This window comes from Lacerta agilis, chromosome 5, assembly GCF_009819535.1.
Source record: "Lacerta agilis isolate rLacAgi1 chromosome 5, rLacAgi1.pri, whole genome shotgun sequence".
NCBI lineage: Eukaryota > Metazoa > Chordata > Lepidosauria > Squamata > Lacertidae > Lacerta > Lacerta agilis.
Window position 1 is genome coordinate 41,643,817 of NC_046316.1, and position 72,089 is coordinate 41,715,905.

Genomic DNA, 72,089 nt, shown 5'->3' on the forward strand with positions numbered 1-72,089 from the left:
CAACCAGTTTCAGCGTCACATGCTTAGAATTAGTTGCAGACCAATTTACAGGCCAGTTTGCAGCAGAACATGGGGATTTAAAGGGTTGTGCCAAAAGCTTCACGAAAAGTGGGTTTTGAGGGAGGATTTCAAAAAATGAAGAGGTGCAGGTGTTTTAGGATGCAGATGCAAGTATATGAGGAAACGAGAGAAGGCGTGGAGTCTTTTGACGGAACAGGGCATGGTAGAGAGCATGGGCATTTTGACTTCAAAATGACAGAGAAAAGGGGACAAGACAAATGGAGTCTGTGAGGTGCAAATGACAAAGACAAGTAGCTTGTGCTGAATCTAGGAATGGACTGGAATCCAGTGTAAGGAAGATCTTGATGTAATTAGTGTAATGAGAAAGGTGGGATATTTTGGAGTGTTGGACAGATGTGAAGTGACCAAGGTGAGACTACTCAAGACCCAAGAGAAGATATTAGTAGATGATAGGTGACCAAGTCAGTAGCAGTCAGTGGGGTGGTGCAGGTAGGGGGTGGCATTGCTCACCTGCTTTCCAAACAAGAAGTGTCGGTGTTGGTTCCTGAGAGGGAGATGGGGCCAAGGTATGGGGAGATCAGTGTGGTGCAGCAGCAGAGTAAATACAATCCTTGTTCTGCAATGCCTGCACTGCACTGAGCTCCCTGAACCTTGCCCCTCTCCTTTCCCTTGCAGAAACTGATGTTCTTTGTTCAGAAGGCAGGTGAGCAATATAGCCCTATCTACACTGCCCTGCTGTCTGCTACTGAACCATATTTTTTTTTAAGAGAATGAAGAAGAAGGGTCATGTCTGCACATTTGGAATTCAGCATACAGTATAAAACATCTAGTTTTGGCTTTTATTGTATGGCTTATCACAATAGCTCATAATGCTAAACCATAGTGATTAATTGATTAATAGATAGATAGATAGATAGATTAGATTGATTGAATGATGGTACTTCTAGACTGACTTTCATTCCATAGGATTCCAGTATGGCATAAACATTAAATGAAGCAAGATGAAAAACACAGTTTCCAATCATTAAAACAGTTCAGCAGTGTACATTAAAGTAGCCATGCCTTGGCTTAATAATAAATAAATAAATAAATAAGTAAATAAGTAAATAAATAATGTTTTATTTGTCTCCCGCCCTCCCTGGCCGAGGCCAAATGCTTGGGAGGGAATTGTTGGAGGCCGCCCAGAGTGGCTGGGGAGACCCGGCCAGATGGGCGGGGTATAAATAATAAATTATTATTATTATTATTATTATATGTTTTATGTTGAAAGTGCAAAATCATCAGCTGTGCCTTCAGAGGGAGGAAGTTGCACAAATTGTCTGCCTAACACAAGTCACAGTGCAATGAGCCATACCTTTTGATGGGAAGTGCCTCTTTTGCAGGCCACAAGGCTGGCTTAGCAGATATGGAACTCCATCAAGTGCTTGTATCCTAAGTCATTCAGGGCTTTGTATGTTTAAAGTTGACACCTTGAATGGGGCCTGGTTGCAGTCAGTGCAGCTCCTGGGAAATTGGTGTTATCACTTTGCTGTGTCACTCAAAATTCTTGGAAAGGTTCATGGGGGAAAGACTTGACAACCCTGTATTGGTGTAGACATTTTACTGCATTAATAAGAGTGAAGTGGTTAACACCACAGGAAAATAATCATTTTAAAAACACGTTAATGAGCTTGCCTTGGCTTAGTTACTGATGACAAAATAACTCTACCTGATCTTCTGTTGTGGAATTTGTCTTTTCAGCAAAAGGGCAAGCCAGAATCTTTCTGGCTCATTAAAATCTGTGCAGAATTATTGAAGCTTTTCCTCTGGCTTCTATTCAGCTGCACTAAGTGTGGAAGAGGTCAAAATATTAATAGTCTGTAATTAGCATTTATTGTCCTGTAAAGTCATTTCTCTTAGGCTTCAGATCATGACATGCCCAGATTTAATTCATAATGCTATTCCATACATGTAAACACATTTAATTAGACACATGTAAATGACATTACTCATCCAGAGGGTTTACTTCTGATGGAACAAGCTCCCCCCCCCTCTAAGTGTTCTGAGAACTGCAGAATGAGACATTAGGACCAGAAATATACTGGTAAGAGAAATGTTTCATAGTTGTTTTAAAAATAGGTGTGTGTTGCAGCATGCAGGGAGAGGCAGGATAAACTCATGTTTGAACATAAACATAAAATTGCTGCCCGAATGTGCCTACCAGCTTTCAGGATAATATGTTAGTTTCATACCACAACATATTTTACATGCTTCGTTTGGAAAGACATGCATAGGCCAAGCAGTTATGGAAAATTATGGTTCTAACAACATAGTAAGCAAAACCATGGCTTACTTAGACTGTGTGAATGTGCAGGAGCTGCAGTCAAGGCTTATCCTGTCATGTGGATGAGGCTACTGTGATCTCTGTCTTTAAGTGAAATTTTGCTTTGTGCTGCAATAAATTGTCCCAGTTTAAGTTGCATTTCATAGTTGGAATGAGTGTGGTGCCTCGAAAATTCACACCATATTTATTTTGACTATTCAACATTGAGGGAAGTAGTGCATTGGATTTTGTTTTGTCTTAAGAATGGATGCAGAATTGGGGAGGGGTTCAAAGCTTAGTGGTAGAACACATGCTCTGCATGCACGCAATGTCTCTTGGCTGAAACCCTGGAGAGGCCAGTCAGAGTAGAAAATATTGAACTAGGTGTACTAGTGGTCTGACTTGGTATAAGGCAGGCAGCATCATGTGTTCAAACTGCAGTTTTCACAAATATGGAAAGGGTATTGAGCATGTACTCACCTTTTAATTCTGAGGTTCAAGGCAGGTCTGGCATTGCATTCTATTTTTGGATTACCACACCACTTTGAAGATGCATGTAGAGGCTAAGGTGGTGATTGAATCTGAAATATGTAATTTTGTCCTGAAAATGTTTACTGAATATCATTCCAGTATCTAAGCTTTCAACTGAGTTTCATTGCATTGCAGACAAACAGAATGTTAGTTACCTATGCGTGTACTGTATAGAGGGAGATTATATATATATATGTGTGTATATATGTGTGTGTGTGTGTGTGTGTGTGTATATATATATATATATATATATATATATATATATTCAGGTCAGGAAATGCCTTGAGTAACTTAATGTTTTTGTAGCAAAAGCGCAAAATGAACACAAGGGATTGTACAAAGCTAATATTACAATATGTCAAATCATGGGTACTACCAATACCATGTTGGTGCTATTACATCACTTACAAAGCTAATCATTTTTGTTACATCTTGTTCTTGTATGAATTAAATGGAAGCCAGTTAGTTGAAAAATGGAAATAAATGTATTTCCTCAAATTCATTGTAATATCGTCTCTTTCTGTCCAACTTCTGTTTGGACTTCATGTACATATGCTAGGAAGAAAAGGGATAAGAAGTCTATCGTGTATGACTAGGTGTCTATATAACTGTCAATTCAAAATTGCCCAAAGACTTCAAGAGCTGATGGCAGCTATGGATTGTATACTTCACAGATATCTTTGTAAAAAGCATGATTCTAAGATCAAATGCTATCTCATTTCCCCAGCTATTAAAAGTTTATGTATTCAGCTCACTAACTCATATCATATGAAGTCAGTCTAGGTTAAAAATCCCTAGTTAGCAGTCTCTTAATCTTTATTCTTAACAATTTAATGGTTTATTGTGAGACTAATGAATGATAATTCTGTCTCTTCAGAATTTTCTTTTTTAAAAATTGTAATTAATACCCTCTCCCGGTGTTCTTCTCCTAATGGCTAATGCAAATGAGCAAAACTGCTCTGCATTTTGGAGGATCTAGATCTATGTTACAGGGTTAAAGCATACACCATCTAGTCCCCAAGGTTCAGATAAAAAACAATGTCCATAGGTCCCACTGCTGTTTTCATTGCTAATGGAAAAAAAAGATTTAATAATGCAGCTGGAACCTGTATGTAGAAGAATACACCATTACACATGCACCTGCAACATTTATAGAGAACAGTGCCAGGGATGCAGGTCTTCAAAGATTCTAGTCTAGAACAGAATAGGGGATCCACAGAAGAAGTGGGAAATGAAGCAAGAAAGAGGCAAAATGATAGGATTCGGTCTAGGAATACAAAAACCAACAGGCTAGTAAATAACCAAGACTCGGAAGGAGTATAGAAAAGGTAGTATGTTCTGTGGAAGGATTCATAGAAACTGCAAAGGCTTAAAGACACTTTCAGGCTTTCAGGAAAATAGATTCATGTGCAATTTTAATACAGTGGTACCTCGGGTTAAGAACTTAATTAGTTCTGGAGGTACGTTCTTAACCTGAAACTGTTCTTAACCTGAGGTACCACTTTAGCTAATGGGGACTCCCGCTGCCACCACACGATTTCTGTTCTCATCCTGAAGCAAAGTTCTTAACCCGAGGTACTATTTCTGGGTTAGCGGAGTCTGTAACCTGAAGCGTCTGTAACCTGAAGCACCTGTAACCTGAGGTACCATAATAGTGTATTTTCCCACACACGGGAAAATATCTGTGTAGGCAATATGCAGTATATGAAGCAGCTCTAAGTTCCAAAAGTTTTTCCAGAAAACAACAATCATATGCCCCGCTTTCCACCCCTTGTTTAACACTATAGACCCTCTTCCTTCTCCATGTAAGCACAACATTTTTCAAATCTTTTAGTTGGATGGATATATCGGTCATTGATTTCCCACTCACTGGCCCAACCCAGGTATAGATCAAGTGGAAGCCCTCTGAGCTCAGAGAAAATGAAGTGCCTCGTCTTTCATATGAAAATGAGTTAACTAAGGGGAAATGTTATATTTTGTGCCAGTTCTTATAAAAGTTGTGCTTTAGCTATCCTAAGGAACTGTGTTTGGAGATTTGAGAACTAGAGAGTGCTCTAGATACGTATTGAAATTCACCTGCTATAATAGGTCTCAGAAGATGCAAGTGATTTTATTCTAAAAATGCTTTGCAAAGGATTTGCAGTGGGCCTGAGCCATGCAGAGCTTGGGAGAGGTCCATGGTGGGAGTCTTCTTAGAAAAAAAAAAAAGCAGCCAGTCCCTGGCAGTGTCTGCCAGCCAGCTTAGCCTTCTGATGCCCAAGGCAAGTGCGCCTGCTTCCCCTACCTTGCCCTGCATGGGCCTGCAGTGGACCACCGTTGGTTCTTCCCCCTCCTTCAGGCCAGACTTTAAAAGACCCCATACTGTCCACATACTGCTGGATGGCATAGTGAACATACTAGGAAACAGTTGAGTGCTGCTGCTTTGCTGCCTTCCCTGCCACTGAGTAGGTTCAGTAATGGGTTCCTACCAGTGTTCAGTTGCATTCTTCTGGAGTTTTCCTCCACTTGATTTCTAGCCATATCCTAGCTTGTTTCATTGCTCTCCCCGATGTATACCAGGTGTATACCAAGGAGCCAGTTAGACTACATCAAGTGGGAGAGGGTGCTCATGAATGATTGTGTAAATGGCCCAGGTCATCTGTGTATTCCACAGATCAACCAGGACTTCAACAGCAGTGCCAGTTTTATCAGCCAGAAAATCCCCCCAGAGCTATCTGAAAATCAATTAGTTCCATCAGCTTCCAAGGATGAACCATTCTAGTATGTCTCTCAGCTCTGTAGAGCAGGAAAACCACTGAAAGTCTAAATCTTACCCAGAGGTGATCTGACAATGACAAGGGATAGTTGCTAAAATCGCTCACCCCAGACCACTCTCTTCTATACTGATGGAGATTATAACCACAGAGTATAGGAATAACAGGTTCTGAGATTATATATCACAAGTAGGTGATAGTATTTTAGTGACCTTTCAGAAAGTATTGCTACTTCACGGTGTTTTTGTAATGGATCATTTGTGCCATTTCTGTCCATTCCTGTTTAATCTGGCTTTTGAAAGATCTCTCTATCATTCTTTTACGTTCCAAAAAAAGGAGATAGATTTGCTTAAAACAGCAGCACAACCCTCAGTAGTACTAAACTCATGAATATGCAAATTACTTTGGTATAATTTGTATCATAATTTGTTTCCAGTTGGTCTCTGTGCATTTTCTAGCTGTCATTTTGTATCAGTTGAATACTTCAATGAGTAGGGAGTGAAAATTAATTGCTATAAACAGCATATTATAACATTTTAGCCTTTGGTGTATTTAGTTTCCATTGAAGAAGAACTGAAATATTGCAAGCTTTCAGCACTATTTAAACAGACACAAAGTTTCTGCTGTAAAAATGTATGGTTTGTTATGAATTTGTTGCAGCAATATATCCAAGCTGTCTTTGTGAGATTGCAGATGGAATGTGTTTTTAACCCCAACCCCTAGCTTTAGTGTATAATCTCCAGGGTAGCGTGGGATGCTTGGGAAGATTGCTCAGTGTGGCTGCAGAAGTAGGAAGTCTATATATATTTTTTCAAACACACATAATTTTGAGCATTTTTACCAACATGTGCCAAGTGTGCTCTTTCATGAATATACAAGCTGAAAAAAATCATGCAAGAGGTGAATATTTACTACACTATGCATTTTTAATGTTTAGTTTTAATGGGGTTTTTTATTTTAAAAAATGTATCTTTGATGCCAGGGTCAGTTAACTTAGTTTATACCAGGCATAGGCAAACTCGACCCTCCATATGTTTTGGGACTACAACTCCCATCATCCCTAGCTAACAGGACCAGTGGTCAGGGATGATGGGAATAGTAGTCTCAAAGCATCTGGAGGGCCAAGTTTGCCTATGCCTAATTTATACTTTGGTATCCTGGGTGAGTTTTAATTACTCCATCAAGCTATTATGTAAGAGACATGTAATCACCCTGAATCAGAGGCTGATATAGCAGCTGCCACAGAAGGTTGCGTTATTGAGGCTTTGAGGGAGTAGGGCAGTAGTTAAGAACTAGTGCATTTTGGCGTGTGTGAGGAGAGGTAGTACACACAATGCTCCTTCTGGGGTAGTTTGTCCCCATCTGGTCCTCACCCTGCACTCAGCTCTCACCTGTGGCTCCTAGAAGCTGTCAGCATGTGACAGCAGCTTTGATGGACGAGCTAAACCAGGTAAGGGTAGCTGATGGGTCTTAGTTTGAGTGTGGTTATGACAACACCAAGGTCACAGGTTCGATCCCTATATGGGACAGCTGCATTTTGCTGCATCGCAGGGGGTTGAACTAGATGTTCCTCAGGGTCCCTTCCAACTCTACAATTCTACGATTCTTCTGCATGTGAAGATAGGCTCAATCTGGTGGACTGAGCCAACGAGAGCAATAGTGGATCCAATTGTGAAGAAGGCGGTTTCTGCTGCAGAGGGAAGTGAGGGGCAAATGGGGCTTATCATCCTGAAAAGGTAGCCCTTCTAGGAGAAGAGAAACTCTTGCCCTAAGAAACATTTGCTGCCTTGTGGGATATCTTTGGGAGAAGAAAAGACCAAGGAGTAAAGCCTACACAAATCCGGAGTGGAGTCCCTAAGATGGTTGGATGGCACCTTGTATGCCTCTTTCCAGCAGCTCCTGCAGCCAAGCTGGTGCAAAACGTATTGCTCTGCTTTCCCTTGGACCACATCAGCAAGACCAAGGGGGGTGGTCTTGTCCTCTAGGCAGCCCAGGACCTCCATACACACTGACCAGGCTTGCACCCTGGGGAGGTCACTACAATGCTGTTAACTCACTCCATTGTCTCTTGAGACAGGAGGATGCCAGTAATAACAACAGTGCATTTTGAGTGTTCAGAACATGAAAATATAGAGCTCAATTATGTAGAATGCTGGGTCAGAGGTTTATAAGCCTGATATTAGTTAGAAAAGCTCAAGCTGAATCTCCAGTTAATCTGACCTTTCTGACTTCGGGTGTGCCATTAAAAGTACTCATTTATTTCCTAATAGGAAGTATATATATATATTTTTAAATAAAACCAAGCAACAGAGGAATGGGTTCTAGAGAAGCACAGCTGAGTAAGAATTTGTGGCAAGAGTAGTTAGTAATAGAAATGAAACTTCTGTAACTTCCTCTAAAAGGAATGAATTTAGTAACAATGATCCTGAGTAGCAGACTTAAATAGCTGTTTTTCCTCTTGATAACTATGAAGCTATGCTGATTTACACAGATGGCTTCTTGTTCTCACTGAATACAGCAGTGATGGTAGGTTTCAACATATTTGGACTGAATCGTTTAGGACAAATGTAACAAGTTACAGTGCAATCCATAAAACTATTATTTAAGTGAAAATGCTGTGTTTTGTAGCCTTTGTAAAAACTTAACTGTGATGGCAAGTTTATATCTGAACAACTGTTAGGCAGGCTGTGTATATATTTTCTGACTGTTACCAAATGTTCTTTTTAATAGCCGTCTTAAAACTCCACTAGCTGTTAGTTTTGCCTTCAAGGAAACTGTTTGACAGACATGTTACAAGTGCCCCCCCACCCCCTAGGCTGAATTTTGAGAAGTTTTATATTGAGCCAGAGTGAGGAAATGCTCTAGCTGGAGAAGGTCACTGACCAGCATAACATGTCATATGGGCTTTCAAAACCATTACTCAAGCCTTTTTGTGGCACGGTCACAGAGGGTAGTGATTTCTCATATAATTGATTTTCTTTTTTTGGCAGACTGTTGATTGCTCAGAAGTAAATAGCTACAAGTTCACACAAAGTTTATTAACAAAAAGTTAATCAGGGAAGCCCAGTACTTTAAACATTCAGCTGAGTATTGGTCTACTGATCTACGACATCACATTTTTTAAAAAAACTAAAAAAAACAAAAACCATATACAGCTCACTTTTATAATTCCTGCAGTTCATTCGCAGAAGTTGCAACTTGAATAGCACTTAAACTCTTTCAAATGGTGGTGGCTGGTTCTGCCCCACCCCCTTTGGAATACAAATTTGAAAAAAGCTCAGGTCATTTTGAATGGATGAATTTCTGGGAAACATATAAGCTACTTTTGAATGGGGTACATGTGGAATGGAATGGACAATGCCATCAGGGAGGTCTTCTGTAAAGTGCAGTGAATGCATTGTAGCTGCTCCTGCTTCTTGGAATGGGCCCCAAACACTTGGCATCCATTATACTGATGATGTACTACAACAGAACATGATGACATCCCTCATTGTAGTATTTGGTCTAGAGCTGTTCACAAATGACTCTTGAAATTCTCCACCCTGTTTGTGGACAGAGAAATTGGGGGGCCATTTCACCATTTTTTTTAGGGAGATGAGAAATTCTCTAGCAGTTTTTTTTTGGATGTAAATTAGCAATGGAAATAGCACAGCTTCTTTCCCTAAGGTTCTGGCTCCACTCCTCCTCCTCCTCCTCTTCCTCCTCCTCCTCTTTAGGTGGCAATGGCAGTCATAATTTTGCATGCTCTACAATGCCCTGGACCTAGAGTCACCTAGGGCATTGGCCGAAGTATGGTGGATGGCAATCTTCACAAATATTCTGACAGAATTCTTCAGAACGGGTTTGTTCTAGGAGTGAGAGAGAGAGAGAGAGAGAGAGAATTGTTTTTCTGAGAAGTATTCACTCAGCTTGGTCTCCAGGAACATATTTCGCAAGTTCTCCATGTGTGCATTTCACATATACTATGGCCAGTGAAGTTTCTTCCACATTCAAGCCACAGTTTATTGCCATACATGTTATATATCAGGCTTAAATATTCACAGTAAGTAGTGGCAGAACAGTGCTATGCCATGCTCTAAACCTAAGACAGAAATTTGGAAAATGTAAAAATCCCAAAACCAGTCTTTAATAATAAATTCAGGTCCTCTAATTTCTACCCATGAACCACTATAGCCTGGGAAGTACTTGTTATGTGGTCAAATTATCACAACAATACAGATTAGTAGCCCACCAAATAAAAAGGTCAGAGCTAATAGCAGGTTATGGAACATCATGCGGGAGGTAGGATTAGGAGAAAACTTTGTGGAAGCAATCCGAGAAGTGTATAGAGAAGGGAAGGCTGTGGTCAGAGTGAACGAGGGGGTTTCAGATCAATTCAATATACAAAGAGGAGTTAAACAAGGATGCCCACTCTCACCGCTACTATTTGTGTTGGGTATGGAGTACTTGGCAGACAGGATACGAAATTCAGTAAGGATAAAAGGATATAAGAAAGGAAAGGAGGAAATCAAGTTGAACATGTATGCAGATGATATCCTATTATTATTTACAAACCCCCTTGAGGGCGTAAGAGAACTTATGATAATCCTGAAGGACTTTAAAGAGGAGTCAGGATTGGGAGTAAATTTGGAAAAGTCCGAAATTCTGTTCTGGGACGTAAATAAAGTGGAGAAGAAGGAAATTGCAAAAATGACAAGGATGGATATTAATAAGAAAAAAATTAAATATTTGGGGGTAAATATCATAAAAAATATTGCTAGGATTCCAGATGTAAATTACAAAGAAGCATGGAGGAAGATCAAGAAGGATATAAAATCATGGAAAAATAAGAATTTATCTATTCTAGGTAGGATTAGAGCAGTTAAAATGTTTCTGGTACCGAAATTATTATATTTATTTCAAGTAATTGCACTACCCATTAGGAAAATATGGTTCAAAACATGGAATAAGGTATTTAAAAATTGGATTTTTGGAAGCAAAAGAGTTAGAACCCCAGACATAGTAAATTACTCACCGCAAGAAGAGATGGGATGGGGAATACCAAACTTAGAATTTTATTACGAAACATTTCAACTAAAAAATTTAATAGACATTGGATATAAGGATAGGACTAAATGGATTAGGCTGGAAAATGAAATAAATGAAGGAATAGGAAGAGAGGGGATATTTATTAGAGATATTAACTTGGCTTGTAAGAAGACAATAGGACCAAGAAAATCTGCGCTAGGAATCTGGAAGAAATGGAATACGAAATGGATGCCAACTCTCTCAAGATGGATGCCATTAAAATACTTGCTGGAGAGTCAGGGGGAACCGGGCTGGTGGAGGAGATTGGAGGATCGGGGATTTGTTATATTGGGGAATATGTATGATGATGAAGGGAGTTTAATTAAAAAAAATGTTTTTTTGGAAAAAAATAGGAAAACAATATTGGTTGAAAGTGGAAGGACTTTATGATTTGATAAAAACAGAAAGAGCGGAGGAGATGAGGAGGACGGAGATGAAAGTGGATATGGTGTTGAACAGAAGACAAACAACAGAGAAGGGGATAGCGGGGATGTTGTATGGATTCATGGTGAGGGATAAAGAAAGAATGATAAGAATAATCCAGAGTAAATGGGAGCAGGAGGGTGTTATTCATCAAAGTGTAGTCCAAGAATTAATGAAGAATATAAATAATATTAAAATAGAAAAGTTTAAAGAATTAAGTAGAAATTTTTTATTAAAATGGTACAGAACTCCGGCACAAATGGCGTATATAGTGAAAGGGTTTAGTCCCAAATGTTGGCATTGCGGTCAGGAAAAAGGATTTTATTCCCACATGTGGTGGGAATGCAGTCTGGTTAAGGAATATTGGCAAAAGATTACAAAGGTAATTTCTGGATTATTTCAAATAAATATAGAAGTGAATAGGGATTTACTATTTTCGGGAATACTGGGAAATAACAAAGTAAAAAGTAATATGCAAGAGCTGTATAAGATTATGATTCTAGCCGGAATGGCAGTTATTGCACTGGGATGGAAAGAAAAGGCTAAATGGGAAATGGGAAAATGGAATGATTATGTTTTTGAATACGTACAATCTGAAATATTTGCACAGATAGCGGCAGAGGATAGTTGGGAAAATAAATGCCAAAGAATTACAAATAAATGGGCAATTTATAGGAATTGGATAGAAAGGGGTGAAGCCAACCCAAACATACAAGCTCGAATGAACAGACTGTGTACATGGATAAAGATCTGAAGAACGAAGGTCTGTCCAGAGGGGAGGGTGGGAGGGGAGGGGGAGGGGAAAAAAAAGGTCTATTGGAGATGCTTGAGAGTGCTACCTTGTTTAGTGGCTGTTTTAAATGACGCATTCGAAATGTATTAATTGTATTCTGAACTTTGTGCATATCTTATTGTACGATGATTCTTTTTTCTGTAAATCAGCTGCAGATTTTTGTTAAGAGGTATTTATATCTTCTGAATAAATAGTTCATTAAAAAAAAAAAAAGAGCTAATAGCAGGTATCAGAACACCTTTTATCATATGGCTGTCCCCAGTCCCCGGGATTAGTGAAGTTCTCTTTCATATTCACTGTGTAAAGGAACAAGATTCTCCCCCCCCCCTTCTATTTCTGCACCCACACTGTGGGACATACTCCTAAAGGAAATCTGCTGGACACTTCCCTTTTGACATTTTGCCGGCATCTATTTTTAAAAATTGTTTTAAAAAGCTTTCTTTGATGGATGGCTGCTGAGATTACCATCTTGGAATGTTATTGTTTACTTCTGTTGCTATTACAATATATATTGTAACTGACACAGAAAGAGCTTAGGAGAGGTAGGAATGCTGAAGAAATGAAGCTAACACAAGATTGTAAAAGCTGCAAAGCACACTAGGGGCCAAGAGCTGGAGTGAAACAGTAACACCAAAGTGCTCAATGCATTAAGGGACTGACTAAATTTCTGGTGAAATATTGCTATTTGTATAGGCAAAGCCCTGATGATCATGAGTGAAGGGGTGAGTCAAGGAGAATGTAATCTAGAAACATGTCCTTTATAGAAGCCTACTTTAGGGTGATTGTGCTCTGGCCAGCATAGGGAGGGGAGAGGGTCTATAGTTGGCTAGGGCATGCAGTAGAGGCCCCGTTCTGGGTCTTCTTTGTGGAGCTTTAGCCAGGCAAGGAAATAGGGGTGGAGTTGGCTGGCTGGTAGCAGCAGGAGATACCAGGTAATGCTGAGGGGAAGAAGTGGCTGAAAGGGCCTAACAAGTGTACTCCTGACCATATCTACTCAGAAGTAAGACTTGTTGAATTCAGTGGGCTTTACTTCTGCGTAAAATGATATAGGAGTATGCCTCTGTATATCAGTTGCTGGAATTACAAATGGAGAGAGCACTGTTGTTGCAATAGAGGATTGCCATATCAGTCAAAATTTGTTTTACTCTAAAGGGGTAGAGCAAGAGGGGGGAGGAATGTGTTGGTTAATTTGGTCTGGTTAAAGGAAAATGTAGGTTTATAAAAGAAGAGTTCCCTGGATAGCAAATGTTGCTTTGCCTTACATCAGGAGGCTAAATATTTCAGAATTCATAGACAAATGTGAACAAATTCCATCACCAGTGACAACTGCCACTCCAGATTTGGTGCTCAGCTATGCCCCCCAATGGAAAAAGCAGTTCACAAAAATACTGTGCAAATTTCAGAGAAATTGGGGGTGGGGGACGAGGAGCTTTCACCACTTTTGTAGAAAGGTGAAGCCACCTTTCTGTATCAGGCATTGAGAGAGAGACCCACTGCTCTTGTCCTTTTCCCAAGTATATTGTCTTTATCTGCTTTCTTGGCTTCAGAAAATAATATTAAAATACTAAAGAATGCAGTTGTACCTTGGATCCCGTATGCCTTGTGAGTCAAACGTTTTGGCTCTCGAACGCCACAAACCTGGAAGTGAGTGTTCCAGTTTGCAAATGTTCTTTGGAACCTGAACACCTGACACAGCTTCCGCAGTTTCTGATTGGCTGCAGGAGCTTTCTGCAGCCTATCGGAAGCTGCACCTTGGTTTCCAAACGTTTTGGAAGTCGAACGGATTTCCAGAATGGATTCCGTTTGACTTCTGATGTACAAATGTACTAAAAACAAGCTTGCATGTTCCTCCACCCCTTTTTGAAACCAGGATAACACTTATCAAGTAAACTTGTTATTCTATTTAATTGACATAATTTATTCTGGTCACACGATTTGAACTTGAAAAAAACCATTACTTGAAAAAATTCATTATTCATACTCTAATATAGCTGTGAGAAACCTTTTCACTTAGTTACTCATATACTTTTTGTAAATTTATTATCACACTGAATTCACAGTAGCTCTTGAGGGGGAAATATTAATAAATGGAGAACATTTGCTACTCCAAGAGAGCAGTTGATGTCTGCTGCATAACTTAAGGGACCTCTGCACAGCAATCTGTAGTATAAATACTACAGACTGGAATCTTAATTGCACAAATATTTCTGAGTTCACATGTCATACAATAAGGCATGAATAAAATTTGTATTCCTTGCATAGGACGGTTAAGAAACTATTGACAAACAGTACATTTGAAATCTGGCAAAGGGCACCAGTTGAGCTAATTGGGAATTGTCTATTCTTGTGGGAGCTATTGAGGAAATAAATAAATGTTTCATCTCATAAATACATAACACTGACATAGTAGCTAAAGGAACTGAAGGCAAGGGCTTGAGAAGCAGTCATCTGGTCCTACTGAGTGCACAGTTTCCACACTAATAGACCAGAAGGACACACCTTATAAGAACTTCCTTGCTGGAACAGTACAAAGTCCATATGGTCTGGCATTAAATAAAACAGTGGCCAACCAAAAGTTTCTAGATCAGCCTTCACTAACCTGGTGCCTTTCAAATGTTTTGGACTACAATTCCAATCAGCCCCAGCTGGAGCTATGTATAACCTATTGCAGTATTCTATCCTAAGGTTACTAGAGCATAGACAGCAGAAGGTGGAACTATCCCTGTCCAGATAGAGGCACAGATAGGACACCAGCCAAAGCTGATGGAAGGCACTATGTGCCACTGAGCCCATCCAAGTTTCAAGTGACAGCAAAGGATCCAGAAGTACCCCCAAACTCTGTATCCAGTCCTTCAGAAGGAGTAACCCCATCAAGAGGGGCAACCGTCCAGCCCTTGCCTTCAGTTCCTTTAGCTACTAACAGTGCCTCAGTCTTCTCTGGATTGGGTCTCAAGACATCTGTCCAGCACATGCACTACCAAACCTGTAGATGTAGGACCAGAACCACCTCTAAGTGGTGCCACCCACCCCTAACTTGGACAGCTGCTCCAGAAGGATACTATCATTGATGGTACTGAAAGCTGCTGAGAGGTCAAGGAGAATCAACAAGGACACATTTCACCTGTCTTTCTCCTGGCAGAGGCCTGGTTGAAAATGAATGATTTTGCCTAAATGTGTATAATGAAGGTACCAGGCAAGCCTCCCTTGGGAGAGCATTTCACAAAGCTAATAAATTAATATAAATCATGTTCTAGGTCAGTCTTTGCCTGCCTGGTGTCCTTTCAATGTTTTCGACTACAACAGCCATCACCAAAACTACACCTGCTGGGATTGATGAGGGTTGTAGTTCAAAACAACTGGAGAGATTTGGACCATAGCTGTAAACTTTCCCCTTTTTCCTTTTTTAAAGGGAAATTCCCTTATTCCGAATAGGATTCCTCGCAAGAAAAGGGAAAAGTTGACAGCTATGATTTGGACATGTATTGCCTCCCTGTTATATCGCATCATTCTACTAGTATAGCAATTAACTGGGGCTCTCATACAAGTTTGTAATATTCTATATGAATGTTTCATTTTTTTAAAAAAATCACTCCAATCAAGCTAAGGAGATCCACATGTGTATCTGAATTAGGAACTACAGACACATATTAGATCCATATTGAAACAAGCTCCAACTGTCGATGCCATCTATCATCACTGTATTGCATGCACATTCAAATGGTATAGTTCATCAAATGCAAATACCTTTCAAAGCATTCCAATAAATTCCAGTAGAGGTCTAATAAATTATTATTCATTTTGTTTCTATATGAAGTGTCACAATAAATTTGCTTGTGTGGGGAACGGGGGCAGGGCTTAGAAGCATTATGCAAGATTCATAGCTCTGCATTCTTTAATACAGTTTTGACAGTTCATTTTTAGAAGAATAAGAATTAATGCCAGTCATAGAAGCTTTGTCTGGCTTCAAGAATGGAGCTTCCTAACAAGTGTTGGATTGATGGGCCTTGAAGAGAAATTCCAAATCTCCTCTTTAACAAATTGTTATTCATAGCATCTTCGTAGCTCCAGACAAAGTTGAGAGCAGGCTGATAGATCAGGGTGAGAATTCAGTCGCTTGGATTCCATCCCCAAGTCAGTCAGATACCCACTGACATTTTACACATTAAAAAAATAGCTTTATTCTGGTCTTCCTCCCATTTAAAAGACAAGGACCAGTTTTCTGAAGTCACAGCTGTATCTTCAGGTGTACAAAAACATAATATCAAGAACAGTTATGTAGCTCAGTCTGTAAAATACAGAATATTTGCTGCTGCTGGGTGGGGTGGGGTGGGGTTGTCTGGCTTGGGAAGGAGTGTTTAGTTGACCCTATTCCATTAGATTTGCAGCTTGGTGGTGCTACCCAACTGACTTCTGTGGCCTATAGCATATTGCACAAGGTATAGCTGATGTACCAGCTTTGTGCTGTGGTAATCTGATAACATCCTTTATTGCATTTACATCTCCCCCTTTTCTCCAAAAACTTCAAGATGGCATACATGGTTGTCCCCTCTCCACGTTAATTCCCACAACAACCGTGGAAGGTAGCTTAGGCTGAGAGGCAATGACTGGTCCAAGGTCACCCAATGAGTTTCATGGCTGAGTGGGGAATTGAACCTTAGTCTCCCAGGTCCTAGCCCAACACTCTAACCACTTATCTACACTGGCTGTCAGTGTCTCTCTTACTGGCTACTCTTACTCTCTTACTGTGTTGTGGGAAGTGCTGTTGGAAAACTACCCAGAAACTTATGTATTAATATGTATTAATATTTGCAAAATTACTCTTCAGAAATGTAGTACTGCATGGGGCCTGGTCCTTTTATAACACACACACACACACACACACACACACAGAGCATAATTTTGCATATAATTGATTAGGCTATTTTTAATAAATTGCACGAGCCACTCACACATAAATGGGCACTCGATGCAAGATGCAGCAGTGCTCAGTTGGGTATAAATCCAGCTACAATGGATTCTTCCTTCATCTTGTTCTCAGGCTATTAAAGTTTTCTGCTGGGATTGCTACATACGGTTTGCCAGTGCTGTATGCTAAAACACCATGATATTCAACATGTACAAAAAATGTTCCATGTCACTGTTAAAGTTTGCTGTTAATAGTTCATTTTAAAGGGTGAGTAATTTCCTATTCTCTAACTGCTATAACAGTTTACAGTATTTCATCATTCTTGGTGGGCAAATATACTACTTGATCACAGTGAAACAAACCCTTGTAAAATGTGAATCACATAATTGTCTTGTTTATTTAAATAATTCCTTCCATTTATTTAAATGTCCCACAATCATATTGTGCAATTATTATGAAGAGAGCTTACTATTTTTGCCATTCTCTTTTCTTTCACTTCTCTTAACATCTTAGTTTAAAGCCTGCAGGGTCATTAAAACCCATCCATGTGTTCCTTTTACTAATGTGAGTAATCGTATTGAAACTTGAAACTTATTTTCAGGAGTTGTTAAAGGAAGGTTCTTATTTATGCACTAGCACATACAGTATATTTCTCATAATGCTTTTGAACATTTCTGAAGGCTCCTTCTGGGTCTTCTAAGTCTCAGACATAAGCCAGTTCAGCACAAGAAGCAGCTCAAATGCTCCACTTTCTGTCATTTGCTGATTTTAATTACAAACTTTTTTCAAACATACAGTAATTATGCCTGTAAGTCAGTGTTAAGCCCTTAGGGACTCAGCTGGTTTTCATAAGAACTGTATAAGAAAACGTTGTGAGCTTGAAGCAGCAGCTGGTAGTTGAAGACTTAGTTTGGTATATTGTAAGAAGACTTCATGGTATATTTTATATATTTGCTAGTTTTACAAAGTAAAAACTGGAATGTACATGTTTCTTTATACTGTATGTGTTCTTTATATGCTGTGTTCTTTGTCTTTTTTTTTTTTTTTTTACAAATTGCAGACTGAAAGATTTTATGTAAGAAAAACACCTGTAAATGCAGGCGGCTAGTAACATGTATTCTATGAACCACATTGAATCTTATTTGATTTCCTTTGTGTCCTATTTAGCAAACCCTGTTCTCACTACTGTGGAACCAGAAAAATTGGTTGAATCAGAAAAATGTAGTCTAGAAAGGAGGTTTACAAATAACATATAAATAGATTCTCCGTGAGCTTGGACTGGAGATTTCACTGATCTTGCTCCGACAAAGTTAGGAGCACTAATTTAACTAAAGGTTTGGGTGAATAACAACTTTTGTACCTCGCATAGAAACTTCCAATAATGTCTTGACCTGAGAGGCCACTACTTTCTCGATCACCTTCTCATGGAAAGGGACACTTATGCAGGTGTGGAGGAAGCCTTCTGGCCGCCCCAGGGCGGCAGCGCGGAGGCACCCCCCTGGGGGCGGGGGCATCGTGATGTCACACCGCGTCGGATGGACTGTGCATGCGCAGAAATGCTGCGCATGCCCAGTCCATCCGGGCCGGCGCTGCTGTTCCTGGGCCGGTGCTGCTCCTCCCGAGTGAGCGGCAGCTCGTGGGGCTGCCCCGCCCGTCGGTAAAGAGGCACGGATGGGGTGCTGGGCGGCGGGGCTCAGTTTGGGGAGGGGCCACCAAGTGTCACCCCCTCCCCTGGAACCCCCCTATGCCCCGCCCTTCCTACACCACTGTACTTATGACTGTGTTAGTTATTAAGATCTGGGTCCAGTCAGTGTTCAAGAGCTGGCACAGAAAGGAGGGGATAAAAGCTTGGTATTTGCACAAAAGGTTTGTCCCTCAAAAGGTTATCTGTCATCAAACATATAATTTAAACATAAGGGATTTTTCTGCTGTAGTGGAAAGTGTTTTCTGCACTTCTCAAACTCCTTAGCCAATTAGCCAGCATAGGGAACCCTATTTTTAGACTAAGTTCTTATGTGCACAATTTTCATTTTATTTCTGTGGTTCAAGAGTTGGGGATAGATGGATGTCTATTTCTGGTCCATGTGTATTTTGCATCCATAAGCCCATTCCTAAATCTAGTCCACCCTGTTTACATGTCAATCTGCATTTTAAAACAGTGTACGAAAATTCACATTTATTGACTTTTGCTCCCCGAAAAAAAACATGCATTTCTGTACGTATAGTCTCCTAAAACACATTTTATATGCATTTTGACATAAATTAAACATATTTTTATATTCATCTAAACATTTTAATGCATATTTTGATACATTTTCTGAGCCAAGAACAGTATCTGCAATGGAAAACGGAAGGATATCTCTAATGCAGGCACCCCCAAATCTCGGCCCTCCAGATGTTTTGGGACTGCATTTCCCATCATCCCTGACCACTGGCCCTGTTAGCTAGGAATGGTGGGAGTTGTAGGCCCAAAACAGCTGGAATGCTGAGTTTGGGGATGCCTGCTCTAATGCATGCATTAGCAACTTAATACAGTTTCCTACATGTGGCATCTTTAAGACAAACATCTATGAGTCAGAGGTGTGGTCTGCCTGAAGGAGATGGTTACTGATCAGTGTAGGCTCCCATCAAGAATTAAGTTTAATTTGCCATTAACTCAGCTTGTAGAGTTCCTACAAAAGCAGCAGAAGACAATGCAACAACTACATTACAATCTATGTATTCATCTGGGAAGTGGGGATCAGGTTGGTATGCTTAGTAAGTGTTGAACGGAATCGTAGAGTATAGCATCCCTAAGCAGCAGCAGTGTGTGGTTTAATGTACATGTCTTAATTTTCCATTACAGTGATTTCTTGGTTCATTTTTTTTCCTTGTAGCACACATAATTTCAGTTATGTTTTGTTAAATATGATTGGTCAAAATGTATACGTCTCTGAAATCCTTCATGATATAAACAAAATGTTAGTTGATGCTATAGATACTTTAAATATGTCAAAATGGAATCAGAGGCTTTTCTGTCCTGCTGAAATTTAATTGTGATCTACATTTTAATTCAATAGAATGTAAGCAATTTAGGCTCTGTTTCAAAGAGTTGTGCTGCTGACTCTGTGCGCTTAAGTGAGATTTTGGATTACCACAACTGTTTCATGGGGTGGGGAAGAGAAAAAACCCCAGTGCTATACATACCTAAAGGTCCAAGTGTTTCTTCTTGAACTGCACATTAGAGAAAGGGATAATGCACTGGTCTGATATAGCCATATTCTCATTTCCTCTTGAATTCTTGGAATATGCTACCTCCACAGTATTAAAATTTATTTGCAACAGTTTAATGCATTTTTTGTGCTGCTGCTTAATATTCTTTATCGATCTTGAAAATGAGAGATATTCAATTACTTTCTCTCCAGAAGTATCCTACTTATTACCCCTTTGTTGCTTAGGTTAATAATGAGTATGTCCAAGCAAGGACTGGAAAACAGAAATCAATTTGTGGCCACAATTCATTTTTGAGAATCTCTAGGGGCTGCTGTATTACTGAACCCTTAACCGTGGCTTTTTCTTCCTGCCCAATACAAACTTGGTGATTTTTGCTACTCAAAAATACACTGTGCTAGTATTATTCTTTGCTCAGAATTTGCCTGTGGAGCCTTCACACAAACCACGGCTGCTGCTCCCTTTCTAAACAGCTTTCTTGCCCCACAGATCCATTAGATTGGCATTTAGAATGTCCCACTGGATCATCTTGACCCAGATAATTGCTTAGCTTAATCTTACTTGTAATCTGTACCATAGTCTTCAGAGTATCCCAGCATAAAATTGTCAGTTGACACGCTCACCACGTTTTCCTTCCATGCACCTCATATTTCTATCTCTTTATCTCAAATATTTATATCCTGTCTCTTAATCATGAGGATTCTTCAGATGGCTCACAATACCACAAAACAATCAAGGAAAAATCAAGCAGATAAACACACACAACAAATTCAGTTCAGAAGCATGCACCAGATGCTATTAAAAACCAAAGTAAAAAGCAGAAATATAACAACCCCCCCCAAATTATTGGGGGTTGAACCTTATGGTTTGGTGATGGCCCTGACTCTTGTTGCTGTCCTCCTCACCTCAGAGGATGGGGCATTGTGGATAGATACCACCTCAAAAGGGGCTGAGTAGTTCAGTAAGTTCATGCAAGTAGTTAGTCCTTCAAGTTCCTATCCAAATAATTTTCAAGTCATCTATACTTATTCCCAGTACTCAGAATTTACCTCTCCCCTTAATATGCAATTTAGCATAGATTCCTCAACCAGGGTTAATATTTCAGTAGTCCATTGCCTAATAAAGTGAGTAACACTTTGGTCTGACTTCTGGACAGATAATTTTATTCAAGTTTTCTCTTTGTTCTCTTCTAGGTTACACAACAGAATCCTCCGAAGTGATTATAAAAATGAAGAGCTCCAGATCATTTCTCTATCTTGGAACCTACATTTTAAAGGAATATATTTAAATCTCAAGAAGAATCTATTCTCTCACATACCTAAATTCGTTTAATTTTGATGAAAGGACAATGAGCTCCTTTTGTTTTTTGCGTCTCTTCACTCCGTACAGTGAAATCCCACTCTCCTCATTTTGTTCAATGGGAAAAACCTGAACTCATCATCATCATCACCATCATCGACTTAAAAATAAAATTTTGTATGTCCAGATCAAGTATAATGTGCCTCTAATACATTGCCATATTAATTTCAGTAGTTGCCATCTATTTTGGTTAGTCTGTTTTTTTTAATTAAAAAATACTGATTCTACAAAGTTTCTTAATTGCTTGTAGAAAGTGACTTTCATCCATTTGAAATGGCTCCTTACACCAATTCTTTAATGGTACTAATATGAAGCATTGCATTCAACGTTGCATAACATTGTTATCAAATGACTTGCACAGACAGTGTTTCAAGTGCCAGCAACCAACTCACAATATTAAAGAGTGTCCTTCTCTGTGCAGAGATAAAAATAAAGTTCTGTTGCACGTGGATAGCAAACAGATGAACTTGCTTGCAGTGCTAGAAGTAAGGACTTATCACAGTGAAAGCTGGACTGGATTGTTTTGCTTGAAGAAAGGAAAACTATGCAGTTTAATGTTTGGATTATTAATAATGATGCTAGTGATGGCATCCTATATACTGACTGGAGCTAAACGTGGCCTCTTGCTGATGCAGCCAGCACTACGTTATGGAGCTTTTACTAGCAGTTCAAACTTAATGGACAATGAGAGCCTCTGTGATATGAAAGACCATTACCAAACATCTAAAATGAATATTTCATATGCAAAGGATTATCCAAGAATTAAAGTAATTATTGACACAATTACTGCAAACATTGAGTTTATAACTAGACATCTTCCAGACTTAGAAGATTTGAAGAAACAAGAGATGCATGTGAGTATACAACAGGGGAGAACTATTTGCTTTATTAAAAAATGGTAACCTTGACCATTACTCTCTGTAGTATCTACTCAACACAGTGATGCCACTACAAGCCAATGCACTCTTAAGTTAACACTCACTGAGGAATCAAGGCAGATGCACTTCAGTTTAGGTTAACATTGACATTTAGCAAGGTGTTGGGACTCCCTATCAGTTGTATAGCTGCTTCTCTTCGTTCATGCTTTTGATATGACCCAGTAGTAGATATGATTGAGAACAATAGATAGTCTCAGAAGCTGGAACACACATGTTGGAGCCTAGGGAAAGCCACTGTGGTGCTTTCTAACTTTCCTCTGGAAATATGGGAAGATCATATCAAACAGTACGGCAGTTTGCTGGATGATCATAGACATTCTTGGCAGGGGGTTGGACTGGATGGCCCTTGTGGTCTCTTCCAACTCTATGATTCTGCTAGTCAGATCAGACCCTTAAATGAAGTGATTTTTATCAATTATATATACAATAGACTCACAAGTTTCACAGGGGTTATGTTCTGGAGGATTGCGAGTAAAGCCAAAATTGCATATAGTCAGAACAATTCCAGAACTGCCCCTGTGTGACGCTTCCTCCCTTTCTGAAGCTGGTGTTGCAAGTGGGCCTTGCCCCCCATGAAACCAGGCTTACTGGGTTGTGGGAAGGTCTCATGCAGGGTCTGGGAGCTCCCATGGAATCTCATGAGATTTCATATGGCCCCATGGGATCCTGAGGGAGCCTCCCAGAGCCTAGTAAGCAAGTATGAGAACTTAAAAGCTCTTTTCATGTTGGCAAAGCCCATCACGGAAAGAGATTTTAAGATTTCCTCCTTGCATGCATCTAATTTGTGCAATTGCTGCTATATAAATACCAGACATGAAAACTAGCTTATCACTACAGGCTTTCTCATAATTTTACTGGTGTACAGGAAACAGAGATGTGGTTGCCACTGCTATTGGTAAATCAGGCCTAAAGAGAGTGAACAGAAAGTTCTAAGAATACGTTATCTAGATAAGTCTAATTCTTCCAAGGACGTTTCTTATGTGCAGTTTGTAGATGCTCAGGAATGTAGAGTGCTAACACATGTTTGGGAGTATGTGGGAAGAGAAGATTATTGGATGGGACACACTTAAAGGTCCCTATGAACACTTTGAAGCACAATCTACTCCTTAGACTTTTAGGACACTAAAATGCTAAAATAATTCTGAGGGATTTCAGGAAGGTATAGAACTTACGTTAAACAACTGGAAGTCAGTGATTCCTACAATGAAAGTGGTACAGTTTTATTATCTAAACCTGAACATTAATTTGATCTGTGTATTTCATCTTTATTTAAACCAGTGTTTCCTAATTATTATTTCCTTGCATGCCTATCTTCCAGTTTGCTTAATCTTATTGGACTTGCACATTTCAATAACCTTCAGCCAGGTTTTCAAGTGTTCACAATACCAAGCTGAGATACCCTCTTAGGTGTGACTGTTTAGGTTCACTATTAATATTGGTGAACTATATCCTTCCTATGTGATATCAAGTGCAGCAGCTCAATATGTACCTCTTTGGTTCACTTAGATAAGAATTGAACTAGTGTTATTGTGAGTGATTTCTTGGCAATTGAAATCCTGGAGACCTGAGGTCAGTCAGTATAGACAGAACTGAGCTAGATGAAAAAATGGTCTGATTTGGTATAAGGAAGATTCCTACATTCCCAACCACTCCATACATCTCTAAATTAATTCCATATAAACCACAAGAGTCACTTGGTGATCTCCCATGGATTTCTGTTATTGCTTTGGCTCTGAAAATTCACCTTGGTTTTCCTTTACTCTATAATTCATCCAATAAATTAATCTATGACTATTATTGAAGCCATTGGTATACTCTACAGTAGTATCGTAACCCTATACAACATAAACTTGTGTCTTTAGGTCCAGTTTTTGCTATAGGATGCTATAGTGGAAGCAACATGAAAGTGACCTGGAGGCAGAATGCTTGATGATACTATAGAACATTATGTGGTGTTTCTCTTACGTTTGTGCAGGGATATGACTATGTGTGAATCGCTGTGCAAACTCATTACAGATATAGCTCAGGGTGACAGTTTCTACAACTGTAGCAACAGGTCTTCTGTTCTCAGTTGCCCATGCTAAAACAAGATGAATAGCAGAAATGGCAAAAGCAAAATGTGAAAACTGTTGCAAATAGTCTTCAATATGTCTCCTACTGTGCAGGAACTAAAGACCAGACTCTCATTAAGAATTCACTCTGCAGTTAACTTACAGTACAATGAAGTACTGTATAGTGTCTACACAGAAATAAGTCTCTTCATATTTAATGGGGATTACTCCCAGGTAAAAGTAGTACAAGATTTCAGCCTAGGCTTCGCTTTTGGGTTAGCATTGGAGAAAGCTGTGTGGAAGGCAAAAATTCAAGATAAAGTGCAAGTATGGGGAAAGATATTCACATTCTAGCTGTCAGACATTTTATTACATGTATAATGAGAGAACACATCATTTGCATATCACTCAACGTATACAAATCTGTGGTCTCTTTTGTGAGTAGGTCAATGTGGCCAATCCATATACAGTATACTGGACCCAGAAAACCTGTTGGCCCTTCTGATTGTAGTCTTGGGGTGTATGATCTCAAGATATGAGGGCTGAATGTAGCATTCAGGTCACTCTGTCTGTCCCTCCTACATCCCTTTTCCAGCCACACACCTCACCAGTCCTGATTTGCACCCTTCTTGAATCCCTTTCCCTGCAGGAAATGTATCCTTGAACTTTGATAATTCTGTTTGCTTGTCTGGATGGAGGAGAGAGAGTGTGTGTGAATGTATATAGAAACTAGCCTACTGTACCACCCAACACTGGCATGTGGGTCCCAGTGTTGAGCTAAAAAAGCTTCCCTACCCCTCATATTTAATAGAGTGGTTGCCATGCAGAAGCTTTTGCAGAGAATTGCTCTATTAGTGTGTGCCACTTATCTCAAATTATTCCTTCTGGTGATGCATTATAATTTTGTTATACATAGATGAATCCCATCTGCTCTAGGAATTAATTTCTTAAAATACAATTCTATCTATGGAAATCTGCATAGATGCAATATTTAGGTTTAGATAACCATATCACTTCTTTTTGTGTTTAAGAGCTGGGCTTTACAAATATATTCATCTTCTCTGCCAGCCCTACATGTCCTCCTGGTCTTATATCTGTGCAACAGCATAGGTTATCAGAGCATTAAAATGTCTGGAATGTGTAAACAATGGGATTATTATAACCGGAAGTGCTACCATATTCTTTGTTTCCTGCCTTAATGAGAGCTTTTATTCTCTGTCTTGCAGATGTTCTCCGTAATTCCTAACAAGTTTCTTCCAAACAGCAAGAATCCTTGTTGGTATGAAGAATACAAAGGAAACACTACTAGGGACCCTTATGCTACAAACTCATATGCGTTGTATTCCAAACGTTTTCGGACAATATTTGATTACCTTAGAAAGGTGTTTTGGAGCCATCTGTATCATTACAAGGAGAAGCACTACCGGCTACGCTGCCTTCCCCATTTCTACATCATAGGCCAGCCAAAGTGCGGAACAACAGACCTTTATGATAGGCTCAGGTTACATCCCGATGTGAGATTCTCAGCAATTAAGGAGCCTCACTGGTGGACAAGGAAAAGGTTTGGTGAGTAAACACACTATCTGACACAGAGTTGTGTTTGCAGAAATGAATTCTTAAATCTTTTGGAAGCAGCATCTCTTCATTTTTAAGTTTCTTTGTCCCTGGTTAGCAGCAGACCTAATGCTGGAAACCAATAGGTCTCTAGCCTTAATGTCTGTATCTGTGGCAAATTGCCTTGGATACACACTGGAAGTGCACGCGACAAGCCCCCAAATCAGCAGCCTAATGTAGAGAAGCCTATCATCTGGATTGGTATAAACAACAGCCTGCCCTAATATTAATTAATTGATCTATATAATGCCCAGGTTGCTTGTCAGCTGTGTGAAGAGCAAATCTTAACATTGCACAAATTTATAATAAGCTGTCATCAACTAGAAAAACCTAGGGTGGGTAGCACTGCTTGTTGTTTGGTCATAAGCAGATGTCTATATAAATCTGCCTTTTTGTGCAGTTCTTTCAAAATACCTGCTCTGGCTTTTAGGTAAAGGAGTTGATGCTAAAAATCCATTTCAGGCAGTGTCTTGCGGTAGGTAACATGAGAGCTGCTTTTCTTTTTGACAGTTCCATGTGGCTTGATCAATACCAGGTTTAGTGGGGCTCTTGGTTTCCTGCCCCCAGGGACTCTCACTCCTTAACCTTGAAGGTGACAGGTATATGGAGCAGCATCATAAAAGGAGGGGGCAGTTTAGCAAGCATGTTCTGCTAGTCTCCACTGTTTCAAGTCCCCTCTTAGTGTGTGAAGTCCCTGTGTAGGAGTAGTTTATTTTTGTTGAGTTAATATGTTCAGCTGCTAAGGCTGTAGTGCTGGAGTGTCAATGGTTTCCATTTGCCCAAAGCAAAGGGCTTGTGTCATGGGCAACTGCCCATGGAACTCTGGTGCTGGGCCTGTGGCTGGTATATGGATGATGCAGCCACAAGGATAAGGCAGATTGCATGGGTTTTCCCTTGGAGGAAAGGTGCCAGTTGCATAGAATAATAAAGTTGTAGAGTTGGAAGGGACTGCCTGAAATGCAGGAATCTTTTGCCCAACATGGGCTCGAACCCATAACCTTGAGATTAAGAGTCTCGTGCTCTACTAACTGAGCTATCTCATAATATAGGCATGTGTGATTAGCCTGCCCAGATGCTTCAGCTGCATAGTGTTGTATAACAGAGCTTGTCTCCACAGTCTGTATTGGCCTGGTTTGAAAGGTGAACAGACTTAGTGCTAGTTCCCATCTGATGATGAGCTCATTCAAGGACATAGTGACAACAGTATCTAATATCTACCTTGCTTGAGTGCCAGTTTGGCAGGAGTGAGGGTTGGAAGCAATTACAATGATTATCTGAAAGCAGGACCAGCGTCAGCACCTGGAATCCTTGGGCTTCTGCCCATGGGTGTTGACACTGACCCTGCTACCATTCTGCTGACGGATTTCCTAGGATTTTTTGTTCAGGAAACAGATTTATTATTATTTGCTTTCAAGAGTTGCAAGGACTAAAATCTTGAAATATCGAAGCATTAGAGAATATGTTTTCATTATTTTTTTGTTATTAAAAACTGAGCTCCCTCCCCACCAAGCCTGGTTCTACTCGCTTCAGTCTGGTTCTGCTCAGTATGTCTCAAGACACAAGGGAACAGTTTAGCCTCTATGGATTTTAACACCATTGTTTTGGCTTATGATTAGTGATATAGATGGCCTAGTAGGCTGAGGTTTATACCACACAGGGGATAGGTTCAGTTGTGCACGCCCTCCCCCTGCTTCAGACAAAGCCTTAGAATGAATACAAAACAGAGCTTCTTCTGTCTGCAAATTGGTTTGAATAGGAAACCACTGCTTTTCAGATTATATTTGATAATGCCTTCAAGTATGAGTGAAGTCAATCTAGTTGAAATGGACTAAATTGGTACAACTGGTTTCCTCTACTAAAGCAGTTGAGACAACAAACTCAATAAAATTGAGCTGAACTAATTTCAGAGGGATTTTAATTGGTATGCAGTGTTCTTTCAAGCATATTCTTAGTGGTTTGTCTCTTATACGAGTTCTGTACTTGGCCCAATAATACAACTTCTGAATTTATTTCAAATAAAATTCCATGTTCTGAGGCCAAATGCAAACAACGACTGTTTTAGAATTATTTGAAAGGACCAGGCATGTACATCTCCAAAGCTGAGAAACTCTGGGCTTTGCCATCTGGCTGAGAAGACTATGTATGCCACTCTGAGTGGAACAGAGGCATGCTAACAAGTTACATGCTATATTGTTATATGGAAGGATACCCACAAACCAGCCTTCTTCTGCTTCTCTTTCCCCATTAAAGTTATATACCACCCTTCATCTGAAGACCACAGGGTGGCTTACAACATAAAAACACAAAATAAGAACATGGAACTCATTAACACAACAGCAAAAAAATACACTTTCCCCCATAATTCCAAGTTATGTTATAGGTAGGCTTGCTTTCATATTTGGCATTTAGCTATGGATTTGGAGCACACTATAAAAATTGGGAGGAGCTACTAAATTCTAATGCATTGATGTGTCTTGATACAGCTTGGGTTGCCCACCATGCTATGCCTTGTTTATCTGTCCAGAGACCTCCAAGGCCTTTTGAGGTATATTGATGTCACCACTGCTATACACTAAAAGCAAGGCACCTTTATACCTACTGTGCCTGGCACAGCACAAATAAAGTCATTTGGGCTATTGCTGCAGCAGCATCCAAAAGGAAGGAGGCCATGAAAAACTAATCCAAAGCATGCAGGGCATACCATGCTTATGTACAGGAGCACTGTGAAGTTTGTAGCCTGCTCAATATGAATCAGGCACTCACTTCCTTGCCTGACTCCAGGACCCAGTGTACATCTTTATAGCAGCCTCCAGTCTATTCACCATCAGGCCTAGATGTGCCAGGACCTAGATATTTTGGGGCTGCTTCACAAACACTGGCATTATAATAAATACCTGGTTAAAACCAGAATCCTCTGGCCTTCTACATAATTCTCTTGGTTGCATTTCCCGGTTCTTTGCTCTGAAGTCTTTGTAGTTTGCTCTGACCTATTAATATCTCCTTATTCATTCATTTCTACAGTGGCAGACTGTGCTTAGTATAGAAGATGCTAGGCAGATTTTCTTTGGATCGTGGTTCTCATGCACTTTTCTGCCCAATGAAACAACCATAATCTAGGAAGAGAAAGAGATTCCTTTTATAGGAATCTTCCAATCAAATATTTTATTGCACCTTCCTTTTGCTCTGTCTGCTTCTGGGTTACTGGGCCGGTTCTATAATACAAAGGTTAAAGGTAAAGGACGGTTAAGTCCATGCTGATTAGCACTTTCTTATTTAACGTCATCCTGTGGTCTTCTTCATAAGGTTACACCATTTAGATTTGTCACTAAGAGCTTCCCTAGCAAGCACCAAGGTGGCTTTTGTTACTATGTGGCCAGGATGTAAATAATATTTACATTCATGTCTAATAAATACACAATTTCAATGTCCATATTTATACACACATATGTATAATTGTAAATATGTATGTATGTATGTATATATATATATATATATATATATATATATATATATATATATATATATATGTTTGTTTATAGTGCTGCCTTTTTCCTTGACAGGAACTCAATGTGGCTTAAAGAAAAAATAAGAACAATTTATTCATGTTCATGTACATGTAGACTACAAAGAACTTGCTACATGGAATAGATTATGTAGAAATTAATCATGCAACCATTCAGACTCTTTTTTATCATATCCTTATTTATTTAGGGTTTTTTAATTAGTTAATTTTACAATGAAAAAGAACTTGAAAAATTAATAGAATACAGTGTTTATAAAGTAAGTTGAAAAAACAAAATGAGATTGATATACTGAGAGTAAATCAGTTCTTTAAATTTCAGAACATTTCACAGCAGTAGTTTATCATTTGGAGAAAATAAGTTATTTTGATGGTACTTGACCACATCAGATCCAGTTTGCTATATTGCCATTTTGTCTCTGTCCTGGTTCTTTTGACTACATTAAAAGGAATTCCCAAATGTTATGTGCCCACTAATTCAATACCAGGTGTTTGAGAGCTCTATTTCTCTGCAAGCAGTATTCTTGCTGCAGCTACCATGCAAGAAAATAGTTACAGTATTCATGTTACTTCCTTGTTGAGGCATCAGTATAATTGAATAACTATCGTATCCTATTTATGATTATGCTATTTGAACAGGGTCTTCCACTAAATAGTCCAAAAGGCAGAGCAGTAAACATCTCTACTATACCACTGTAGATTCCAGGCTGGCTTTATTTATTTATTTATTTATTTATGCCTGCTTTCAGGGATAATTCGTCTGAGAGATGGCTTTCATGATCGCTACCCAGTGGAAGATTACCTGGACTTGTTTGACTTGGCTGCTCATCAGATTCAGAGTGTGTTGCAGGGGGACACTGCAAAAGACTCCAACAAGATAATTATTGGTACAGAAACTACTGCTTATAGGGGTTTATGTTGCTGGTATGAGACTTGCTTTGTAACATCGGTGGTTATCTGTACTAAGATAAGAGTTCACTGATCTCTGTATCTTAGCAATGTAAGCTAAGTATACGATAGCAAAAATGTGGATAAGGCATTTTATTAGAACAACTTCTGTTGGCAAAAGGGTAATGCAAGCTTTACAGCATCATGAAAGTGTGCCTTCAACTAGTAATGAAAAGTTGAGCAAACATCTGTCTGAAAAGAAGAGCATTATAAATCTTTAATTTTGCACTTTGTTTTCAGTGTAAATAGAGGCTGTTTAAAAATGCATTAATATTATTTAGTTATTTATAACACTTTATAGCACCTTGGCAACAATACAGTGTTTGGTGCAACATGCTGTCCATCTAAAATTAAAAATAATAATAACTACAAATAAATACAAGAATAAAATCCAAACATGCAGAATCGGGCAAAAACTTTGTGAATAAAAAAATACCTTCACTTGCTAGTGAAATCTAGATGCATTCCATCACTATGAGTCCCACTGATTTAACCACAGTAAATGACATCATATGAAGCAAATGAACTTGATGGGTATGGAAGAACATATGAGATAACGTACTCCAAATATATATGGGACTTGAGCACTATTGTTTTCCCTAGGATGCATTCAGTGCAGGGTTGACCAGATGCGAAAGCAGACAGAGTCCTTGAACCTTTAATGGTTGGGTAGGAGAGGGAATTTCAGGTGGTGTAGTTTGCATGAGAAGCTATACCTGCTGAAATATCTGTTTCTACACAATAATAAAGACACATGTTTCCTCTTTTGCATCTGGTCACTCTAATTCAGCAACAGCACTTTGCTTCTTGGAGGACAGCCCAGGTTAGTTGCAAGTGTGGCATCAGCAGGCTGGAAACAAAGTCTGCTCAGACTCCACAAATGCCCTGGGAAACTTTAGCAAATAAAACTTTTCATGGGATGGAGATGTAGTGCTAATAGGAACCCCCATCTGTAAATTCTGCCTGCTTTGTTGCTGTTGAGTTATATAAAGCAGCCAAATAGAGTGACACTAAACATTTGGTAGGTGTAAGAGATGGGACAGGTTGAATTTCCTTCAAAGGACCAATTTATTCTACTGTCTATTGAGACTGGGGAAAGTCTAAGCTGTTGTGACCTACGAAAGTTATTATGACATTCTTAACATATCCTGACTTTTTTAATCAAGAAGCTATTAGGCCTCATTATTTTGTTGTGATATGAGCAGGTTCACTGCTCTTTCTATAAACAAATATTGTGCCTCAAGTGCTGTTTGTGGACTTTTATTATCAAGGACACATACAAGCTACAGTTTTTATTTTATAGGTCTCTTCTAAGGGGAAGAATGCTAATTCAAATGGCTAATGTACTTTTTTTGAGCAATTGCCTTTGCAAGGAGCTGAACTTTTTGTTGAGGAAAATGTTTACATGGCCTCTTCTTAATAAAGTTTACAGGAAATCATATGAATTAATATGCTCATTATAGTGAACTTTTTATTACCTTGTTAAAAATACAATTTAGTCAAGAATCTATCTATAGGAAATATGAAAACCAGAGATTTTCTCAGGGAGCCACATTATTAAACGTCAAATGATTAAAAAGGAGAGATATAATTAAAACTATAAACATCCCTCTAACTTTACCAGGGAAAGTAATTTTACAGTCAAAAACATCTCTGAATCAAATCTTTATTGGATTGTAATTATATTCCCAGATGAAGCCATGGAGGTTTCAGAAGCACAACACAAGACATTACCCTTGCAGCTCCAGGCATTTTAGACAGGGTTTGTTTATTTCTGATCCTTATTATGATAAATTTACCAGAATGGTTTATGAAAGAACAACATGATTTTTTCCCATTAATCTCTGGCTAAGGATATTAAAGAGCCATTTTTAATGAAAGTGGGCAGTTTCATCATATGTTGTGTGCTTTTAGCGTCTATGAAAAATTGGTATATTTTTGACTGTGCTGTTCTCATTTGATATATAAATGCAGCAACATTTAATTCATCATGGGTTAAATATGGATTCCTCCTCACAAACATTAATTCGTGTTGTGGTGCTATGGGGTGGGGGAGAGAGATGATAAAACAATAGAATCATGGGATTTTTGAATTGGATGGGAAGTCAAGGGCCATCTAATCTAACCCCCTGAAATGCAGAAATAATAGCTAAAGAATCTCTGACAGAAGGCCATCCAACCTTTGTTTAAAAACCTCCTTTGAAAGAGCGTCCATTACCTTTCAAGTTTTCAGTTCGACTGTTGAGTAGTTCTTACTGTCAGAAAGTTCTTCCTAATGATTAGTCAGAATCACCTTTCTTGTAATTTGAATCCATTGGTTTGGGCCCTACCCTCAGGAGCAGCAGAAAATAAGCTTGCCCCCTCTTCCACGTGGTAGCCCTTCAGGTATTTGAAGATCATAGAATTGTAGAGTTGGAAGGGATACCGAGGATCATCCAACCCAACCCCCTACAATGCAGGAATCTCAATTGTATTTCCTTTCAGTCTCCACCCAAGACATACCCAACTCCCTTAAGAAGTTTATTTTTTGGCTGCCATAGCCAAGAATAGGAAGTGACCTAGCATATGTCATTTAATATTCTGGTCCTGCAGTGCATTTACAACAGTGCTCAAGAATGAGCCAGTCATCTAAAGTGACACTAATCTGCAGATTTTTGTCATTCCTAGGAGAGGCGAGTGCTTCGACAATGTGGGACAACAATGCTTGGATTTTCTTCTATGACAACAGTACAGAAGGGGAGCCTCCATTCTTAATACAGGACTTCATCCATGCCTTCCAGCCAAATGCAAAACTGATCGTTATGCTTAGGGATCCTGTTGAAAGGTTAGCAAGCAATATTTGCAAAGTATCAAAGAAATGTATTTTATTCTTTTTTATTTGTTCTTATGGATAGTTGACAGCTGTCCCCAAAATTGGTAAGTCGAGAGCAGCATAACTCACCCCCACAACTCGACTCTATAAACACTCTTACCACCTCATTGAATCCATTGTTGTTGTTGTTGTTTTTTAAACATATTTTTAATATGGCTGATACAATCTGGAAAGCTACAGTGTTTTTAGTGTAGGAATGGATTATTTAGGAAGCTCTAGAATAGAGATGGCTTAACTGCAGCCAAGTAGCCTGATGCATTCCCCCAAGACTTCAACAACATTGGTGACAGCAATAGAGAAAAGAAAATTTAAAGTAGACATGGTACGACAGTGGGCAGAGAGGTTTGAACCTCTATACCCAGCCCTGATGCAAATTGCCCCCTCACTATTTATCAGATTGATCATTTGATGAGGGGAGCAGTAACATACCTGCCTCTTCCTCTCAGCTAATTTACTTAGCTTAGTTTAGGAAGAAGATGTGTGTGTGCATGCGAGAGGGTGGAGTAGCCACACCCACCACTGGCATGTGGTCCTGGACCAAAGGGCAAATGTGACCCTTGGGCCAAAAAAGGTTAGTGCCTCCTGCTCTAGAATATTCTGCCTTTATTAGAAGTCCCCAGAATGTTTAAATTCTATTAAAAATATTTGGAAAACGTTCCTTGTTTTGCTTAGTGTTCAGAATAAGGTGAATTACAGTCCCCGGTAGCTTTGATTTCCAATTCCGAATTCATCACATTTTCAATCCTGATTTCCATATATTGGAGAAACTTTGAATACCTTTAATTCTTGTGCATAATCTGGGAAAGAGTTAATACAGTATGCAATCTGAACTGATACGAGTTGTAAAATTGAACAAGTAAAACTCCCATAACAGATAATCTTTCATCTTGTTGACATTAGCAGAGATGCAGGTAACTATGGAAACCGGGAACTGTGTGGAGATCCCAGTTGCTTAGGGCAATTTCAGTGTGAAAAAGGCAAATGTATCCCATCTGCTATAAGGCATGGAAATAAAGGTCAACAGGTTTTCCTCCCCTGCACAATGGTAGTGTGTACCTTGGTCAAAGAGTCCACTCCAAGTTGTAGCGAAAGAAGAGGAAACACAATTCTTCAGGCATTGCTGACATGTACTCCTTAGCAGTAATATGGGAATAAATATTTTGACGCTCTTCACACGATTCCACCGGCTTCTTAATATCCCTGTTTTTGGTGAGGTATGAAGACTTGTTTGCCTTGTATTGCATGGTCCAATTCTCACCTTTTTAAATGGTTGTTGTTGTTGTTCAGTCGTTCAGTCGTGTCCGACTCTTCGTGACCCCATGGACCAGAGCACGCCAGGCACCCCTATCCTCCACTGCCTCCCGCAATTTGGCCAAACTCATGCCAGGGTCAAACTCGATTTATTTCAATTGTCACATGGTATTCTATTATTATTTATTCGTAACATTTCTGTCCTGCTCTTCTTCCTGAAAGAGCCCATGGCAACTGGTAGACAGTTTTATGGAATAATATAACACAGTCTTTTCCTAAGGATTTAAGTAAAAAAGCCTTGCTGATATGGTTAAGCTCAGGTCTCATTAACTATATTTAAAAGACATCTCATCATATGTAAAATGACAGATAATAGTAATATTATATTAAGGTCACCACATCCAGGCTTAGCATTAGCATTTGGTGCTCTTAGGCAAACTTACATCCTGGCAAGGCCCACTAGTGCTGAGGTCTGCTTTTTATAATTAGTTTTGGCTTAATCAGAACAAAGCTTTAAATTCCAAACAACCATTCCTCTGAGTATATAAATCATTATTAGGAGTGGATTCCATGACTCTCATCCTTTTACTGTTACGGCAGAAAGAGGTGAACCTATAAAGAACTTTGGACATATGAGGAATGCAGGATAGCTGAAATTGTCAGTTCCCAACCACCACCTGTTATTTCATTCGTTTTTGGACAAAGTATTGCTCATTTCTAGCTTGAAGTAATAACATTTGTTTTCTGGAAATATTTACTGTAAGTTTTCTCAGTTTACTGAAGGCATGTTCAGTTTTTTTTTCTTCTTTTGTGTATATTTTAGGCAGAGGCTAGCAACATATATTGGAAGGCAATATATGTTGCTATGCAGGCCCCAGGCAAGGATAGTAAAGGAAAATACTGCCTGTAATACTCAGCCACATCTTTTGATGTGAGCTTATGCACTCAATGCAGTAGTTTCCAAACTGTCCGCACTCCACCCCATGGGCCCCTTGAAGATTGCCCATGGTCTTGGTGGACCACTTACTTATTTTTTCTGCCTGTTGTAGCAATTGAAATGTGCTGTGTTAGATGCTGTATGATTCTTAATTGTATTTTTATTGCTCTTTTTTCTCATATATTGTACTTCATTGCATTGCAGTTTGAATGCCATATGATTCAGACAGTAATATAATAAAATGAAAAATGTGAAACAAAAGAAGCAATAAAAGTACAATTCAAAAGTCAATACTTATATTTAATGTGATGGATGTGCCATCTTCAACTGCAAATCCACAGACCATCTGGGTGAAGTTTATGGACTGTAGTTTGGGACCCCCAACTCTTAAGGTTTATTTGTATTTGTGATTGTGGTTCTGTTTCTTGGTTCTGTCAGCTATGATTTCCATGCCATCTCCATTCCTACCACAATGCTACACAGGCATTTGTGTAATCCTTAAAAAGAAAAAGTGGTGCAAGGGAGCACATAGTTGTCTCCCACAAGTCTATGTGCTCCTTCTTTCTAGCCTCATGGCACATATCTCCCCTCTTTGTATTTTAAAAGAAGCAAGCAGGCTTCCCTACCACTACAGTTGCAGGATCAGAAGCTTATTCTGCTGTTGCAAAGATATGCTTTTCTCTAAGGTGACTTAAGCAAGCCTCTTGCATCAGTTCTGTTCCCCTCTTCCCCAAGGCTTTACTGTGCTGGCTTCAGTTCCCAAGGAATAGTCCTAAGGTTTCTTAGATAGTGACTGCTTGTTGCCCTCCTGCCAGGTGTTTGAGAGAATGCCGCAGGTTTCTATCTGCCTATTGAAACATTAACATATCAGACCGCTGGTCCATCTAGCTCAGTCTTGTTGACAGCGACTGATAACAGCTCTCAGGATTTCAAGCAGGAGCTGCTCCCAGCTGTTATCACTTTTTGTCCCTCATCTGCCATTTTGGGGTACACAACAGGTTTCAATCTGTCTATTAAAACTAATGGAGGCATCATGCCTGCATTGAGTTCAATGGGCACATTGGATTTTTGTGAACATTTTATTTTCAAGCATTCACAAAAGATAAGATTTCTCTATTGTCATTGTACAAGTACAAGTACGACGTTGTACAAGTGCAACAAAATTGAATGCCATCCCATAAAAACAAGACAAAAAACAAAAGCACATTTTCAGCCACACATGCACATACATACACACCCATCCCAACTCTCAAAGGTCATATTATCTGGTTACAGCATTTAAGATGGTTAGAGCTCTGGGGTAGAAACTATTTTTTAATCTATTTGTTCTTGCTTTAATTGTTCTATATCTCTTGCCCGAAGGCAGTGGTGCAAAAGGACTGTATCCCGGATGAGATGGATCCTGTAAAATATTGTTTACTTTTTTAAGGCAGCGGGAACTGTATAGTTCTTCCAAAGATGGGAGAGGGTGACCGACCAATAATCTTTCAGGCTGTGGTTATGACCTTCTGGAGTACCTTCCTCTCCATGGCTGTGCAACTGGAAAACCAAGCACAAATACAATATGTAAGAATGCTCTCTATGGAGCCTCGGTAGAAGGACATCAGCAGTCTCTCACTCAGATTGTTCTTCTTTAAAAGTCTGAGGAAATAAATTCTCTGCTGGGCCTTCTTTACCAGAGCAGTAGTATTTGCGCTCCAAGTCATACCCTGCTCAATAGTCAGTCCCAAAAGCTTGAATACAGCCACCCTCTCCACGTGGTCCCCGCTGATATACAGGGGCTGAATATCCGCCTTTCCCCCCCTGTAATCCACCACCAGTTCCTTGGTCCTGGCAGTATTAAGAGCCAGATTATTTTCTCCACACCAAACATAGAGCCGCTCCACCTCGTCCCCATAGGCGGACTCATCCCCTTCTGAAATGAGCCCCACCACAGTAGTGTCATCAGCAAACTTGATGATTTTGTTGCTGGAATAGATGGCTGTGCAGTCATACGTATAGAGGGTATAGAGCAGGGGACTCAGCACACAACCTTGTGGTGACCCGGTGTTAAGGCTAAGGGCTGTGGACATATATGACCCTACTTTAACCCTCTGAGAATGATCTGACAAAAAGTTCAAAACCCAGAGACAAATGGAGTTAGAAAGTCCAATCGCCTCTAGCTTGGACACCAGTCTATGGGGGAGGATAGTGTTAAAAGCAGAGCTAAAATCCATGAACAGCAGCCTTGCATAACTCCCCGGCTGCTCCAGATGGGACAGAGCATCATGGAGAGTGGTAGTGATAGCATCCTCCATGGATCTATTTGCCCTGTATGCAAACTGGTAGTTGTCAAAAGTCAATGGAAGACAGGAAATAAGATGCTAAGTATTGGCCTCCATCCATCCAGCCTCATGTCGTGTGACTTTAACTCAGCAAAAATAATTGTTAAACAGAGGATAATAGACATAAAAAGACAGAAGGATTTGAGTAAAGCACCTCACTTTCTAATACAAGAGGAATGGAGATACTTGTCTCGCCCAGCTAGATATTTATTCCATCTAAAAATACCCTCCCATAGAAGAGCATTTACTCTAACCCGTAATCGCATAATACCTTCAGCATTTCTCCAAGGGAAGTACAAACGGACCGCATTGTGCAAGAGATGCTGCTTCTACTAGGAGGTGTGAGGCGAGCTTATCCACACGATGCTGGCTGAGCTACCTGGATGCTCGGACAATTTCTATATAGAGTGGCTTCTTTCAGATGCTAACACTAATGTGACAGCAAAGGTAGCCAAGTTCTGTGCTAGAGCCATAAAAATTTGGTCCGATCTAGTTAGCAGTACCCATGTAACTTCAGGACCGAGCTAAAGACGAACTAGTGCTATAATCTGCTGTAGTCCACCCGTTAAAGTAGTGATATTTTCTTTTATCTAAAAATTTTAAAGTTTATATTTATAGTTTATATCTTAGAATGTATTTTGGATTGTTTTTTCATTTTTATTATTGAATGTATTTTGGATTGTTTTTATGTACATAGGTGTGTGCTGGTTGAGAACCGTAACAATAAATCAATCAATGTGACTGTGTACCAGTTTCTCAAAACACTTTGTGATAATCGGAGTCAATGCAACTGGTCTGTAGTCATTAAAACTACTAATTGTGGATTTTTAAGGCAGAGGAACAATAGTTGACGACTCGAAGCTCGAAGGCTTTTGTGAGTGCTTGAAAATAAAATGTTCTTAGTGGAAATGCTTGGAAAACTCAAATGATTTTCAAGTGGAACGTGGGGATTTTTGTTTATCTCTAACACAGTGGTGCTGGTTAGAACAGAGCTGGAAGGTCAAACTCGGCAGACTGAACAAGGGAGACTCTACCTGTATATATATAGGAGGGCTAGCTTACTACGTTTGTGAAGTAATACACATTAGCATCTAAAGAGAAGGGGGGGTCAGGGTATAAAACTATTAAAGAGACTATAATTACTTGCACCACTGGTTGAAAATAGTAACTTGTGGGTTTTAGGAATGAGATTATTTTTGTAGGGAAATGATAACTTTTATCCCTATTTAAAGGTTCCATTCATATGCTGTTTCTGATCAGCTTATACTTAGGGAGAGCTGTGGATTCATGCAAGATCACATGCTCTTTTCCTCACACAAGGGAAGATGTAAATCTTAAACTGGCCCATTATGACATTAAATTCCTTGTAAGAAGTTTTAGTCATGCCATATTGAAATAAATGGATGAATTTATGGTTCATTCATTTCCCCCCTGTGAAAAGTGGGAAGTAGGGGAGGAAGTAAAATCTGATCAGGCTCATAGACTATTTGCCTTGTCTCATTTGATTTATGTCCATAGGCTCTGCCTCTTTCCAAATCAGTCATTTTTTACAAAATGGGAGAAATCAGTTTCCAGTGCCATCAGCATTTCCTGCACCACGGTCACATATATAAAAATCAAATATTAGAATGTAAATTGGCTTTTATTTTTTGAAAGATAGTTACAGGGAAAACACACTACCCCCTGATGTGAATGTTTTCCTTATTAGAATTCTATTCTCATCAGCAGCGCTGCATAGAATAGGAGTTGTCAACAGTAGTGCTCCCCATTGCCCAAGTCACCTCATGGCCCCCTGCATGGCAGACAGTGCACTGTTGACTTGATAAATATATTTTGTGGCCTCTGAATGTTAACAGATGGTAATTGTATGCAAGAGAGCTGGATGAAGTGGCTTTCTTCTGTAAATGATCTGGAAATGCTCTGCAATATGACTCTAATATTCACCAGCTGTTGCTTTAGTGTCTGTCTCATATCGTAATATGCCCCTTAACTTGGGAAATACAATTTTGTCCACTTGTAATGGATACAGTTTCCATTACAATAGATTGTGCTTTTTCTCTCACCATGGGATAAATCTAACCCTATATGTACTGCTGAATTGTAAATTCTTTATTCCTGACAGCCATGTAGCATAACTGTGCCTTGCTATACTCAATGTAAATATTTGATGGGTAAAGACCCACATGTTGGTTTCATCCTAACCTAAGGGAGATTACACCAACATTATTGTCACTATTTAATTGTTTTGGGGTTTTCTTTAGAGGAATGCTGTAGGGATGGAGAAAGAAAAACTAAGAGTCCTAAACTGGACTGGAGTTAAATATGTGTTTTATGTCTAGAAAGGTTGTGCACTGATATACAGCATTGCTTCCTCCTGTAAACTAAGTGACTTTCAGTCATTTTGAGCCATGGAATTCTATAATGATGGATCACATAGCTCAGTTGTAATATATCTTCAGAGATATTAGTATTTGGCCAAAAAAAGAATCTGAGTTATCTTGGGTGCTGGAAGAGAATACAGTGGCCATGGTTGTGGTGGTAATGCCTAGATATTCCTCATTGGTTCTGTTCCCCTTAATATTCCAGCAGTAGCTGCAGTGCACATATTTTCCTTTCCTAGAATCTGCACGAACAAAGGGATTCATACGACAATTTATTTAATAGTTTAAACTTAGAAATGCAACCTAACACTATGGCAGCTGAACTTGCAGTTGCTCTTTTGTTGCCCTAGCACTGCATGTGAATGTGGTGCTATGGCATGCCTGCTCACTCACTTTTCTTTTTCAAGGCCTTTGTTTCCCTTCTCTTTCCCTTCTGGCATTAGAGAGACAAGCAGGCAGCTACCATGCAGCTGCATGTTTCCTTAGTTGTGGAAAAACACATTTCTGTACCATGACAACACAGAGGGAAGAGGAGAGCTGCAGGCCCATGTGACCACCCGTGAACATTTATTTAAAGCCTGGTCCAGCCTTTCATTTTTGCTATCATTAAACAGCTTCCGCAAAATTGTTAACATAGGGAACACATCAAGCACCAAGTATTTATGCTGATAGAATTGAAATATGGAACTGTGCTTGAAAGAAATTGTTCCACTTTTTAATGCTAGGTTCCATTTCTTCTGCAATCTTTTCTGATGAAGATGCAGTCATGTGCACCTACACTTAATTGTGATAGATTATGGCAGTCGGTAACAGCATCAAGTGAGCCATAAGTAGCAAGAGCAGCTGAAATCCTCATCAGCAAAGGTTTGGTTTTTATAATGATGTCCCACGAAGCGAAATAAGGAAATATCCTACAACATATACAGATTTTGTTAGAATATGAGAATCTCCTGACAAGGAGTTTGTGGGCACTCCACTGTCCACATGGAGTTCCCTTACATGTAGCTGTACCATGGTTTAATCACTAAACTGTAGTGTGTTCTTCAGCCTTGCACATTCCCATCTTCCCTCCCCTGCATCTGGGAGGACTTCCTAAGCTTTTAATCAACCTTTTAGTTAGTGGACAGTTTTAACCTCCTTTTCTCTGAGGCAGGGATTGTGGTGTAACTCTAATTATGGTCAGTCTCAAAAACATAGGAAGTTGAAACCTTGGTTTCTGAAGCTGTACTGCTTAAATAAACCATAGTTAATGTGAACTGTTAATCTGAACAGGTTCCCTAGTTCAGCAAAATCTTGCAAAGTCCCCCCTCTTGGCCATGCAGAGGGAGCGTAGTGTGAGAACTCAAGGCTTGTGCATAAACCATATTTTATCTGGACATACAAACATGACATATGTATTTCTAACAACTCTTGGGAAAATCAGTTTCATTCCCTTACTAAACCCTTTGGAGAAATGTTCTCCCAAGAGAAACTAAGGCCGCAATCTTAATCCATACTTACCTGGGAGTACATCTCACTGATCTCTGAGACTTACTTTTGAGTAGACATGTATAGGATTCTGTTGTGACACACATACATAAACAGACTATTCAGGAAAAGGTCATCAGAAAAGAGATTGATTTCAGTTAAGGGGTTTGGAGAAGGAAATAATAAGACCCTTTCTAAAGGTCATTGTACTTAACCAAGATATAGGCATGAGTTTTCTGTAATGGGAAAATTGGTTATAAGAATCTGATTGGTCTTTTAAGATATACATTTTAGTGAATTGTTGTTGTTTTTTAAAAAAGTATAACTGATAGACCATTAACAGAGCATACTGTGCTAGGCATAGTTCTGCTAATATTCAAACAAGTCATAACAAGAGAAAGCACACAGAGAGAAACAGATTTGAAGTTGATTATAATGAAAATGAATGATAGATCCCCATTTTTTTTTTTTTTAGGAATGTCCCTTGGTATCAAGATAAGCAAAATATTAGCTGTTATGGGTTTAAGTACAAAAATTAGCACTGCATAATAGTCATCACAATTTAGGGTTGCCATATTTCAGAAAGTGAAAATCTGGACAGGAAAGTTGTTAAGCTCCCCCCCCCCGCCATTTTTTTTTGAAGTTTTTGAGCTATTTTTAAATGACGCTCCCAGTATGGGTTGCCATATGTCCAGATTTTCCCAGGCGTTAAAGCGATTTCCGCCCTATCACAATTGTGACTAGCTTTAGTTGCAATTCTTATTTCTTGATCCTAAACTCTAGGGGGTAACTTCGTGGTTATGTAAGTATAGAAAGCTGCTGCCCTCCTATAAGATTAGATTTTAATTCTGAGACAGAATTTTATACTTGTGTTCCATTTTGGAATGGATATGTATTATCATGTTGTTTATTTTTATCTGTTTGCGTTTCCTACCATCTTGAGCAAGCATAGAGAAACCGCATTCCTCCAGATCTTGTTAGACCACAACAACTCCCATCAGCCCTAGCCAGCATGATTGATAGCCCATCAACATCTGGATGGCCACAGGTTCCCCACCTCTAATCTAGAGAATGTGATTAAATGGTGTTGGCAAGAAAGAGCCATCTAAATGAGCTGCATATGCCAACCACCCTTTTGGCTCACTTTCTTGGCCACCTTCTCGCCTGTCTAACCTAGATAACAAGTGCTATTAGCTAGCACTGATGTTACTCAAGGCAGAAATTGCATACTTCATCTTCCTTGATTTCTTTTGATAATGTGCTTTTAGTGAGCTCTAACCTTCTTCTACACACACATTTCTGCAGGGAAAGGGGGGGGGGAATTGTTTATGTTTCAAAGTGCCGCATTTAATGAATCGGCTGGCTCCATCCTTCCTGTTTTTCTCATATCTTCCAGTTTCACAGCCAACTATTTCATGCACAGTAAAACAGGCGGCTGCCTAAGGCAGCAAAATATTAAGCACAGCCAAATTTTCAGCATGTCTGTATTGTCAGTGAAATATAAGCTGGGAGTGGCACATTTTCTGTTTGTTTTCTTTACACCTACAGACAGAGCTTCCCATTCGTACATGGCTCTGTTGTTATAACATACCACACAGAGACACAGCAGTTAGTGAGACCTTCCTTTCCCACCTCTGGCTGTTCCGACATCTCTGCTGCACTCTCTTTTCCTCCTTCTCATGAAAATCAATAGAGTTTTTATTCGTCACATGAAAAGGGGGTATCTTTCAAAGTAAACAAGCTTGAAGCTGCTCGCAGGTGTTTTACCTTAAACCATATTTTAAAACAAAAGGGGACAGCGGGCTGAAGTAAAGTGTATCAAAATTCCAAGGTAAAAGTAGTTCCTAGGGATGAGTGTGACTTTGTATAGCAGACACAGGTCAGAGAAGGGGCCACAGCAGGAGGGAATCAACCGATAGTGAGACCAGAGGATTGGTGGCTGAAAAAGAGTGTTCAGTGGACATTGGACTGGAAAAGAAGACCCTGAGGGAAGGGTATTTGGAGGTGAGGGAGGCTTGAGAGTAAGATTACTGAAGATGGAGAATCAAAGGAGTGACTAATAAGCAAGCAAGACTAATGAGAGTGGCCATGCGACCGGGATAATCAATATAAAAGTGGTAGCAAAAGCTACAAGAATGAATAAGAGCAGCAAGGAATGTAGTCTACAAGGAGAAATATAGCGTCAAGATCTGAATCGTGTGGTTCATATGGCTAGTTTGAGAGATAAAAATGGTAAGTTAGCAAAGAGAGGACAAGTAATAGTATTATTAGATCTTGTTCCTGTAATATTTTTTTCCTCATCTGATACCCCTGGCATGACAAGAGAGATGGTGGGAAGATGTTTGGGAAGTGCACTCCACTAAAGTGAGGTACTTGTAGGATTCCTTTGCCAGATAGGCAACTTGGATCAGCCTGGCTTTTCAGTTTAATTTTCTTTGGAATGGGGCTGTGAAAATTCTGCTGGAATAAACAAGAAATTAAAGCACAACCTTACTATACAAATAGCACTCTTTCTTTTCTTTTCTTTTCTTTTCTTGCCTGGACAATAGCTATTGGTTTACTACTACTATGATGATGATGATGATGTGGGATGGCTTAGTTGCAATTGTGCTTCAATTGTTCCTGTGTTGTTTCATTTACAGATTGTATTCCGATTATCTTTACTTTGCAAGTGCTAACAAATCTGTAGAAGACTTCCATGAAAAAGTGGCTGAATCACTGCAGCTCTTTGAAAATTGCCTGGCAGATTACTCCCTGAGAGCCTGTGTGTACAACAACACAATTAACAATGCCATGCCTGTACGTACATTTCAGTTCTCACTTGATATGATTCTTAGACAATAGAATTTCATGAAGCTGGTATTAGAATATGTAACAAATACATTATAGAGTGAAAAAAACCACTATCTTCGTAAACTTGCGTTTGAACCTGGTGGTTCATATGACAAAGTCTTTCTGCTTAAAAATTATTCCATCCACATAAAGACAAAAGGCTGGGACCTCTTCTAAATTGAGGATTTAACTGTTTATCTTTGGTAAGAATGGAGCAAGTTGAGCACCCAACTAGAGTATTAATGGGTGTATTCATGTACTATCCCCTTTCTCCCCTGTGAGGAACCTTTACAGCATTTGGGTTTTTTTAGACTGGGAGGAAAGGGAAAGGGAAGTAAAGAGGAACATGATAGAGGTGTATAGAATTATGTATGGCACAGTGAAAATGAAGACAGGGGTATTTTTCTACTTTTCTCATAAGACTGGTCTAGAACAAGAGATTATCCAATGAAGCTGAATGTTGGAAAGTCAGAAGTACTTCACACAATGCATACTTAAGATATAAAATTTGCTACCACAAGATACGGTCATGGCAAGCAGCTTGGCTTTCAAAGGGGATTAGACAAATCCAATGGCTGTTTGTTTGTCATGGTGGCTGCATGCTGCCTCCAGTATCGGAGGGCAGCATACCAGCTGAGGGAGAAGTATCCCCTCCCTCTGGGATTCCCTGATGCATGTATGCCAGGGTTGCCAACTTTTCTGGGTCTGTGGGCACATTTGCAAACCAGAAAAACGGTTGCGGGTACAATGGATGTGCTGCAGCTGTACACATGAGCCCTGAAAGTATGGACAACACATGCACACTCACTTTCTCCCCATCTCCATTTAGGCTTAAAAAATGTTTTTTGCTGTTTTTCAAGCCTAATATGGGTGCAGAGGCGGAGGCAAAAAGTTAACCTTCCAAAGTCTAATTTCAGGAACGGGAGTCCTCTGCTATAGCACATATGGTGACCCACGAGTATGTCACATTCATGCAATAAAGCTATGGCTTGCATAATCTCTCTTATTGTTGTCTGCCATGGCCAATTCATTTGGAGTGTTCTTAAAACAAAAATTTATTTTGTTTTTCATTATTTTAGGTAAGGCTCCAGGTTGGTCTGTATGTTGTTTTTCTCTTGGACTGGCTGACAGTTTTTAATAAAGATCAAATACTAGTTCTCCGCTTGGAGGATCATGCATCCAACGTTAAGTTTACTATGCACATGGTGTTCCAGTTTCTGGATTTAGGTAAGAAATTTTCTGACCTGATTAAAGCACATTTAATGAAATTGCACTGTTTTTTCGAAGGCTTCTGCTTCAGCCCCCCTTCCTAAATATGCTCTCCGACAGTCCCAGGTAATTGCTCTGTAGTTAGATCACATATATTCAAACTTGAAGAAAAACAAGTTGCTTAAATATAGCCATTTTTTTGTCTTTTAACCAAGAGGTAAGCTATTTTAAATTTAATTTTAGTCCACAGGTTCATGTTACCTTTGGGTCACTTGGCACATGCTTTCCTATACAGATAATATAGGAATATTGCATTTAAGAATGTTGCATGTTCATTGTAAGAACTGGCGGGTGTACAGACCTATGAAGTAGTGCAGTTGCATCAAGTTATGGCTGCACACTCTCCCCCCCCCTTCCACATGGAGCAATTTAGTGATTATCTATATCAAAAATGGCCTTGAGTGAACCATTTCTATGTGGAAACTGATCAACCTGAGCTGCTATGCTAAATAGCAGCCTTTAGGTCAGGCTTGGGGAATCGTGGCCCACAGGGATTCTAACTTGGCCCATGAGGCCATTTTTTCTTTCGCCATGTCCACCTGCAGTCATCTGTGGGTAAGGGAAAGCTGCAGCTGCAAAGGAACAATTGGGAGCATTTGAGTGTGGTTCCAATTGTTCCCCTACAAATGGGACTTGGGTTTGGTGTTTTTTGTTTGTTTGTTTGTTTAAATGGCACCAGATGCAAGTCCTGCTGGGAACTGCTCCACTTAGGAGCTCCCAAGTGGAGCTGATCCCTGGGCTTGTATTCAGCTCCACCCAGATGTCAAAGTGGCCTATCCCTGCTTTAGAACATCAAAAGGTTGCAGAATGTAATGTATTTCAAAAGTGAATTGCTATCATTTTTGCATGAGGGTGTGCTGGACCTCTATGCATGAGTGACATAAATGCTTCCTGACATCAGGAGCTCCATCATAAGAAGATAACTTTTTTTTTTAGAAAAAAGGAGAAAGAATGTACATTCATGATTATTTTATGCTAAATTGTTCCGAGAAAACAATCAGCCATTAGGATTTATTCTGTTTGGATGAAGGTTGGTTTAGACATTTAAAAAATAGATGAACAATTCATGCTGCTTACAATGCAAAATCATTTAAGTGATAAATGGGGGATGGAAACATCTTATGTTTTAAATGCAATTAACTTTTAAGTATTTAAAAACTTTCTAAATACTACAGAACATAACCTGGAGTAGAACAGTTGCATTAAACTTATATTAATATGTGGGAATTAGGGTGTTGAGCTAGTACGATCCAGCACCAGCAGGGATTTTTTTTCTTTACATTGTGTAAAGAAAGAAAAGAACACATATTTACTTAGAATGGCTTGTACACTACAGCTTGCAAGTGGAACAGGAGCCACACTCTTCATGTTTTCACATGGTCTCTTTGCACTAACATACCTAGGGTTGTATCCAGCTAAGTTCTATTCAGAGTAGACTCACTGAAATTAAAGGCCCAAAGCTAATTATCTCCATTCTTTTCAATGGGCCTGCTCTTGAGTAGGACAAAATGCCTAGAACCCCTATTTCTGCATCTCAAGCTCCTAAGGGGCAAACAATGTTCTGAGGTTAAATGCATGCAAGCATTCAATATGCATGAATTCCCTTCCTTAAATAGTATGAGAGTGGGAATGTTAGTGAACATAACCAGAGCCATTGTGCAAGAGGTGAGAATTAACCCTTTCCTCACATAATGGAATCACACTGAAAAATGTCCTTAATGAAAACTTCAAGGAGCATAAGGCTATCAATGGCTACTAGCCATGATGACTATGTTCTATCTCCACTGTTGGAGATAGCATGGTTCTGAATACCAATTTCCGGGGAATCACAAGTAGGGAGAGTGTTGTTGCGCTCAAGTCGTGCTTCTAGGCTTTCTACAAGCATCTGGTTCGCTGCTGTGAGAACAGGGCGCATGACTAGATGTGCCTTTGGCCTGATCCAGCAGAGAGCTCTTCTTGTTCGTATACGTTCTCTCCAAAGCTGCTATATTAGCCCTAGCAGAGAAGTTTCCATTGGTATCAATAGCAGTTGCGGATGGGGGATTTTTGGTGCATCACAGCATGCACAGAAAAGGCTAAGCTTCCTCTCTACATTCCATGGGGCTGTATCTTGCTTATCCCTACCAGCCGAAAAGAACAACATTTAAAAAACCAAAGTCTTGTATATTAAAGGCTTGCAAACATTTCATGCCATGTATAGTTTGGTCCTAACTGAAGGGATGGTGTGTGCTTCAGGGACTGCCAAGAAGTCATGCTTTCTGTTCAGACAACAAGCTATAATGTCCAAAAGTCATGTTTATACATCTCATGTCACTTAACTTGGAATTGTTTGAGGAAATGTATAACAGAAAGTTATACAAGCATATTTTGTGGTTTTCTTTTTCCTTTTCTTAATTTTACTACAGGTGCTCTGAGTGAAAAAGAAGAAGCTCTAATTACCAAAAGTCCTGCATCAAACACTAGGAGGCCTGAAGATCGCAATTTGGGCCCTATGTTACCTATCACAAAGGAAATTCTGCGAGATTTCTATCAGCCTTTCAACACAAAACTGGCTCAAGTTCTTTCTGATGAAGCTTTTTTATGGAAAAAATCCTGATGTGTCAGTTCCGGTGCCACAAATACAGTGCTTAGGATTCTTTTAAAATCTTGTTTTCAGGTGCAAGCAATTGCCCACTCTGAGACCAAGCAAGCCTACTGCAGTTAAATCTTTGTCTCCATGTTCAGCATACAATATGTCAACGAAGTTATATCAGATTTGCCGATTTGCCATAGAAGAACATAAAGCTCTATCAATGTCTTTTGTAAACTTTTTTCTCTCTCAGCAAACAGTGCACCAATAGCCTTGATATGAAGCAGTCTTGCATTCTGTGGTTATGGTTTTTGAAATGCCATTTTTAAGCTATTGTTACAGTACAGAAAGCACTAGCCACCTAAAAATGCACATTCATTCTAATTTTTAAGATACGTCTTGCATTCTTTTGAAACTATTCAAAACAGCTTTTTAACCATTAAAAGTTAATTGATTTTCATCTGGAAGTCTGTTTTTAATTTCAACAAACTCTTCAATATGTGTTCTCTTTGCCCATAATAAACCTATTAAATCTGCTTGAGCTGTGTAACTTAAAACATAAAATCAAAACCAAGTAACTTTTTAATGGATGATTGTGTTTTAGTAAGTCCAGAGCAGAATGAATCCTTCCCCTGTAACAATAATCAAGAGAAGAATTTTCTCAAGGGTGACTTACTCTAAAATATTAATTAATAAGAGGGCTGACTTACAAACTGATGTAAGAATATGATACAGTCATAGTAAGTTTACAATCAAAATAAAAGAAGAGGGAGGGGAATTATAGCTTTGCTTTTTGTTTGGTATAGTTATGTGCTGTTTCTATCTCTATGCAATGTGGGTCTCATCCAAAAGCTATCAAAAGTACCAGGAGTTTGACTTACAAAGCAGAGCTAGCTATAGAATTACAATATTCCACTGAAGTACACAGCCTAAAATCCTGATGATTATTTCCTGTACTGAACAATACAAAGCTGAGGCCAGGTGTGGTTAATATTTTCAACCCAAGGGCACCATTCAAGAATGGCCACATGCTAGGACAAAGTGGTTTGGGCCACCAAACATGCACTCACTCTCACTTGTACATGCTTACACACAGAATACAAATTCACCACACATACTCATACACACACAAATACATGCTTACACATATTGAGTTGGTTTCCCTTACTATCCATTCTAGACCAATGAGCTTTTTGATTAGCTCCTGGAACCTTTCAGCCAAGGAACTGCTCAGGGTCCAAGTAATTCATTCTGAAGTAGTAAGGTAAAGGTAAAGGGGCCCCTGACCATCAGGTCCAGTCGTGTCCGACTCTGGGGTTGCTCATCTCGCTCTATAGGCTAAGGGAGCCAGCGTTTGTCCGCAGACAGCTTTCGGGTCATGTGGCCAGCATGACAAAGCCGCTTCTGGTGAACCAGAGCAGCGCACGGAAACGCCGTTTACCTTCCCGCAGGAGTGGTACCTATTTACCGGTATCTACTTGCACTTTGACGTGCTTTCGAACTGCTAGGTGGGCAGGAGCTGGGACCGAGCAACGGGAGCTCACCCCGTGGCAGGGATTCGAACCGCCGACCTTCTGATCAGCAAGCCCTAGACTCTGGTTTAACCCACAGCACCACCTGGGTCCCATCTGAAGTAGTACTTATTCACATTATCTCCCCTGGGTGTTGTCTTGAGACTGCTCAATTCTTTCTAGCTGTAGTCAAATTGAAGATGGCTATTTTGATGTAGTCCTTGTTATACAGGTCAGAAAGTGAGTTGTGCAATTTAATTTTTTTTAAAAATATTTTAAATAAAGACAACTTCTGCTTCTCAGGAAGGATTCCCAACACACTTCCTGTTTTATGCCAGAATTATCTGCCTACAGTATGATCCATCCACAATAAATTATGCCTCTGCCCTCTCCAGTTAGGTTGCTTTCTCTGTTTTTGAACCCCTGTGCCCTCTGACCACCCCACCTGAGCAGCTTTCTTTGCTTGCCTACTTCCACTATCCACCCACCCACTTCCTTTTGTTTCTACATTTCCACACACCCTTCTTTCCCCCAGCTCAGTGCAAAACTTCAGATGTGGCGATCTTGGGAGGAAAAAAAACCCAAGGAAGGCTATCAATGGTTGGTTGCCATCCATTTGTCTCAAGAGACAAAGGGGTGTGCCTCTGGGGTGAAGTCAAATTGCTGTGTTAGCTGCACCGAAGTGACCTCCCTGGGGCGCAAGATTGGGCAGTGTGTATCTGCACAGATGACAACCACCCCCCCCCCCCCCCCGGCCTCACTGATGTGGCCCAAAGGAAAGCAGAGCAATATCAGCTTGGCTGCAGAAGTTGCTGGAAGGAGGTGTACAAGACACCATATAACCGTCTTAGGGATTCCACTCTGGATTTGTGTCAGGTTTACTCCTTAGCGTTTTCTTCTCCCAAAGATATCGCACAAAGCAGCACAGGTTTAGGATCAGAGTTTTCCTTCTCCTAGATGGCCAACTTTCTGAGACTGACCTCCATCTGCCCCTCACTTCTCTCTACAGTATGTGCAGTAACTGCCTTCTTGACTGTTGGACCCACTATTGATATCATCTGCTCAGTCTGGTGGTGCCTACCTTCTCATGCAGGGGAAGCCCCTATCTGAACAAGGCTTTGAGACCCATTGGCTGCCCTCAACTGGTTTAGTCGGCCAGTCAAAGCAGTTTCCTGGGATGTGGCCGCTGTCACATGCTAACAGCTTCTAGGAGCCACAGGTGAGAGTTGAGTGCAGGCAGACAAACTACACCAGAAGGAACATGACGAGCCCCCCACCAGAGGTACTACCCCTCCCCAACATCCCATACACCCTTCTCAATTGCTACTAGTTAAAAAAATGTGCTGCATGAGAAAGAAAGAAAGAAAGAAAGAAAGAAAGAAAGAAAGAAAGAAAGAAAGAAAGAAAGAAAAACTTCCCCCAGGAAGGACTCAATGGAAGTAATACATCACAGTCCACAGTAAAGCAAAACGGTGCCACAACTTTGCCATGGAAGGGGTCAGGATGCTTATCTGAGATGTGTATTTGATACAAGCTGTTGTGAATGCATTAGCAACAGGTGACAGCCCTATGACTCTCAAGCCGACTGTTATTGGCTTCTCAACCACAAATGCTGAGGCTTAACTACTCTGAAATCCTCTGGGGGTTACTTTGCACACCTTGCCTGTCAATAGCAGAGTGGTTCCCCTCCTCTCTTTTTGCCACCACAAACATTGCATTATTGGAGGTCTTGGGGATCACCACATATCACTTAGGCTAAACACAGCCTATGGAGTAGACACCTGTGAGCTACGCAATCAAACAATGTGCAAGCTAGGCCTACACCACAATTAAGATAGCTGCCATGAGATCTAGCTTACATCAGCTTAACTAGTTTACAACCTATGCTCTCCCAACAGCAATATCATTAATAACCACAGAAAAAAGAGAGGAAGTATCAACAAGGGCATCCACCTAGCAATGCAGTTTATCTCCACTTGACTTTCAAAGAGATGGGAAAGAGTGGGCCCATGGGGAGAATGATCACCAGCTGCCTTCCCACACGAGTCCCCCGGGAAGTGTTTTTTTTGTCCCCAAGAGCACCAAGAAGCTCAGCCCTAGCCAGTTAGCTGGCACCTCAGTTACATACAGTACATGAAAGTTCTGAAAGACAAAAAGAGATGGAGAATTTGTACCCCAAGGTATCGATTCCAAAATGGAAAGGGAATATTAACTGTAGCATTCAAAATACTAATGCAAGCACATTGAGAAGATCAATTTTAACTTAACACATAAAAAGTATTGTTGCCAGGCAGGCACAGATAAAAGCATATCACACACTGCAAAAACAAAACAAAAAACCCAAAACAAAACAAAACAAAACAAAAAACAACCTCCATCACCATAAACCCCAAAGGAAAACATCCCTGCAGGACCCTGGAGCAGTGTTAGGGTGTGATGAGATCTTCGTTGTAGACATTCATTCTTGAAGCCTTCCTTCAATATCTCCCTCCCTTACCCCTCCCCTCTCCCTCTCTCACACCCCTACCCATGAGACTCTCATCTATTTTTGTTATATTTTTATTTCCATTTTCTCTCCTACAATTCCCAATTTGCTTCTTGGAGGCCTCTTTGAAAGGCCTCTTTCCTTCATTATTATTGCATAGAAACCCAGGGATACCTAAGAGCATGAATTCCACTCAAGGGGAAAAGCAAAAGCAGACAGGTGATATTTCTTGGAGTGCAGCTGTGGATTAAAGGTATGGGAGGATGTTGGAGGTACGGTAATTCTCTGCAGCTCTCACACATTCCTCAGCATCTTTGTTAGCCATGACACTAGAGAGCCATCATAGGGCCAAACTACATGTTACATAAAGTACTTGTGCAACACATGTTTATGAGATGTGTTGTAAGAAAAGCAGCTGTTAAGAGGGGATGGGGGTGGTTGGGTCAAGACTAGATGGGGTTGTGGCATGTGGGGTAAGAGGTTTAATCCTCCCTTTGGTTTCTTTACCACCAACAAAGACATCTAGAATGTAATATTTGCTTCATCAATATCTTACGGGGCAAAGAGCACCTGGAGGGAGGGTGATTTTAGAGAGGGAGCAGGAAATGGTGGAGCGGGGAGGTTAATTCTGTCATGGCCCTCCTGCATTCATTAAGGAGCTGAAGTGGCAGGTGCTAACTGAATGTTTAAACAGTTTACTTCATGTAATGTGCAGTTTGGCCATTAGGCTGCGATTCTATTTTTCTGCCAAATCTCACACCAAGTTATGTGATTCAGCCCATCATGCAGTGAAGAGAAGTGAAATAGATTAGAGGCTGAAAAAACAGATGGGCCCAATGCATAGTGAGTTCTGATGATGCACCACTAAATGTAAGCTCAGGGGTGTATATTTGCTTAGGGATCTAGTGTTATAGGGAGCAATAAGGGGGCAATTCTAACGTCTAGGCCAACAAGCAGCGGGGCTGAACAAAATGGTGGAGCCACTGGCATATATGAAGACCCACTGCTCATGCCATCTAGGACAGAAGCCTCCCTCCTTGGTTTTTTTGTTGTGCCAACTCCAGGCTTAAGATCCAGCAGATCCTTGGGTGGCCCAACTCTTCCTCTCCCTGCCTCCATTCCACTGTAGTTCAGATGCACACCCTGCTGGCAGAGCTTAGTGGAGTCAAGTGGATGTACAGTATCCCAGATCTCTCTCTCCCCACCCCCCACTACTGGTCAGGATAGTCTGCCCTGTATATATCTCTCTATATATATTATTTATAACATTTCTGTGAAAGAATGATATCCAGGGCAGTGTACAATCAAACCAGCACTAATGAGTAACAAAATAAAACACCACAGCAAACAAGAGTAATACTTCCACCAAACACCAACAAGCTGCCGAGTAAAAAGTTTTAACAGCATGCTTAAAATTACGAAGTCCAGTTGCGTAGTGAGTTTCCTCAGGGAGGTTATTCACCAGCCCTGGGGCCACCAGTGAAAATGTCTGACCCAGGGCCTGCCTGCTCTCCTTTTACAAAGAGATCATAAATGTAAGGGAAAACTTCCCTGCAAGTTCTTAAAATTACCTTCCCAACATTATATGTCCCATGTTTTAGTACTTGCTTATGGTCAAGGATCATCTTGTTCCCACCAGCCTCAGAGTTTTGACCGTACTGTTCTCAAGGGTAAGGAGATAATGAATAACCTACAGGGCACTGCAATCTTCTTTGGACTAAAACCAGTTGAACAAATCCCAAATATTCCAGCAGCATTATCATTCAGAATGGCGCTTTTCCTGGACCAAGGTTTTGCACCATTGCCAGAGTACTTTTAAAGGTTCATACGTTGTCAAAATACAAATTAATTAGGACTTATCATTTAGTTCCACTAATTTCTCTTTAACTGTGGGAATCGAGGGGAGGCTGAAGATAACATAGATTCAGGAAAGGGTGGATTTCAAAACATCCTTTAACCTCTTATTTTGTGCCTTTGATAGCAAAAAAATATTTTAGTAAAGCTTTGCAATACATCTATGAGTTTTGGAAAGTTGGAAGCAGAAACTGTGTAATCATACCACAAAGAAAAAATTAGCCTTGAACCAAGACAAACAGACTTTTATATTTATGTAGAAAACAAGGCATTGTTGCCTGTTGATCCCAGGGCTCAGGCATGTCTTTTTTCAACCTAATAATCTCAAAATAAACAAAGAAGTTCCTTCAGCTATGCATCTGTCACCTTGCCAAGAATTAACAAACTTTCCCAACTAAGCCAGAGGCATTTTGTGTGTGTGTATAAGACACTAAGCTCATTGCAAGAAAGCAATTTACATTAGATACCTTGTGCAGATTGAGCACGTACATGTGTTTAACGTTACCCTGATTAATGTCTGTCCCTAGTGAAAGCACTTTCTTTTTCTGCTGGCCTTTGAAATAATAGATTCTAAACAGGAAAAACTAGTGCTGTGCTGCCACCTTGTGTTCATTGATAACACTGTTCTTTGCAACAAGTTTGCAAAACGGGAGTTTCTTCTCTGTTACTTCAAACTCTTTTTTGACTTTCTGAAATTATTTCAAGTAAGTTTAGATCTGTATGGTGGAAAGGAGGTTGCTGTTTCGATATTCTCTGGACTCTTCAACCTAAATATAGGACATTTTTGTCACAAAAAGGGTGGATCTGCACTACAGCCATGAGTACTGAAAATTGCTGAATAGCCATGTATCCTATTAGTTTATATTCTATTGGTTGCATCCAACTAAATCAGAGTAGATCCACTAAAGTAAATTAATCTCACTGGGTCTACTCTTAACTATGATTTAGGTTAAAGTGGTGTGGTGTGGGAGACTGGTGCAATTTCCAAAATAGGGCCCCCTACTCCCAGAAAATAACGCATGAAATAAGGTAACACCTAATACCTATTGTGGTATCTAAACACTAACACATTAATTATGATGTAAGCTTTTGTGGGCTACCAATAAACAAACAAACTCTGAGCCTGTAGAGTTTCACAACTGTCAGCAAAACACACACAGTGAGGATATTCAAAGAATAACTGTGTTCTGATCAGCTGTTCTTTGCTTCAAACCATGGCAGGAAATTGTTTGATGCCATATGTATCCCTGTATAGTTTCTTTTTATTTTAATGGTATCTCTGTTGTCTATTGATCTGATATAAGGGAAAGACCAATAGCTCAGTGGTAGAACATACATTTTGCATGCAGAAGTTCCCAAATTCAATCCCTGGGAAGTTCTGCTTGCTGCCTGAAACCCTGGAGAGCTGCTTCCAGTCAGTAATGGCAATGCTGAGCTAGGTTGACCCATGGTTTGACTGCATAGCTCCATGTATTCCTATGCTAAGAACATATAAATAAAGTGTCAAGGCTTGGACAGTGGCCTGGATTGAGCCCATAACTGGGAAGTAGGAGTCAGGACTAAAGAGCAATCCAGAATAGAATGGAAACCCCAAGGCAGGCCTGGTAGAACGAACCAGGAGTAGGGACCAAAGATAAAACACAGCCTGAGGAGGCAGAACCAAACAAGTCAGGACTGAAGAACAAAACCAGAAACACAAAACACACTAGATCTCAGGTAGAACTGGGCCAGTTTGCCTGTGGTTTAAAACGTGGAGGGGAGAAGCGGCTGTGCCAGCAAGTCCTGACCCCAACATGAGGATTTGTCTTACATTACGTGTAAATGTCTGAATATAGCTTTGGTTGAAGACATGTAGAAACCTCCCCATAATCATGAACCATGATCACACAGGGTTCTGGACTGCTGAGATTTTTCAGCACATCTAGAAGCCCTCTGCAGGCTGAACATGTCTGACGAGGACTCTGCATGCTTGGCATAAAATGTTTCCCCCGTGGCTTAGTTAGCTTTATATGGGTGTTGGGACTGGACTGCGAGATGTTCGAAACTGCTGTTTTACGTGGCTGCATTACAGCGGAACAGGATGTCGTCGTGTAATGTTTTATGTTCTATGTCAGCCGGGTTTTTCTCTGAAAAGCAGTCTAGAGATGCTGAAAAGGAATTAATGGATGCAATATGAGCCGCTGATATTGTATAAGAGCGAGCATAAATGTGGCTTGGCAAGATCAGCCCCCTTTTATCCTCCCAGTCAACTGGAGGACTCAGCTAGCAAGAGATGTACTGGGAGATTTCCCTAGTACGTTAACAAAAAGTGGCAATCTTGCCATGGCCTCTTCTGATGATGATAAGTAACTAAGTTTCCAGCATGGCTCTTGGGTGTGAACCTTCCCTGCCCTAGGCTGATGCTAATCGTTATTTTCAATAGTGACAAGCTCATCTAGCCCCTATCCAGGCTTGCCTTTGAAACATTAACATTTTATGAAATAGCTGCCTTGTCCCTGCGCTGCATCAACATAATGGTGCTTAAAATGATTCATACACAAGTCAACTTGGTGGGGGTTTAATAGACCGCTGAGCTGAAAGCTGCTAGAAGCCATTGGGATCCTGCAGCGTACAAGATCAGAATTTTGCAAAGCAACGCCAACAAAGCGATTTTTTTTTAAAATCTGTGGCATTGGATTGTTCTGTGCAAATATGGGGCATCTGTTATTTTCTACAGGACTGTGGCGCAACAGGGCACCCTGTAATTAAAAGACATACCTTAAAGGCACAGTTGGAAATCCTGCTATTAAGGCATCATAAATAAACTCCTATTTTCTTTGTGGGAGGGGAGATACAGATGAAAATATTCAGAAGCCAGAAGTTTTTCTTTCTAAAATACCTAATAAATTTATGTTAAAAACCTTTTTTTACAGACATGGAAAACAATACAATGAAGGCACCTGCCTAATCCTAACAGCCAGGGAATTGCAGATAATTGGTGCTGCTACACTGAAGGATTGGCCAGGAACTGATGTTATGTGGCAATTGCAAAAAGTCCATTTCCTATACGCTACATCTGCACTTATGACTGTATTTTGTGACTTTAACTACCCCGAGCTCAATTTATAAAGACAGTAAGTAAGTAAGTAAGTAAGTAAGTAAGTAAGTAAATATGAACCATGGCTACATTTTGAATACTAGAGAATATCAAAAGTAGCTGCTTGAAAAGTTTAAGACCACCACCTTTCAATTTATTGCCTAATGACGGACCTTTGTCCCAGAGGAAAAGAAAACATGCTCAGCACCCATCACTACCTAAATTGGCTTCAACCCTATAGAATGGGCCTTCTCTAGAGCCTGTTTTGAGACAATGCCTTCAGCAGTGATGTATGGCAATTATGAAGGTTCCATGCATGCGCGTCTCTGCCCCTGCATGTCTAACAAGGTAGAATCGTTACTCACATCCTTTTATTTTGTGAATTCTATAGTGAAGAATGTGCTCGATATATTTTACCCCTTTAACAAAGTTTACACCCTTACCAACACTATTTGTAATCCTCCCCCGAAATTTCACGAAAATATCTTCTGAGGATTCTTCAAGTCTAGTATCATATGATGTGGCTAAATTCTGCACTTTAGCTATTGAGAAGCGTAAATCTCTTTTATTGAATAACACATTGTAAAGTTCCTTTGTGTAATTGTTTTATCTCTGGTGATGTTGTTGCCAATTTTTCTCTGTTTGGATTTATGATTGTCTGTACTGCTGGCTTTTGCCGTAATAAAACTGACTGACTTCGACATTGGCTTCAACAGATTCCATGCCTTGTGCACCACCTAAAATTAAACTTCAGATTTGCTAATATAAAGATATCTCCATTTTTCTTTGCTTCTGTTCTCTGCTGGGCTCTGGTTGATGCTAGAGACAAAGCCAAACTGCTGCTGGCTTTTATATTTCGAGAGGGAAAACAGCTGTTGCTCCTTCATCCCAGCATGCCTTGCTGCAACAGAGATCTTTTTTGCAATAAGCATGGTCTAACCCAGTGTTTCCCAAACTTCCCTTTATAGACCACTTGAAAATTGCCGAGATTCTTGGCAGACACCCAGTATTACTGCCTGTTGCAGCAAGATGCTGTACGGTTTTCAATTGTATTTTAAGGGACATGCCATGGACCCTCAGAATGAAGGGGTTCATGGACCACAGGTGCATGATATTCCGCCTCCATGGTTGGAGACAGTCTGCCTGAATGCCAGCTGCTGGGAATCAGAGGTGGGAAGAGTGACCCAGGTCCTGCTTGCAGGTTTCTCCTTATCCCATAGGCACCTGGTTAACCACTATGGGAGCAGAGTGCTGGATTAGATGGGCTATTGGCCTGATCCCGATGAGCTATTCTTATGTATTCCTGTTGTGTGTGCTGTTTTGGCTGCTCCAGAAAGGTAGACACCAGGGAAAGGTACACAACAGGAAAACTAAAATTGCCACCATCACTGTCAGGGGATGTAAAGTATTTGGATGAGTTTTAAGGGGGGGGGGGGAGAATCAACTGGATTGGGGAATGAGGGAGGCATTTTTTATGAGGAAGAATCAAGGCATGTGAATTTGCCAGTATCTTGATCTACTTGGTCCTTTTTATTTCGCAGGTCTGGGCTCTCATCTTTAAAGGCCATCATTTCCTAGTTTTCTCTGATCCTCAGTCAGGGCAGGAAATCTTCAGTGCGCTGAAGATATAAGTCCCCCCCATCATCGCCAACCTTGTTAAATAACTGCAAGGAATCTAAATTGTAGTCCAGCCCACCAGCTGGCTAGAGAAGCAGATTTGGCAACCCATCTGACTTTCTCATTCACTACATGGGTGTCAAAATCCCTGGAACAAACCCTCTAAATTTTACATATGCCACTTATTTTAAATACTTAATTATTATGAAGCATCAAGGATAATTATGAAAGTGAATCAAACTAGTGCAGTAAAGAAACATTAATTATAGGGTTTGCAAATAATCTCATACAAGTGTGATTTTTTTTGAATTGGATATAGTTTACATTAGAGTTATGACATCTATTATGTATTATCAAACAATAATCATTATGTTAAGAATCTTTGGAATGCCATCAGCTTTCCTGTATATAATTTTACTTCTGCTCCTCTTCCAATTTACATATGTGCACACATGAACAAATACTCCTTTAAAAATCATTTGTACAGTATTTAATATTGGGATGGAGGAGGCCAGACCCAAATTAACAAACAATGATTTTTTTAATAGCTCAGAAACAACTTCTGATTTCCACATAAGCACAATTGTTATAATTTTTTTCTGTGTTCCAGTATTTTTTTTAAGTGCCTATTTTTCATATATTTATCTTCTTGTTGCTTAATTATTTCCTTTGGTAGGTCAATTTAGTTAACAAAACAATTTCCCTGGACTTCTGTATCCACTCTCTTAATGTATGGGGCCTTTCTTCTTTCCACAATTGTGCGATACATATCTTAGCTCTCAGAAGTAAGATGGAAACAAGCTGCAAGTCGATGTCTCTCACTTTTGTTTTTAGTAAACAAAAAAGTAAATATTTTTGATTTCTTGATATGGTGTATCTTTTGTATTGTGTTAAGGACTTTGCCCCAGAAATTTCTTATTTTGATGCACCTCCAGAAAATGTGATATAATCTGCTTTTAATTTCCTGCATCTCCAACAAAATAGATTCAGCTGATATATCTTATTTAATTTATGAGGAGTGAAATACCTGTCATATATGGATTTTGGGAGGGGAGGAATCTTTCAGATTAGCACTTGTAAGTGTTCTCAGAACTGATTTGAATAACCAGGACTGTGATATAGGCAGACTGTAATTTGACAGATCACAATGATATCCTGCAATTTATGAAAGGTACAGTGCAGTGAGAACTGCATAGTCCTTGTATCTGTTATGCAACAAATCAGTAAATTCTAATTCACTTATGGCCCTAGATTAAATTCCCTAGGATGCATTATCACACAGCTCAGCTCAGTGCTTGGCAAATCACTAGAGGGCACTGTTGCTTTCTTTTTCTCCAGTTTAAAAAGTTTGCTGTTTATAACCCAGAGGAACAAGAGTTTTTATTTATGTACAAGTTAGAAACATACAGTATTGAAGTCAGTGTGGGGAAAGGCATTCCAGTATAACAGAGACCTACAACATTAGATATTCTCTATTGCAGGTGTAGATACATGTAAGAAATAGAGAGACTGAGGCTGTAACCCTATAAAATTAAGTTTTGAGTAAATGCCATTGGGACACGGGTGGCGCTGTGGGTTAAACCACAGAGCCTAGGGCTTGTCGATCAGAAGGTTGGTGGTTCAAATCCCCACAATGGGGTGAGCTCCCGTTGCTCGGTCCCTGCTCCTGCCAACCTAGCAGTTCAAAAGCATGTCAAAGTGCAAGTGGATAAATAGGTACCGCTCCGGCAGGAAGGTAAACGGCGTTTCTGTGTGCTGCTCTGGTTCACCAGAAGTGGCTTAGTCATGCTGGCCACATGACCCAGAAGCTGTACGCTGGCTCCCTCGGCCAATAAAGCGAGATGAGCGCCACAACCCCAGAGTTGTCCGCGACTGGACCTAACGGTCAGGGGTCCCTTTACCTTTTTTAATGCCATTGAGGGGATGCAGGTGGCACTATGGTCTAAACCACAGAGCCTAGGGCTTGCTGATCAGTAGGTCGGTGGTTCGAATCCCCATGACGGGGTGAGCTCCCGTTGCTTGGTCCCTGCTCCTGCCAACCTAAAAGTTCAAAATCACATCAAAGTGTGAGTAGATAAATAGGGGTACCTTTACCTTTACCTTTACCTTTAAATGCCATTGAACTACATCAGAGTAGATATGCATAGGATTGTGCTGTGAGACAGACTGTGCTGTGAGAGAGATGACAGCAAACAAGCTGCTACATGATAAACCATCCCATGCAAAGCCACCTCTTCAGACTACTACTTCTGCAGTTCTGAGCACAAAAAGGCTTCACCAAATCCCCCAACCTATTAGCAAGTGGCAAAATAGGTTTAGTGATGGATTCTCCCCCCTCCCCCACAGCTGAGGTAAGCAACAAATAAAATTCTGTTCTGCAAAACTGGCATCCAAAATTCTCTCCTCTATTTGGGGACAAAGGAATTGTGAGTTTGAGGTTTTGATGGAAGTTGTAGTCCAACAAGATCTGAACATAGGAAGCAGCCTTATAGTAAGTCAGAACAATGAACCCTCTAACTCTGTACTGTTGACCCTGACTGGCAATGGACCTCTTGGGTCTGAGGCAGGAGTCTTTTCCAGCCTTCAATGAGCACGCTAGGGATTTATTTTTACTTATTTAGATTCATAAACCACTTAATCACAAAACTCTCCAAGTGATGTGCATAATAGAATTACTGATAAAACGCAGCTAAAATCTACAAAATTGTTTTAACAATTACATAAAGCAAAGATAAAACTAGTAATACTTTTAAAAACAAATCTTGACAACTAAATTACATTGAACTTGGGACTTTTTGCATGCATAACATATGTGCTAACCCCAGAGCTATAGCCTTTCCCCTTAAGAGCTATGCTCCTTCTCTGGAAGACATCCCATTGGCTAACTGTGCTCTAAGGTTACCTTCCTCAACCTGGTGCTCTCTAGATATTGCTGAGCTACAACTCCCATCATCTCTGGCCATTGGCCAGGCTGAGTGGGGCTGATGGGAGTTGTAGTCCAAAACATCTGTTAGGGTACCAAGTTGGAAAGGATGTGCAAAAGCCATTTTTTCACAATGGCAAGATGAGCAGCTGGTCCTTTCAGGAACATACCTGATTTTGAAGGACTGTCTATTAGCCTTCAAAACATTTCAGCTCATTGGAAATTGTGTGTGTGTGTGTGTGTGTGTGTGTGTGTGTGTGTTTAGAGAGAGAGAAATAGATCACTGGGGAGAAGAAACAGAGAAACCACAAATATTTACCTTAACTGGTGTTATGTTTTGCAGATACTTTAAAGCTGCTTGCAGAAAACACCCGGCGTAGACACAAGCAATTGTTTGGGAATCCTTGTAGATGATAGTGATTCCTAATGGTTAGACAAAGAAGAAAGTCATTGAAGATGAACCATAATAAGCAGCAGCAAAAAGCACACCATTCATCTTTTATCCCTCACCTTGACTTTGAAAGGACAGCCATTTTGCTGGGGCAAATTAAAGAAATAAATGTAATTTATGTAATTCTTAGTGCATTTCTCCTGAGCCAATGTGGCTTTCAGATTCCATCTCTCTTTGAAAGGCTGGATTGTTTTGCCATTGCCCTCCTGAAGTTTCCACACAGAGCAACAAAGCCCAGACATGTGTTACAAGTATATCTTGCAGTTTCCCCAAGTCTCCTTAACTGATTTTTCTTCTTTGTGTATAGTACAAAATGCATTTAGCTGTTAGTTACACATTACAGGCATATAGGAAATTGATGAAAACTTGTGTGCTAGATTCTAGGAGATCTCAGCTTGCTCCTTGTTACTGAAGTAGCAGTTGCCATGGTAAACGCTAAGCACATGTTACTAATGGCACCACAAAGCTCTTTCACACAGAACACTTTTATATTGTACGTAAAATCCAAGTTCTTCCTCTAATAAGCAAAGTTATTACAATTTTCTCAGATTCAGGGGGCAGCTGCTCTGCTCTTCATTTTTAAAATACCTATTTGCTATGCATTTGCAGTGCTTTTTTTAAAAAAAAGAAAAGGTGCACAAGTTACATTTCAGTAAATTACACTTTCATGGCATGTGCCAAAGATGTTTTAAGAGAAGGGAAATGACTTCTGTTTATATTGACTATTGACTTTAATTCAACCATGCTTTTGAACATTTTGATCCATTTTAATTAAATGGGGGGGAGAGATAATTAAAAGACTGAAAATATGGAGAATCACCCCTGTTGTTATTTGTCAAAGCAAAGCTCAATGATAGAGCCAATGCATCTGAGAGTAGTGGCCTTGTCACCCTAGGAAATTCAATGGTCAATCTGCTGGCTTCCCACATTCTAAGGAAAAAGCTATTCTCAGATAGGAGATCTCAATCTCTGGCAACACCTAAAATGTAGAGTACAAATGCAACAAACAAGTTTTTGCAAACACAAGTGTCGCACGGATATGCTCAGCAGTGTGACCAAATTTGCTTCAGCTCTATGTTTGGGGTGCTCTGACTGGCTGCGGCTCTGCATTGCAATTGTGACAAACTTAGGTTCGCTTATGCAAAAGTTGTGTAAGTGGAGGTGAGGAGGGGAAATGCCTCAGTTTTTTTACTGATATCTTCGCTCACAGCAGACTTTCTATGAAAGGATGAGTTTATTGGGTACTTTCAGTTTGCTCTTATTTTGATAACACTGTGGCCACCAAGAATACGTAGAGCCCAACTTTTGCCTGCAATTTGCTAGATGAGTGGAAACTTCGAAATGGCTTCCATGCCCAGCAGCTGAATTCATTTATTTGATTTGGTTTGGTTTGGTTTGGTTTGTTTAAAACTATCATTCACTCAAAGGTCCCAGAGATATACAAATTACTATATATCTTATCCATACTGTCACTTGGGACTTCAGTCTGCAGATTTCCCTAGATTTTGTTGCAATCCCCAGTGCAGATGCTTTGACAATGGAGAGCAAGGTGGGTGGCAGGGGAGATCCTTTTCAATTTAGAGAAAATAGAGTGAAAAATCGCTTGAGGGCATGAGGAGCTGTGATATTTTACTCATATGGAGAGGGGGGTGGGAGAAAGGGAGCATGCTGTAGGCTGTAGGATATTCCCAAACTGAGATACTGGTTTTCAAGTTTCTCTGATTAGGACCACCGGGATACCAAACAACTTTTCCAGTATTCTCAGAGATTCATATATACCGGTAGCCTAAAGTAATTTTATAATGGCCATCTGCCTTAAAAAAAAAATGTTGTCAGTGTTTGATTATTGACACGACATTCGGTATCGGATTCTATTTGATAGGAACTAATATTTAATATTGGATCTTTTACTTGATATTTGGAAGTCAGTATGGCCACAATCAGATAAAGAAGGCTGATCGCTGAAAAATTGATGCTTTTGAATTATGGTGCTGGAGGAGACTCTTGAGAGTCCCATGGACTGCAAGAAGATCAAACCTATCCATTCTCAAAGAAATCAGCCCTGAGTACTCACTGGAAGGACTGATCCTGAAGCTGAGGCTCCAATACTTTGGCCACCTCATGAGAAGAGAAGACTCCCTGGAAAAGACCCTGATGTTGGGAAAGAGGGAGGGCACAAGGAGAAGGGGATGACAGAGGATAAGATAGTTGGACAGTGTTCTCGAAGCTACCAACGTGAATCTGACCAACCTGCGGGAAGCAGTGGAAGACAGGAGTGCCCGGAGTGCTCTGGTCCATAGGGTCATGAAGAGTTGGACATGACTTAACGACTAAACAACTATTAAAGGGGTGGGGAATTTCAGCGTCATCCTCTAAAACTTTCTGTCTGAATCCCAGGATTTTCCCTAGGCCCCACCCACTTCCCATGTCACATCCTCTTCCCCTAATTCCTTATCTGCTTTTGCCCAGCTGGAATGTGTCATTGAGCTTCTTGCTTGCTTATATGGAAAGTTGTGAGTGTACATGGGAACCTCTTCCTTGGGAATGTACAACCTGTTGTATAAATGTAAGAGCCATATCTGTCCCACTTTTGCCTATGGCCCCAGCCACTACAGGCATATGGCCCTTGCAAGGTTGCTCAAGAGGCTAGAAAAAGTTTCCACCTCTACCCTACAGGAACTACAACTAAATCCAGGTAAGATCTTCCTGCTCAGAGGAGGGTCCCATTGTTGGCCCTAATTCCTATTGATAAACCTCCTCATATACCACCAAGGAAAGTGCCACACTTGTAGGGATTCCAGGTTTTAGGGGGCAAATGCATTCTGGCTGGCTCCACCTCTCACCCCCAAATTATCCCCACCATCCTGAGAATAGAGATGTAAGGGTGTTCAAGCAGAGTCTTAGACCACAAGGAGCAAGACTTTTGGGAAAGGGTGCAGTAGCCAAACACATTGTCTTGATCAGGGCTCAGCTGATGTTCCAGGAAGGAGTTGAGTAGCAGGGTTAGTTGGGGGCAGAACTAATGCATGTGGTGCATAGACAATCCTGGTGTACCATATTATCCATCTCTGCTCCATGTGACCCTATAGCTGGAGAGCTTCCTGCTCTCTTAGAAACCCTTTCTGACCTATTGGACAGCTCCTTGGTCTTGCTAGTTAAGAGAGGATAATTTAATCCACCCACCTGTGTTGGCAAACACAGGACAGGAGCAAATCTATTTTAGTCACATTCCACAGTCTGGTAGCTGGCTAGTGAGTTATATTCAAAAGTAGCTTTAAATACTGTTACACAGTATGCATGCTTAGATACTTTACTCCTTGTTTTTAAGTGTCTGAGATACTATGTACTTTATTGCCAAGAGTGTGAAACAAATAAAAGAAAAATCAGTTCTACCAAGATTAAGAAGATAAACGTTATTGCAGAAATAAATGGGGATATTTGCTCCTCCCTTTCTGCATGCAAGAGAGTAACACACCTATTACGAGAACAAAAAAGAGAGAGTTCTTTTTGGAGGCTTAGGCTGTGCATGACATACACAACTTTGAGTTATTAACCCCACTGGGAAATTCCACTTGCCGTATTCTACACATATGTACCACCCCCTTCAGGGGCTCTGCTCACAAAATTAATGATCCTTTGGACCCTTTCCTTTCATGTACTGATTCTGACAGGAGGCCCCATGCAAACACCTGAAGGCACAGGTGGTTCTGTATAGGTGAACAGGTGCCCAATCAGCAGCATATTTGCCAGTCATGCAATAGAGAACTATGTACACATATCATTCTATGAGTGGCGGCGGCTGCAGTCTCTCCCCACCTTTTTCATCACACAAGTGGGACACCAAAAGAGGACTGTAAACTTGCTCTTCAGTACCAACTCCCAGAATTCTGTTTCTTCTTTTTTGCAACATAAGCTAATTGCACAGGGCACTGGCAGTTTTTCTAACTATTAAAAAGGTAGTTATGACTAAAAACCAAGACCAACAAACCTGAGCAAGCATGTAAATGTAGGAAGATGAAGAGCCCACTTAAAGCTCAGATGGAAACAAAAACAAACAAACAAAAAATCCTTCCAGTAGCACCTTAGAGACCAACTAAGTTTGTTATTGGTATAAGCTTTCGTGTGCTACCTGTAACTCAGATGGAAAGACATCTGTATTAGTGCTGAGTTTGTTAATCAGTTCACCTGCTAGAAGGGCTATAAAGTCAGAGAAAATTTGGGCTGGAGCTTTTGGAGAAAGAAGAGTGAACGTTGATTTTAAAGTGCATAGGTATACATCCTTAATTGCCAGAGGAGTTGTCAGTTCTGAAGCTAAGAATACCACAAGAGGGCAGGCTAATGCAAGAATATATATTTTAAAAGTGTATCACACACAAATAGATTTCATGCAAAGCAAAGTATGTATGTATGTATGTATGTATGTATGTATGTATGTATGTAGAGAATGATTAAAATGAGAAACATAGGAAGCTGCCTTCCACCAAGTTAGATCATTGATTCATCAAGCTCAGTATTTTCTACGGTCCTGCAGCTCTCAATGATTTCAGACCAGGGTTACCCCCAGCCCTACCTGACCATCAAGAAAAGCTTTTTTCCCTAATAACATGCACTTTACACAGGACTGCCCTCGAAAAACATTTAAAAACGACAGCTACTCCCCCCACCAGAGCAGCAAACAGGCTTTTAATAGGAACCCAAAATTCTGGGTACATACCTCTGGTGATGAACGATATTCTCGGTCTTCATGTTGGTTTCAGAGTGCAATTCAATCCCTGACACTGATCTTTGAAGCTTTAAACAACCTCAGCCACATGTGAAGGGTCTCCTTGTCCCATGTAAACCTAACCATAATGCTGAGTTCTTTAGGAGAGGCTCTGCCCCAAGAGATGCCAATATCTGAAGAAAGGTTGGCAGTGTGAGGAACAGAGTCTTTTCTGTGGTGGCTCCCAGATTTTGATTTCCCAGCAGAATTCAATTGGTTCCTTACCTTCCTGTTGCAACAGGTGAAAACAATTTAACTTGCTTAAGCTTTTGAAAGGGCAGAGGAGAGTTTATTTCCTCTCCCTCTTTTAGTTGTGATATTAACCCCTGACCTCAGCTTCAGACCTAAACTGCAACATACTGGAACTGAACTTTAAAAGAAAAAGGCAAAATGTGGGTGCATGGAGTTAAAGTTGTAAGCTAGAAGAAGCATCTGGCTAGTTGTAGAAGATGTTTACAGCTCACATGACATTAAAGTTAAGGTCTTCACTAGCTATTTCCATATTCTTTGGCGCATGAATGATCACATGCCTTTACTCTTCTCTGAAGAACTTTTGAATTTTAGAATAATACTAATGCCAACATGCTCGATCTTTTCTACAATTAATTCAGAGTGGAAGAGTTGCAATGAGTATACAGGTCCTGCAGCCAATAGATTAGTTGTGGGAAACTTTTTTTCTGTTGAAGGCCACATTCAGGCAGTAGGTGGGACCACAGCTGACTGTGATGGTGTGAAACTACTAAGCAAAGATCGCAAAACCCCTACCATTGGAGATGGTACTTGGAAGCATCTGAGCAATTTCTCCACATTTGAGGACTTCCACATTCCCAGGTTAGAATGACTGATATCCCTTTTTGCTTGTTTAAACTTGGGGCACATGTGGCCTAGTTTCATCTATGGAGCAATTATTATTATTATTATTATTATTATTATTATTATTATTTTAAATGAAACTTGTTTGGGGCATGGCATGCTTTGCTTGTTCCTACTTACACTGAGTGATATCACCTACACCGAATACAGAAGTGCAGTAGGGAAATAGACAGGATGGCTAAAAATCCTCCTGAATCCTAGGAATAAAGGAATGGTAAGTACACTTCCAAAGCTAGAATTTAAAAGAAAAATGCAGCACTTTTCTTAGGACTTAAGCAAACTATTTTCTTGAAGTTCAGAGACTGGAGATCAAATCTGGGGCAGTGATAACCGCTGCAAGCTAGGTATCCAGTTTTGACACTCTGCAGCCACACTTTAATTGCCTGCCATAAGTTGCTGTCACCTGCTGCTATGTCGATTACCAGGGAGCAAAAAACATGTGCGTGACAGCACAATGTGCCATTCTGTTGCCGTGTTCCTCTTTCCCACCTCCCTTCTCACCTACCTAAGACCAAGATAATTACGTGCAGTGCAGTTTTGGTTTGCTGTGGAAAGTTAGGTTGATACAGATGGCAATGGTTTTTTAAAAAATGGTTCTATTCAGTCCTGTGAAAGATATTTCTTTTCCACTCATCCTTTGCTGAATTCGTTTAATGGTTCAAGTAATTTCATCTCAGTGAGGATAAGCTGTCAGACTCAGAGAATCCCTAACACAAGTCTGGCACCAATGAAAAGCTGAGTTCTTATTTGATCACCCAGGCAAGATGGTTGTTTTGTAGATTCTCAGAAGGGAGCCACAGTGGACTGTCCGCATGCTGCACATGCCCCCCCCCCCAAAAAAACAGGCATACGAAAACCACCTTAGAATGGAATAGTAGTTGTGATGTTATAGCCAAGCACTTTTGTACTTGAATAATGCATCCCTTGAATCAAGCAGGCCTCTCTGCCTTAGGGAACCTTTCTAGCTTTCGCTCATCATGAGGTGGAATGGCAATGTCCAAGAACGTTTGGAGAAATCTGCCTCAGGGAAGAGGTTGCACTAAACAATCTTCGGGGACCTTCCTGGCCTGTGAACCGTTCCATAGCATTGACAGGATAATTTGAGAGGAAGCAAAAGATCTTAAAGGAGCTGACCAAAATCACAAGGAAATATCAGCCTTGTGTATTTGGGATTTCATAGTGCTGTAGCCGACTACAGCATCTTTGTGACAAATTGGTTTTAATTTAGCATGAGATTTCATGGGCAACAGCCGACACAAGCAGTTTTGTCTTCAAAGCATCTAAGCAAGAAAGTTAACCTTGTTATGTTTGCTTCCCCAAGGGACTGCTCTACTGCTTTAAGGAGCTTCTTAACTAATGCTGCCGTGTTTAGAATGTGCCCAAGGAACAAAATTCATAATTTACTTATGGTCTGCAACTTATAGAAGTGGAAAAAACCATCACATCTAAAAGAGATTGCCAAATCCTGATTTCTGCTTATGCGCATTTTGTTCATGATACTTTTCTCCTAATTTTCTTCAAAGAGTCCAGAGATAAAACCTGCTCTTATTATTTTTTTAGGTTTTTAGGTTTCAAAGTACACTGTGTTATCTTGGAAAGATCCTTCACACTGACCTAAGGCTAATGAGCAAAACACATCCAGATAACAAACTGTCAGGCTTACAAAAACAGGCTCGCAAACAGTTGCAGAACAAGAGTGTTAATCAATAGCTCTCTCAGGTTGAACTCAGAAATTGCTGAGTTAAAGAACCTGGGAAACTTTTGTTAAGCCACACTTTTTAAATGTATTTCCGGGTGCTTTCAGGTGGGTGTTTCTTGTGGGATAGGCACACCTCATGCATTTTTTTTTGGGGGGGGGGGTAGGCTCCACATGACATCATTGCCATCAAAATGCCAGCCTGGATTTCCCCCATTTAATCTGAATTTACTCTTTCTGGGCAGCCATGGCAACTGTTGCCAAGGGAATCAGAATGTTGGGAAAGTGACAATTGGGGCAGTTAGGCAGGGGAAGGGAGGAAGATAAGAGAAGAGCAGGAAGGGTGGGCTAGGAAGGAAGAAGAAAGTGTTGTTGTGAGTTTGTGAAGCACATTCAGTCAGGGGACCCTCCAGCCAAGTTCCAGGTGTGACTGTGGTAGCGAGACTGCAGGGAGGAAAAATAATGACGGGAGAGAGAACAGCTGTAAGGTGAATTGGGATTTGGCTAGCAGCGATGCCAAGGAGCAACATAAGAGCATTGCCTCACAGGAACACCCAGGGAACATCACAACATCCTAAGGAACTGGACTGGGGGAAATGACTGCAGTATTAGTTTATTGCACAAGACAGGATTTGGTATTGTAAGGGTATTTTATGCCGGAGAAAAGTTATTCTGTTCCTCCTTTATAATAAAAGTCATTTTAACAGAAGTGGTTTTCGTCGGCTTCCAAACCCCTTTCTCCGAGTGTGTATTGGGAGTGTGGTCTCCCATTCACCATGTCTTCCTGTCAGATTCTGACAATTAGATGAATGCTTGCTCTCTCGCACTCATTCACACATGATTGGATCAGGCTCCCCATTGATACAAGAAATAAAATATATTGCAGCTAAGTCATGCCTTTACCTCCGTGATGGCCAAACTTGGCCCTCCAGCTGTTTTGGGACTACAACTCCCTAGCTAACTGGACCAGTGGTCAGGGATGATGGGAATTGTAGTCCCAAAACATCTGGTTAAAAAAGGTATCTATTTTAGAGATGTGGACTTTCAAAGACGCATCTTTTGGTGTTTTGACAATGTGCTGTACACAGGCTATCGTACCAATATGGCAAGAAGCACAACAGAAACGAATTTATAAATATTTGGGGTTTGAGACTTGAAATAACAATCACAGAATGAGTCAAGTATTATTTTGAGAGAGATCATATTTACCGGATTGCTATTTCTAGTTCATCTGGTCTGCATGTGAAAGCTATAAATTTCAGTGGAACATACTTTTTTTTATCAAAGAAGTCTACCTTTCAAATATATATACGTATCATCATCTTGTAGGCATTAGCAAAGAAAAAGATGCTGGTAGAAGGGGTGCGTATTTCCAGCTGTCCAGCTGCAAATAATCTGAATTATACTTTGCAGAGAAATAATGTTTCTATAGGGTCAACTGACAGCACATTCTTTGCCATGCTCTCCAAGGTCCCCATGAAATCTGTTGGGTTACTCACATGACACTACTCATGTGACTTGATTAACCAAGATCTATTGGATTCAAGAAGTCTCCTCAAGAACATAGAACACATAAAACTTTCCAGCATAAATGGTCAAGGTCGCACCAGTAAGTCTTAAAACGGATCCATTACATGCATGCCCTAGTGCAGTGCTCGGGGACCTGCTGCCCCCAGTCTAATTTAATGCAGCTCTCTGGGGCACTGCAGGTTCACTATAGTTGCCCAGTTCACCTCCTTGGGGTCATTTCTTCTGTTTTGTGAACATGAGAGATAGGGGTAGAAAGGTAGAGAAGATGTAGCTGCTACACAATAAGGCTGGGCGAAAAAAAACTTGGCAGGGAACTGGAGGGTTGAGGAAGCCTGGGGGGGATGGTAGAAAGGGGAAAATGGAAATGGACAAAACAATGGAAGGAAAGCCAACTGCAAGCAGCCACTTGTAATCTGTGTTAATGGAGGAGGGAAAGGCAGTATCAGAATCTAAACTGGATGGAGAGAGGGAGGGGGAGCAGAGAAAGGAGAGATATGGGGTGTCAGTGAGCAAGTTTGCTACGCAATCCTGCAAACTGCCCACTTTGGGCTCTCATCCTACACAAGTGGCATGTGGCCTTTGACAGATTACTTCTGAATGGGTGACCAGTCCCACCTTAATATAAGACATACCTTGAGCACCTGCTGCCTCTGACTCTCTGGGAAGTAACTGGGATCAATGCCTGGATGTTCCAGTATCAGATCCTGATAACCTAGTTTTCAAGCAGTACACAAACCACAGTTTCTTGGTTCAGACCTCACAAGGTACTGCAACTTAACAAACTACAATATAGATGTCAACATCAAGCAGCTTGAATAGAAAATATTTTCATGAAACACCTTGATTGAAGACACAGCACAGTTGGCCAAAACTTCTATTTATAAGTTACTGTTTTTCAGACTTCTGTTTTAAAGGTGAACTGTGGAATAATTTTACTCCCATGGGAATACAAAACCTCATAAAATGTTAATAT

The 72,089-nt window shown here is 40.2% G+C and overlaps 1 protein-coding gene across 1 annotated transcript; it reads left to right on the forward strand.

Annotated features, from left to right (window-relative positions):
• The first annotated feature begins 21,566 nt into the window (after nucleotides 1-21,566).
• CHST15 (carbohydrate sulfotransferase 15) lies at nucleotides 21,567-48,874 on the forward strand. The gene is made up of 7 exons (XM_033149462.1): nucleotides 21,567-22,219; nucleotides 25,581-25,920; nucleotides 30,238-30,375; nucleotides 33,104-33,260; nucleotides 44,311-44,467; nucleotides 45,580-45,727; nucleotides 48,175-48,874. The coding sequence occupies exons 1-7, from the start codon at nucleotides 21,674-21,676 to the stop codon at nucleotides 48,363-48,365; spliced, it is 1,677 nt and encodes a 558-aa protein (XP_033005353.1). The 5' UTR covers nucleotides 21,567-21,673; the 3' UTR covers nucleotides 48,366-48,874.
• Nucleotides 48,875-72,089: the final 23,215 nt, after the last annotated feature.

Coding starts and splice junctions, on each gene's coding strand:
- CHST15 (XM_033149462.1), top strand. CDS start 21,674: ATGAAGCATTGCATTCAACGTTGCATAACATTGTTATCAAATGACTTG. Junction 22,220..25,580: donor TGAAGAAACAAGAGATGCAT/GTGAGTATACAA, acceptor TCTGTCTTGCAG/ATGTTCTCCGTAATTCCTAA. Junction 44,468..45,579: donor CAATTAACAATGCCATGCCT/GTACGTACATTT, acceptor TCATTATTTTAG/GTAAGGCTCCAGGTTGGTCT.